Genomic DNA, 72,089 nt, shown 5'->3' on the forward strand with positions numbered 1-72,089 from the left:
TGCAACAATGTGATGCAAGGTAACATCATCAATCACCCACACACTGGGAAACCCATTAAACTCAAATACAGCGGAGACTGCAACAGTTTGAATGCTATTTACACCATTAAGTGTCCTTGCGGATTGTTATATGTGGGCAAAACATCGCGCAAAACTAAAATCCGCATATCAGAACATAAAAGCACGATTCGCACAAAGAATCAAAAATCACACTTAGTACTACATTGGATGGAACATCAACATACCATAGCACAACTCAAATTTACAATTCTTGAAATGGTACCTTTCAACACTCATTTAGACACAGCTAAACTACTGGCCCAAAGAGAGGTATGGTGGGTCAAATTTCTACATACATTGGTACCAGCAGGATTGAACGATAAATTGGAACTTGTGTGCTTTTTGTAATCAGCATAGATCATGGGAATTGCATTCAAAAGCGAATTTGTATAGATTGTAAGTACTGTCCTCACGTCCTCTTGGTTTTGGGATCTATTTTCATCTTATACTTTCACTACTAGTTGAGCAACATCTTATCTTCCAGTCACGTCGTATTTTTTTACATTTATTCCACATTCTTCACATTTTATTCAACATTCTCACTACTTTTGGTCTGGTATTACCACACCAGTTTTTTGATTAACTCTCCACAGGACCCGGATCACTTAGGATTCATATTTCATAGGTTTGATATTCAGCCCGCCATTTTGGATTGGGCATACTACTCTTTCAGCAACAATATTACCAGTCACTTGTTCGTATTTGTGTAGAAGCAGGTCTTCACTTTTTTTGCTTCTTAGGGTGAACCAGTGTTGATTTGTACTACATTATAGGACACGGAGTAGTATTCGCTTGGCGAGTACCCAGGAGCATATTTCTGTTAACACGGAGCTTTTAGGCGCCATCTTAGCATGGGTCGAGTAAATTACAACTACACAGTTATCGATCACGTTGCAGTATTCACACCTGAACTCATTTCATGTAAGTCCAGGTCACTTTCTAACAGGTTCACGGCAGCTTCAGCGCGCCATCTTTACACGGGTTTAATTTTGATCAGGCAAATATTGACTTCAGTCCTTCTTCCATTTCATTGGCTTGCGCATGCCTTGCACTTCCGATATAAAGTTCCGGCAGTGTTTGAATACAGGATAGGCGAGCGCGTTTCCACACGGAGTTCGTCTTCACATCTCAGAGCTTCTAAGAGTTTCGAAGGGCCACGCGAGGTAGGCACATTAATACCGCAGTCAGCGTATACACTCAGCGTGTTGCTGAACAGACCTGTTGCTTCACGTGGGGGGAGCAGGTATCTTTAGTCATATTGTTTTTTGTCTACAGGCTGTTTTCACGCGTTCAAAGGAGGGCGTGTTTTTCGTGATTCCTATTCCAACACCGAGTTGTCCTTGGCAAACACTTAGGTAAATATTGCGACTTCCTTCGACAGGACAGTGTGATTACACGTCAGTGCACTAAGATACAGCGAGTTTATCACATCACATTGTCATTTTTGTACACAGGCTAATGAACAGATCAGAAGCAGACATCAGTACTGCTACGCATTTTTTTCTCCCTTTGATTGCGTCAGGAGAAGTTTGAGACCATTCACCTTGAATGCTAAACTTGACAGTTTTCACGTAAGGGTTCTTTCATATGTCTTTTCCATTGGGCTTTAGGTGATTTTCAACGTTTCACTGGATTAAAACTATTGATAGTGGTGTGCAGCGGTTAATTTTTGGAATCTATGATGTTTCTTATATCTGGCTTCTCAAGCCAACACACCCACGCACAGGTTTATCTCTCTACTTTAATCACACTTTTTGTGTACGTGTAGGACAAGTACAGGCACGATCAGACCTTTCTGGGCAGCTAGACGATGTTAAAATTTTTTTTTTTATATAAATGAAACTCAGGTAGACATTGGTATATTTAATTACATGTTGCAAAATGTATTCTATTTTTCTTTTACACAGGCCCCTGAAGAAGGGATTGCTGTAAATCCCGAAATGCATTGGGCTATTTTCAACATCTACTGTCATGCTGCATAACATTATGGAATTTTGCATCTGTATTGTTTAATGTGCATTTACAAGGAATTCAAAATTATTGCTCATTTATATTGTATATTTATTACATTATTGATGCTAACATTTTGTTTACTTTGCGGGTTTGAATGCTCATGAATTAAATGAGTTGAATCCAGTATAACAATTGCTTACACTATGGTTTACTTTATTTATTAGCAACAAGCATAGGTTCAGTGGAGTACATACAGAGGTACATTTAGCAGTGCAATCGGTATACAGTTGCTTCGGCACCTGTTATTTTCATGTTGTACGAGGGTGGCCACCTTTTTCCGATTAGCACGCAGTTCTAGTTTTAGTATGATTTAATAGTGGTAATCAATTACATCATTTGAAAATTCAGTAGTGCGCTGACTTCCATAGACTGCCAGACAAGATTACCCCCACCCGTAAAATCATGAGACCACCATGAGCCAGACCAGATTACACCCCACCCGTAGGGTCATGAGACCACCATGAGCCAGACCAGATTATCCCCCTTCTGTAGGATCATGAGACCACCATGAGCCAGACCGGACTACCACCCCGCCCGTAGGATTATGAGACCACCATGAGCAAGACCAGATTACCCCCTCCCGTAGGATCATTAGACCACCATGAACAGGACCAGATTACCCTCCCACCCGTAAAATCATGAGACCAGCATGAGCCACACCTGATTACCCTCCCACCCGTAAAATCATGAGACCACCATGAGCCAGACCTGATTACTCTCCCATCCGTAGGATCATGAGACCACCGTGAGCCAGAGCAGATTGCCCTAATCCCCACCTGTAGTATCATGAGACCACCATAGCGTTTGAGCGAGAAGCAACAGCTAAGACGCTGACATTCGCAGCATCAAAAGTCCACAGTGACGGGTCGAGGAGATGTGGTCATGGAGTGACTCGCGCATATTCTCTTCCTCTAACATTCTCTTTTTTGTGTTTTCTTTCCTTGCATTTTTCTCCTTCCTGCCTGTTTTTCTTCTTCCCCCCACCCCACCCGATGGCCCTAAATTCTTTCATATGTCAACCAAGGGGGAAGATGTTGATTAGAGCTTAATTTCAGCCGGTGGTCACAGGTGGGGCCCATCAGCACTCTCTTTTTGGGGGCCGGCACTTATTTGTCCTCATCAGACTTTGACCCATAACGAGGGAGTGAAAAACACACAAGGGGGAAGAAAAAGGAAGAGAAAGATGAAAAAAGTGATAAAGGGAGAAAGAAGGGATCTACAGGAGTGAGATAAAGGAGCCAAGAGTGTCTTGGGGTGGATTAAAGAGCCACGAGGTGGAATCGAGAGTGAGATAAAGGAGCTGGGAGTGGCTGGTGGTGGGTTAAAGAGCCACGAGGTGGAATCAAGAGTAAGATAAAGGAGCCGAGAGTGGCTGGGGGTGGATTAAAGAGCTATAAGGTGGAATCAAGAGTGAGATAAAGGAGCCGAGAGTATCTGGGGGTGGATTAAAGAGCCATGAGGTGGAATCAAGACTGCTTAGCCTTGGTATTAAGCACCTGACATTCAATAGCGCTGGCCGTGGGCTTCTGAGCACAACTTTGGGCTGGGCTCTCATTCTTTTACAAATTAAGCACTGGACGTAGTAGTGTACAGCGCAGGACAGCAGGACCCTGCAGCACCAGAGTGTTGTCCTTCCCCAGACACATGGACATTACTTCTGCTGAGGGGGGTACAGAAAGGAAGGGGATTATTAGGACAAGAAGAAGTGACACCCCCGCTCGAGTGGTAGTGATATAGGACTTTGTGGTATCAGCTGCTCCTGCCTCCGCGTGAACAGCAGTGACCCTGGCAAAAATGCTCTCTTCAGCTTCTTGTGCAATCTCTCTCTTTCCAAACACCCATCCACCCATCCACCCATCCATCCATCCATCCATGCATCCATCTACCCATCCATCCATCCCTCCATCTACCCATCCAGCCACCCATCCATCCATCCATCCATCCACCCATCAGTCCACCCACCCATCCACACATCCATCCACCCACCTATCCATCCACCCACCTATCCATCCACCCAACCATCCATCCATTCATCCACCCATCCATCCACCCACCTATCCATCCACCTATCCATCAATCCATCCACCCACCCATCCATCCACCATCCATCCATTCATCTACCCGTCCATCCATCCATCCATCCATCCATCCATCCATCCATCCATCCATCCATCCATCCATCCATCCATCCACCCACCCACCCATCCATCCATCCATCCATCCATCCATCCATCCCCCCATCCACCCATCCAACCTACACATCCATCCACCCACCCACCCACCCACCCATCCATCCATCCACCCACCTATCCATCCACCCACCCATCCATCTACCCACCCATCTATCTACCCATCTGTCCACCCACACTTTCATCAACCAACCCACCCATCCATCCATCCACTCACCCATACATCTACCCATCCATCCATCTACCCATCCATCCACCCACACATTCATCCACCCACCCATCTATCCATCCATTCAACCATCCACCCACTCATCCATCCACCATCCAGTCATCTACCCATCCATCCATCCATCCATGCACCCACCTATCCATCCACCCACCCATCCACCCACTGATCCACCCATCCATCCACCCACATATCCTTCCACACATCCACCCACCCATCTATGCATCCATCCTTCCATCCATCCATCCACCCATCCATCCACCCACCCACCCATCCATCCACCCATCCATCCATCTCCATTTCTTTCCTCCCTCTCTGACCGCGCTCTCTCCACCTCTACTCCCTCTTTTTCTCCCTCTCCCTCCTCCCAGAGTCGTTTTAAGGCCTTGGCAAAGTGGGCTCTGGCCCCGGGCCCCAGCCTTTCAGGGGCCCCTGATAGACCTGGCTCTGTTCTCCACACAGCCCTGCCCTGATGACCTTGAATGGTTTTTAAACACAGTTTGTTTTCATATATTTTTATTACAGGTGGGTGGCAGGGATTGTGCGCAGTGACGTCAGTGGGCTGCTAATTGGCCACACTTTAGAGTCTGGAGCAGTCTGATTGGATCATTAATTCGCAACTGGTTTGAGCAGGGGCCCCAAAATGTTCGGTCCAGGGCCCCAAAATCCTTAAGATGTCCCAGCCTTGCCGCTCCTCTCTTTCCATCCATCTAACTCCTCTCCCTCACCCCCACAAGGAGAAACAGAGGGGCCCCTCCCACAAGGAGAAGCAGAAGGGCCCCTCCCACAAGGAGGGGCAGAGCCCCCTCCACGAGGAGATGCAGAGCCCCCCCCCCCCACAAACAGAAGCAGAGGGGCCCCTCCCACAAACAGAAGCAGAGGAGCCCATCCCCCCCACAAGGAGAAGCAGAGGGGCCCCTCCCACAAGAAGAAGCAGGGGGGGCCTCCTAACCTAATACAGGGGTCCCCAGGGGCAGGCAGCAGCAGTCCCCCCAGGGAGGGGTTTATTCTGTATTTATTTCAGGATGTTTATAAAGCGTGAACGAGGCCGGAGGGAGTCGAGGCGCCTCGTATTAAATATTTATTATCACAAGTTGTGCACAAGAAGAGATACACACAGTATAACACCCCTAGAGGGACAGACATCAGTAGTGGGGTACAGTGGGGTGCAGTGTCAGCTGCACAAGACACGATCATCACCACAAGTCAGAATTACCCCAGATCTGCCCCCTCCAAGAGAGGACACTTCCGGGTTAAAGGTCACTCTTTGGGGACGGATCATTGAGAGGGGAGGGGGGGGGGCAGCAGCATCACCGGAACCAGGTACCGGGGATGAAAGATGCGAAATGGATCAGGACATTTCCCTTATTCTGAGGGATGAACACGTGCCTCGTGTGTAGCGCCTCGTGTCTGGTGTGTGGTATTAAAGCGCCTCGGTCCGAGCCACAGTCCTGCCCCCGGCGCCACTGGGCAGGTCCAGGGGAGCAGTGTCTCTCTTCGGGGCCTGTGCATAGCGCCCCGAGGCTCAGGGCGGAGTCAGAGGCGCTGTATGGGGTGGAATGAACACTGGGCTCCTCTGTCCTTAATGAGAATCCTTCACCGAGAGCTCCTGAGAGAAGCACCGAGAGGCCTGTACAGGGGTGCCGAGGAGGTGAGGCCTGTCCAGGGGTGCAGAGGAGGTGAGGCCTGTCCAGGGGTGCAGAGGAGGAGAGGCCTGTCCAGGGGTGCAGAGGAGGTGAGGCCTGTCCAGGGGTGCAGAGGAGGAGAGGCCTGTCCAGGGGGAGCAGAGGAGGTGATGCCTGTCCAGGGGTGCAGTGGAGGTGAGGCCTGTCCAGGGGTGCAGAGGAGGAGAGGCCTGTCCAGGGGTGCAGTGGAGGAGAGGCTTGTCCAGGGGGAGCAGATGAGGTGATGTCTGTCCAGGGGTGCAGAGGAGGTGATGCCTGTCCAGGGGTGCAGAGGAGGAGAGGCCTGTCCAGGGGTGCAGAGGAGGAGAGGCCTGTCCAGGGGTAGGAGAGGAGGTGAGGCCTGTCCAGGGGTGCAGAGGAGGCGAGGCCTGTCCAGGGGTGCAGTGGAGGTGAGGCCTGTCCAGGGGGAGCAGAGGAGGTGAGGCCTGTCCAGGGGGAGCAGAGGAGGTGAGGCCTGTCCAGGGGTGCAGTGGAGGAGAGGCCTGTCCAGGGGTGCAGAGGAGGTAAGGTCTGTCCAGGGGGTGCAGAGGAGGAGAGGCCTGTCCTGGGGTGCAGAGGAGGTAAGGTCTGTCCAGGGGTGCAGAGGAGGAGAGGCCTGTCCAGAGGGAGCAGAGGAGGTGATGCCTGTCCAGGGGTGCAGAGGAGGTGAGGCCTGTCCAGGGGTGCCGAGGAGGAGAGGCCTGTCCAGGGGTGTAGAGGAGGAGAGGCCTGCCCCGGGCTGCAGAGGAGTTGAGGCCTCTCCAGGGGGAGCAGAGGAGGTGATGCCTGTCCAGGGGTGCAGAGGAGGAGAGGCCTGTCCAGGGGTGCAGAGGAGGAGAGGCTTGTCCAGGGGGAGCAGATGAGGTGATGTCTGTCCAGGGGTGCAGAGGAGGTGATGCCTGTCCAGGGGTGCAGTGGAGGTGAGGCCTGTCCAGGGGGAGCAGAGGAGGTAAGGTCTGTCCAGGGGTACAGAGGAGGAGAGGCCTGTCCAGGGGTGCAGAGGTGAGGCCTGTCCAGGGGTGCAGAGGAGGTGATGCCTGTCCAGGGGTACAGAGGAGGAGAGGCCTGTCCAGGGGTGCAGAGGTGAGGCCTGTCCAGGGGTGCAGAGGAGGTGATGCCTGTCCAGGGGTGCAGAGGAGGTAAGGTCTGTCCAGGGGTAGGAGAGGAGGAGAGGCCTGTCCAGGGGTGTAGAGGAGGAGAGGCCTGCCCCGGGCTGCAGAGGAGTTGAGGCCTGTCCAGGGGGAGCAGAGGAGGTGATGCCTGTCCAGGGGTGCAGAGGAGGAGAGGCCTGTCCAGGGGTGCAGAGGAGGAGAGGCCTGTCCAGGGGGAGCAGATGAAGTGATGTCTGTCCAGGGGGTGCAGAGGAGGTAAGGTCTGTCCAGGGGTGCAGAGGAGGAGAGGCCTGTCCAGAGGGAGCAGAGGAGGTGATGCCTGTCCAGGGGTGCAGAGGAGGTGAGGCCTGTCCAGGGGTGCCGAGGAGGAGAGGCCTGTCCAGGGGTGTAGAGGAGGAGAGGCCTGCCCCGGGCTGCAGAGGAGTTGAGGCCTCTCCAGGGGGAGCAGAGGAGGTGATGCCTGTCCAGGGGTGCAGAGGAGGAGAGGCCTGTCCAGGGGTGCAGAGGAGGAGAGGCTTGTCCAGGGGGAGCAGATGAGGTGATGTCTGTCCAGGGGTGCAGAGGAGGTGATGCCTGTCCAGGGGTGCAGTGGAGGTGAGGCCTGTCCAGGGGGAGCAGAGGAGGTAAGGTCTGTCCAGGGGTACAGAGGAGGAGAGGCCTGTCCAGGGGTGCAGAGGTGAGGCCTGTCCAGGGGTGCAGAGGAGGTGATGCCTGTCCAGGGGTACAGAGGAGGAGAGGCCTGTCCAGGGGTGCAGAGGTGAGGCCTGTCCAGGGGTGCAGAGGAGGTGATGCCTGTCCAGGGGTGCAGAGGAGGTAAGGTCTGTCCAGGGGTAGGAGAGGAGGAGAGGCCTGTCCAGGGGTGTAGAGGAGGAGAGGCCTGCCCCGGGCTGCAGAGGAGTTGAGGCCTGTCCAGGGGGAGCAGAGGAGGTGATGCCTGTCCAGGGGTGCAGAGGAGGAGAGGCCTGTCCAGGGGTGCAGAGGAGGAGAGGCCTGTCCAGGGGGAGCAGATGAAGTGATGTCTGTCCAGGGGGAGCAGAGGAGGTGCGGTCTGTCCAGGGGTTCAGAGGAGGTGATGCCTTCCATTCGTCCCTGCTTCATCTAGGAGGGACCTGGCTCTAGACCTGATTCTATCGAGAATGGATTTCTGCATCTCTTTATACGTAGTCATATCTGAATATCTCCTTCATAGATTGCTTCTGCTATAAAAACATCAGCTGGACTAAAGGAGGTTAAAAAAATCAACTTAGAGATCCAACAAACTGGTCAAATTGCACCGGCTTCCTGTCCTCAAAAGATGTCAATTTAAAGCACTTCATGTCATAAATGCTTTACAGCCAGGGCCTTCATTCAGATATGGCTTCGCTCTTTGCCTGGTATCAGCTGGCCGAGGGGTGAGATCCCACCGTGCTTTGCTGCGTAAAGTCTCTAAGTTAAGGAAAATCAGAATAGTTGGCTGCTCTCTGCCTGTGGTGACTGCGGGTACCTGGAATGGAATGCCCTCCCACCTGCCCAGAGCGCCCAAGAAAACATGAGGTCTTTCAGGAAACAAAACCTTTCTGTTCGTGTTCAGGGGATGTGTGATTTTGATACGTATGTGCTCATATTAGCGCCAGGACACTTCTGTCCCGAACTAGCTGTGCAGCGCTATATAAATTTGCTCTCCCATCCCGTCATAAGCTATCGATCTCTGAGCAACGGATCGTTGCAGCAATGGACGCCCTAGTAGGAGGAAAGGCACCGGGATCTGAAGGTCTGGTGAAGAGGTGTTCAAAGCTTAGAAACAAATACCGGCCGCACATCTGCTAGAGGTGTGTGCCGAGGCATTGGAGGGAGGTGTGTCGCTGCCGTCTATAAGTGACGCAATCATATCGATGCCCCCCAAGCATGGAAAAGACCCTGCTAAGTGTACCTCTTATCGTCCTCTGTCACTGCTTCACTGTGATTGTAAATTCCTGCCTGAGGTGATGCGACTCGGCTATCCCTCCTACTAGAGAAAATAGTCTCCCCGGTACAGTCGGGATTTGTCCCACACAAATCCACAGCGTTTAAAAATACATGAGGTACAAAATGGACCCTAACTTACAAACATGAGTACCCTAACGCACAGTATGTACAATTCTGTTACATATACTAATCCTAGACTTAACAAGCCTGAGCCCTGGTGAAAAGGAATTAGTTCATCAGAGTTTCTCTTCGTAATTGGATCCAGTCAAAACCCAGCGTCGACGCGTTTCGGTGGATTTTAATCCATACACTCCACCTTCTTCAGGACAGTACTAATTTGGTATTTATCTCCCACAATCAAATTGACAAATTCATGAAGTATCTAAAAAGATGATAAACACATTTTTAATAATGACATTTTTAGAATAATAGAAAAAACAAAGAAAAAAAACTTTCTTAAAAACATTAACATCAGATGTGCCTTCATGTCTCATCTCTACTTGGTGGCATTCAGCACATCCCTTCTCAAGGTGCCTTCACCCCATGCCGTGTGCACTCTTAGATATTTACAAGACACCCCCAGATTTGGGCACATCCCTCCATTATGGGATCACAGCTCCAGTGTTCTGTGCTCCTCCTCCAGTCACTGTATATCAGAAAGCACAGAATTCTCTGCAGTAATGATGCTCTCGCTCTCGCTCGCCCTCTAACACTACCTTAAATTAGCGATGCTCGTGTATTTATTCCGTTTCTGGCGCTTCCTCTTAATATGTGGAGGTTCCTTTACCATCCAGAGAAATGTTCAGTGCCGTTTATGGGCTCACCCTTCTGGGGGCCCTGTCCGAGGAGAGGGAAACATCCATATGGGTAAATGCCACTTTTATTCTCTGTGCCCTTATCCTCTAATATAATAAGGTTTCTAATCCTTACCTCGTCAAACATCAAAAACCAGATGTTAATCTGTGTATTCCAACCCCGGGGGGAGGGGTTCTGAGGCACTTATTTACCTCCAGACCATTGGGTATCTCTGTTTCTATTTTTAGGGTATTTCCTTTCCTTTCTTTAAACGTTATATTCCTACCCTGGAAAGAAAGGGAACATTTCATAGTCGGAGCTCGCAGGCTATTAATCAATATCATGTAGTTAATAACATTTAATTCTCAATTTTTTTTATGCTGATCCCCGGGTATATACCCTTGTATCCCTGCCATCGAAAGCACAGCAGAATCCTCATTGAGTCTACAGAAGTAAAGTATAATCCCATGCTTATATCTCACTAAGATTTCTCAAATTTACGAGCTAAATTCCAACATTGAGAGTAATATTCCAAAGTTATATGTTTAAGCGACCCGCGCTGGTTTATCGTTTGATGACTGATTACGCATTCTGACCCATAAATTGAGTCTCTCAAAGCCACCCTATCGCAAAGCTGGGAGAATCCACATCTACCAAACATCCGACCCCTGCTCTCACCTGCTTTCGGCTCTGGGCTAGTTTCTTCTTTCCACCATCCGAAAAAGGGAACTACGCGTTCACTGGCCGCATTCTAAATAACCACGACCTAGGATCTCCTCGCTTTCCCCTTCCGGTTTTCTGAGCCTAAGATTTAGAAACCCGAGCGGTCTCGCCTTCTTGGAGTGCCTACCTCTCAACTGGATTCACATATTATTACAGTATGGTTGGTTAAATAACAACCTGAAAAAGTGTCTAAAACGACACAAACCAATAAAATATTCTTTTGAAATATAAGGATAAGGGAACAGGGCCCAGATCTGATCCCTACCGTCCTTACTATCAAGATCTTACCATCTTTAACCGCCTCCTTATATTACCCAAAATCACCTGTTATTACAGAAGGCATGGCGACATGACGACCTGTGATGATATCTAAAATAACACACCTAAAGTAAAATACTCTTTTGAAATATAAGGATAATGGGACAGGAGGTCAAACCCTAAACTCCCCACAATAATCCAATCCCAATCTTCACTGCTATTAAGGCCGCGTCTTATTGTATCAAAGTTAATGATATACCACTGCTTTCTCATCTTTCTCCTTGTTTCCATATTACCCCCTCTCCTCTTGCCTCGGGTTTTCTCTAGGAGGAACCATTTCAGGTGCATCGGTCCATGGCTGTTCTCCTTATAGTGATTCACTGTAGGAGAGTAGGATCTGCTTCTTATGGGTACCCCCCCTTTTTGCTCATGTTTCACTGTTTTTCAACCTTAGTCTGGCTGTGGCCCTGCTAATCAGGACCCCAGCCTAGCTGCTTCCTCTCTAAAATGGATTCCATGTACATTAGGTACATCTCAGATTGGATTCTGGAGTGCCCTTATAAGTCCCTAGTATATGGTATACTATGTACCCAGGGCATAGGTACCCCAGAGGCCTACCAGGGGCGGTAGCATGTATTGTGCCACCCCTGGGAAGCCTTCCAAAATGACACCACAGGTCTGCTACTGCAGCCTGGGTAAGGTGGTGCATACACCCCTAACTAAGATATAGGTTACCTATATCTACCTTTAATCACTGACACATATAAACCTATGTCTTGAGAGTAAACATAAAGGCACTTCTGATGTTAATGTTTTCAAGAAAGTTTGTTTATAATGTAATGTGCAGCCAAATATGCTTTTTTTTTATAGAAAATTATACTTTTTTTCATCACAATGGAAGTAAATGTGGCTCACTCAGAGTAAGCATCTCTACAGGGATACACTACAGGCACTACAGGGGTCTGTAACTAATGGAAACATTGAAGTAACCATGGTTAAAGCTCGGGTGCAAGCTCGCTTCCGAGGATTCTGTGATCCAGATAGCAGTACGTATCAAAGGACTATTAGTTTGCTATGTGAGGATAGCAATGTTCGATAAATTGTCCCACTCTGTCAGATTCCCTCATGCTTTTGAATTACCAGATGTGGTGTGCACTCGACATTGCCAAGCACTGATTTGCCAGTGAATGGGGCACGCGGCGAGCTGTCGTGCACACCGGCAATGCTGCCTTTTCCCTTCCATTTATCCAACAACAACTATGCCAAAACTGACTACTCCTTTATAATTTAATTCATTTGTGGCCTTTTTAACCAATAAAGATGGTCACCATTTAATTTCAATTTGTTTGGTATTTAAAAGTCATCCTCTTAAATGTTGTAGACAAAGAAACAGATACAAAAATTGGATCAAACACAGTAATATTACTTTACGCACCCACCAACAAAAAATCAAATCACTACAGTGGATACAAAAAGGAAATCACCAACACAATTGGCAAATCATGTAAAACCAGAATAATATTACAAAAAATACAATGAACAATGGCAGTTCTTATTTTTTTTATTTTTATTTTTGCTAACTATAACAGCCTCTGTCAAAACCAGACCTCTACGAGTACATACTCACAGGCAATAGGGTCAAACAACCTACTTCTGTCACGCGATCACCAGTAGAACAATCTACAAACAAATGGATGAATTAAACAAGGACTATAACATGTCCGTACAAGCTTCCGGTAGAGAGAGCGGTGTGCATACCGTGACATAAGCGACTTAGAAAGCATTGAAACCCAAGTCGGGAAGGGCTTCGACTTTTGCCACTTATTTAAAGCAATTTGCGCGGTCACACCTAAAATGCAGAGAGTGTGGAATGGTATAAACCAACCACTAAGAAGACCCAACCAGCGACAGACAAATGATTTTTTTTTAAAAGGCTCAAATACCACGCTATTGAAACTAAACGCATAGGCAGGTACAATGAGTACTGGGGCTGCCACACTCGCAATAGTTCTCCACGCGGAACAGAACAACACTTACTTTAATTGTGTTCTTTGTAGCCCTGCACAGCATCTTGTTGCAGTGCACTCGCTGCTCGAAGGAAGTCAGCGGCCTGAAGTCTGAATATGGACTCCGCCTATCTATACAGCCAGCCTCATCCTTTGTGGTGCACCATTGAATTCTGGGACATGTGGTCTCTCAATCCCCAAGTGCATTTACTGAGAGAATCTCAAAGTTTCAGCTCCAAACACAGGAGGCGCAGTTTAGAAATGATGGAATTTCACGTGTAGGGATGACACATCATGAAGAAGTTGGGAAACATGAATTAGGCAGGATAATTATATCACGGACAAATTATTTAATTCTGACATTTCATTGAGTCCATTCGACACAGTGTCGAAATGTAATATAAGATAGGCCTCTTTCCGGTTCAGTTTTTGATCAATGTCACCTCCCCGGGGGTCGATTTTAATGGTTGTCAAAACTGTCCAGCGTAAATCCGCTTCTGTATGGTGATTATCTATCCGATGGTTGATTAATGAAGCAGACAGAACTTCACGCCTTATGCGTGTCTTATGTTGGATGATCCTTTGCCGAGTCTCCTGGTTGGTCTCACCGATGTACAGTTTTTCACAAGGACATTGAATCACATATGCAAATATTTTTGTTTAACAGTTTGAGAAATTCTTATGTAGCCATTTAACGTCGTTGTGCTGAAACAATGTTCCTTCTATTGTTTGGGGGCAACAGACACATGTGCCACATTTGAAATGTCCCTCCAATGGAGATAAATTCCAAAGCGTGTGCAGATTGCTCCTTGTGGGCCCTGAAGGTATTACAGCATGGCTGGCTGGCTTCCAATTGTACATTCTTTTTTCAATGCAAACAATGGCTACTCAAATAGTTTTTCCATTTTGTTAATCAAATGCCAGTTTTGTCTGATAATCTTTTTGAACTGGTAAGTGTAGGAAACGAGCTCTATATATACTACACCAAAATGAGGTATAGTGTGTATAGAGTCCAGGTGACCCCAGAGGTAGGCAGAGGTTAAAGTTAGATAGAACCTTACTCTCTATTTGTGGTAGAGTGGGCGAGCAGTAAGGCAGTATCAGAGGACAGTGTTAAGCATTTGATGTGCACACTCAGCAAATGAATTCACACACTCATGAACTGAACTCTAGGCCAATTGTTTTTGTATAAAAATATACTGTTTTATTTTAGAACCAAGCAAGCCTGGCGTAGGTAAGGATTAAATACTTTACAGTAATAAGTTGCTGAATGTCGAACAGTTTCAAAGAGCAATAGGAATTGTACTTTGTTTGATTTATAGGGGATGCAGTAGGTTGCAACAGTTAGCAAATACAGTACATTGAAATGAATAGGCTTTTTCAGTAAATTACAGGTAAGTTACTTTTTACGTTACTTTTCTAACTCAGTGCTGGATACCTAGATTCAGCACTGGGACATTTCCTGCAAACAGGTAAGTAACTACATTTTGGTTATTCGTGCGATTTTTAAAGAATATTTATAGACTTAAAAACTCCACACTTAGAAACTTTTAGGGAGAAAAATTGTCAATGTTACTGTTGCAAAGTCACCCTGTGCCCTGGACACCCCCCAATGTTTTGCTGACTGATACTGGTGGTAACTGACTCTGACTGATCCTGGGCTCTGCCTAACCATGCCCAGGGCCAGTGCTCAGCTGAAAGAGACACTTTAGAATACAGTTAAAACACCTACATACACTAGGGTACTCAATCATATGGTGGGGTAGCCCTGTGATTGACATGACCTACCCTATAGGCCCCTAGTATATAATAGGGCAGGGGGATGACAACTTTCTAGAAGTCCCCAGTACCCTGGGGCATGACAGTTTAGAGGCCAGCAGCTTTTTCTGCACTCGCATGTGTGCACTGCTGAAGCCTGAGGTCAGTTTAAAAACAGCTCTGGGTGTCAGGACTGCTTTTAAAAACAAATTTGTGCTCCAACTCGCCTTTGGTGTTTAGGGGAACTTAAAAATGGATAACCAACAATGTTTTGGCATCTTAGGGACCCCCAGGGTCTCTCCTAGGTATCCCAGGGGTGAGGGGTCAGGTATTAATAAGGTACACCCTTATAAAATGAGTTCTTATATGCCTGGGTAAAGTGAAATTTAACATATCACTCCCCACATTGTGGTAAAATGCTGCTCAAATTCGACTTTGATGCAAGGAGCACTGTGGAGGGAGAATCTGCAATATTTCTACAGATTCAGAACCCCTAAAGCCTCCCCATGTTGCACATGGGATGGGGTTTCTGTAGATATAAGACAAGTACTTATAAAATATGTTTTTGCAAGTCCTGGTACTGTAAAAATTGCCCAAGTCATTTTTCCCATTGCAAATCCCCTGCTACATAGGTTAACATGATAGGAAGTTATTGATTAATAACTCTTGATAAGAGAGGGATAGAAATGCCATTCAAAGACTTCCCAGAATGGTATTAATAAATCCAACAATATCATATTGTTGAATTTCCCTTAAAGTGTACATACAAGAAGTTATAAGACTTTCTTGTTTGTAAGTCCAAATTCAGCCTTCCAGTGGTCTGCCCTGATTGGTCAGAGTTAAGTGGATTAGCCAGGCTGCCTTGAAAAGGTGATACAGAGCCCCTGGGGTTAACCGGCTCTGCTGGCAGGGCAGTGTGCTGTTCCATAGGAATGCCAGAGCAGGGGGAGGAGTCGTAAACTATGTTCTTCAAAGAGGAGAGTAGAGACCATTGTCATTTACAGCTCTGAACTTCCCACCTTAGACAGATGGTAGGATTATGGAAGGTATGAGCAGATGCAGGGGGGAGAGTCTAAGTAAATTAGCCATCCTAGGGGTGTGTTTAGCCAGCTTTATCTCCTTGCTGGAAAATCAGCCATTATGGATTTGGAAGATTTGATGCACTCTGGGACAACATAATGCCACACTCTACAGGATGTGGTCATATCTTGGAGGAGTTACCCTGCTCCCATTGGTCAGAAGTGACATCCTGCTTGACCCAAAGAACTTGGAATACGTATCTGAGAGGGGCAGAACCCTCCAGATCTGCTGCTTGAAACTTACTGAAGCAAGAAGTGCCCTGTTGAGAAGCGTTGAGATTTCTAAGGCCTGACCTCTGAAGACTGCACCATCTGAAACTACAGCCCTGTGGATTATCTTGCTGAAAAAGAACCAAAGAGTGGACTCCTTGAAAGCTACAGGTTAAAAGAGCTCATCTGGAACATCACCAACTAAATCTACACCTTGGAGAACCATCAGTGGATTTGTAAGGGTTTTGTACCAGTGGATTGTGGGAGCTGAAGTCCTCAACTTTCAGGACCATCTTGGAGCTTCAAAACCCTTGGAGTGAGTTTGAGACACTTTGGGATCCCTTGAGGAGCTTCAGGAAAAAGTTCAAGAAGTTTGGAGAACTTTGGACCAACTTTGAAAAAAAGCTCCATAGAGGGACCGCCTCAACCAACCAGGTTAAGTCAAACTTAAGACAAAATCCTAACTTTACTACTACTAAATGCCTTCTGTGAATACCAAAAGTAGTAAGTTTAGGATTTTGTCTTAAATTAGTTCTGTGAATCGGCCCCAGAGTGTCTTTTGCACCATTAAGGCGATAAAGAATACGTTGACCTCATACTTGAGTTGGATCGGTTTATCCTGTTAGAGTCCTGTCCTTCGTCGTCGTTTTCTAGTGAGCGGCCTAGGCTCTAGAGGGTCATACCGGCTCTCCCCCTCCTTTTGCTTCGACAGTGTTTGCCTTTAGAGATGCTGATATGGAGCGCGGAGACCTGCAGTTAAGCAGCTCTGAACGAGTGAATGAAATCCATGCTGGTGGTTTGTGCTGGGAACGTGCCTTTCATGTTTATTTCAACAGTCCTGCCGCCTTTGAGGTGAATACATTGTCAGATCAGGGGACAGAGGCACAGAAAGAGTAGGATTCGCCTAGTACTAAACAGTTTAAGTCCGATGAACGCAGAACTACTTTTTCCAAAGGTTATTACTTGGCCACGTTATATTCTGGTGAATAGTCCATGAGAGTGGGCGCTGTGTACCCCCCCAGAGGCAATGTCTATGTGGAAATCAAACTCTTGTGTCATCGGTAGGCTAAGGATAAGATTTATTCACCACTCACCCAACGGCACCAGGAACGTAACTGCCGGGAACACTCCTGGCAACGCATCAACAACACTCCTGGCAACGCATCAACAACACTCCTGGCAACGCATCAACAACACTCCTGGCTACGCATCAACAACACTCCTGGCAATGCATCAACAACACTCCTGGCAACGCATCAACAACACTCCTGGCAACGCATCAACAACACTCCTGGCAATGCATCAACAACACTCCTGGCAACGCATCAACAACACTCCTGGCAACGCATCAACAACACTCCTGGCAACGAACAACAACACTCCTGGCAACGCATCAACAACACTCCTGGCAACGCATCAACAACACTCCTGGCTACGCATCAACAACACTCCTGGCTACGCATCAACAACACTCCTGGCAATGCATCAACAACACTCCTGGCAACGCATCAACAACACTCCTGGCAACGCATCAACAACACTCCTGGCAATGCATCAACAACACTCCTGGCAATGCATCAACAACACTCCTGGCAACGCATCAACAACACTCCTGGCAACGCATCAACAACACTCCTGGCAATGCATCAACAACACTCCTGGCAACGCATCAACAACACTCCTGGCAACGCATCAACAACACTCCTGGCAACGAACAACAACACTCCTGGCAACGCATCAACAACACTCCTGGCAACGCATCAACAACACTCCTGGCTACGCATCAACAACACTCCTGGCTACGCATCAACAACACTCCTGGCAATGCATCAACAACACTCCTGGCAACGCATCAACAACACTCCTGGCAACGCATCAACAACACTCCTGGCAATGCATCAACAACACTCCTGGCAATGCATCAACAACACTCCTGGCAACGCATCAACAACACTCCTGGCAACGCATCAGCAGCACTCCTGGCAACGCATCAACAACACTCCTGGCAATGCATCAACAACATTGCAGGAGCCGCAGGAAGGAATCTGTAGTTAAAGATGCATCACCACAGTCCAGGAGCCGCAGGAAGGAATCTGTAGTTAAAGATGCATCCCCACAGTCCAGGAGCCGCAGGAAGGAATCTGTAGTTAAAGACGCATCACCACAGTCCAGGAGCCGCAGGAAGGAATCTGTAGTTAAAGATGCATCACCACAGTCCAGGAGCCGCAGGAAGGAATCTGTAGTTAAAGATGCATCCCCACAGTCCAGGAGCCGCAGAAAGGAATCTGTAGTTAAAGATGCATCACCACAGTCTAGGAGCCGGAGGAATGAATCATTAGTTAAAGACGCATCACCACAGTCCAGGAGCCGCAGGAAAGGAATCTGTAGTTAAAGACACAGCACCACAGTCTGGGCCCATTTTTAAAAACACAGTTTTACTTACAACTTTAGGATGGTTGTTTATACCTCCGATCTTGGACATAAATGGGGGAGAGGCATACATTTACTGAGTGATTCCGGAAGCGCACTATTTCACAAATTGGTAGGTCAGGGTTAAACACAGAGTCTCCTAGTTGCACAGTTTCCTAGTGCTGTAAGCCACACGTGGGATGGCAGAGATTGTGAGGGAGAGGCCGAGGGACTACAATCCCAGGATAATGACCAGTATAGTGGCCCTGTCGAGAAGTAACATTTGGTGTCTATTTACAGCATCTTTAGGTAAAGTGGTAAAGCCAGGATTAGATGTTATGTGTCCCCTCAGCCCCTCCTTGGATGTTTGGTCTGTGTGTAAAGGCGCTTTCGTGTACTGGATTCATGTGAGGTACAGAGCCCATTTCAGGTGTCTCCCTTGTATCTACGTAGCCTCTAAAGTTGTGTGCTGTTCCATAACGTTAGTGACAATCTGCATTCTCTCCTCTCACTGCATGCCCCGCCGCTGCTTTTTAGAGTCACTCCTCGTATTGAAATTCTTTGTAAAGCAGATGACCCTTGTAGGGAAGATTATAATCTCTCTGAAGCCACTTGGTACGTAATATCCCATACCTGGCGTAAAAAAACAAAAAAACTTACTCTGCATGATTTACTTCTTGGTAATACGTCCTTGAAATATTGCTCATTTTGCCCATGCTTCAGTCCATATGAAACTAGTCTTTGCCCTCCCACCCTCTTGTCCACACAGTACCCTGGATTCCGCCAGCTATTACATGCTCACCTCTCAAGAGAACCTACAGACAGAATAGAACTTTTCCTGCTGGTGGGCACTGAACACTTTCTGTTAGTAACGCCACTGGGTGCAATCCCATTGGTGCCTGGCCTGTGTTATTGCATTGTTTGCATCAGATTCACCCAGTACCTAGCATATGTTATTGCATTGGTTGTATCAATCCTAGTACTTGGCCTTTGTTATTGCATTGTTTGCATCAACCCTAGTGCCTGGCCTGTGTTATTGCATTATTTTGGCAGATTCCCCGAGTACCTGCTCTGTGTTATTGCATGGTTTTGTCAGATTCTCCTAGTGCCTGGCCAGTGTTATTGCATTGTTTGTATCAATCCTAGTACTTGGCCTTTGTTATTGCATTGTTTGCATCAACCCTAGTGCCTGGCCTGTGTTATTGCCTTATTTTGGCAGATTCCCCTAGTACCTGCTCTGTGTTATTGCATGGTTTTGTCAGATTCTCTTAGTGCCTGGTCTGTGTTATTGCATTGTTTGCATCAGATTATTTTAGTACCTGGCCTGTGTTATTGCATTGTTTGCACAGATTCTCCTAGTACCTGGCCTGTGTTATTGCATTGTTTTGTCAGATTCTCCTAGTGCCTGGTCTGTGTTATTGCATTGTCTGCATCAGATTATCCTAGTGCCTGGCCTCTGTTATTGCATTGTTTGTGTCAGTTTCTCCTAGTGCCTGACCTGTGTTATTGAATTGTTTGCATCAGATTCACCTAGTGCCTGTCCTGTGTGATTGCATTGTTTGCATCAATCCTAGTGCCTGACCTGTGTTATTGCATTGTTTGTGTCAGATTCTCATAGTGCCTGGCCTGTGTTATTGCATTGTTTGCATCAGATTCTCATAGTGCCTGGCCTGTGTTATTGCATTGTTTGCATCAGATTCTCCTAGTGCCTGGCCTGTGTTTTTACATTGTTTGCATTAGATTCTGGTAGTGCCTGGACTCTGTTATTGATTTGTTTGCATCAATCCTAGTGCCTGGCCTGTGTGATTGCATTGTTTACATCAGATTCTTCTGGTGCCTGGCCTGTGTAATTGTATTATTTTCGTCAGATTCTCCTAGTCCCTGGCTCGTGTTATTGCATTGTTTGCGTCAGATTCTCCTAGTGCCTGGCCCATGTTATTGCATTGTGTCCACCAGATTCTCCTTGCACATAGATTGTGTTATTGCATTGTGTCCACCAGATTCTCCTAGTGCCTGGTCTGTGTTATTGCATTGTTTGCATCAATCCTAGTGCCTGGCCTATGTTATTGCATTCTTTACATAAGATTCTCCTAGTGCCTGGACTGTGTTATTGCATTGTGTCCACCAGACCCTCCTAGTGCCGAGCCCGTGTGATTGCATTGTGTCCACCAGATTCTCCTACTGCCTGGCCTGTGTTATTGCATTGTTTGCTTAAATCCCAATACCTGGCCTGTGTTATTGCATTGTTTGCATCAGATTCTCCTAGTACCTGGCCTGTGTTATTACATTGTTTGCATAAGATTCTCCTTGTGCTTGGCCTGTGTTATTGCATTGTTTGCATAAGATTCTCCTTGTGCCTGGCCAGTGTTATTGCATTGTTTACGTCAATCCTAGTGCCTGGCCTCTGTTATTGCATTGTTTGCATCATATTCTCCTCGTGGTTGGCCTGTGTTATTGCATTGTTTGCATCAACCCTAGTGCCTGGCCTCTGTTATTGCATTGTTTGCATCACATTCTTATAGTGGTTGGGCCATTTTATTCCATTGTTTGCATCAGATTCTCTAGGTGCCTGGCTTGTGTTATTGCATTGTTTGGCATCTAGTGCCTGGCCTGTGTTATTGCATTGTTTGCGTCTGATTCTCCCAGTGCCTGACCTGTGCTATTGCATTGTTTGCATCAGATTCTTCTAGTGCCAGGCCAGAGTTATTGCATTGTTTGCTTAAGATTCTCCTAGTGCCTGGCCCATGTTATTGCATTATGTCCACCAGATTCTCCTAGTATCTAGATTGTGTTATTGCATTGTGTCCACCAGATTCTCCTAGTGCCTGTCCTGTGTTATTGCATTGTTTGTGTCAGATTCTCCTAGTGCCTGGTCCATGTTATTGCATTGTGTCCACCAGATTCTCCTAGTGCCTGGCCCATGTTATTGCATTGTGTCCACCAGATTCTCCTAGTGCCTGGCCCATGTTATTGCATTGTGTCCACCAGATTCTCCTAGTGCCTGGCCCATGTTATTGCATTGTGTCCACCAGATTCTCCTAGTATCTAGATTGTGTTATTGCATTGTGTCCACCAGATTCCCCTAGTGCCTGGCCTGTTTTATTGCATTGTTTGCATCAATCCTTGTGCCTGACCTGTGTTATTGCATTGTTTGTGTCAGATTCTCCTAGTGCCTGGCTTGTGTTATTGCGTCCACCAGACTCTCCTAGTGCCTAGTTTGTGTTATTGCATTGTGTCCACCAGATTCTTCTAGTGACTTGACTGTGTTATTGCATTGTTTGCTTCAATCCCAGTACCTGGCCTGTGTTATTGCATTGTTTGCATAATATTCTCCTTGTGCCTGGCCTGTGTTATTGCATTGTTTGTGTCAATCCTAGTACCTGGCCTGTATTATTGCATTGTTTGCATAATATTCTCCTTGTGCCTGGCCTGTGTTATTGCATTGTTTGTGTCAATCCTAGTACCTGGCCTGTGTTATTGCATCTGCTTCTCATAATGGTTGTCCCATATTATTGCATTGTGAGCGTCAGATTCTCATGGTGCCTGGCCCGTGTTATTGCATTGTTTGCATCAGAGTGTCCTAGTGCCTCACCCGTGTCATTGCATTATTTGCTTCAACCCTAGTGCCTGGGCCATCTTATTGCATTGTTTGCATCAAATTCTCCTAGTGCCTGGCCCGTGTTATTGCACTGTTTGCATCAGATTCTCCTAGTACCTGGTCTGTGTTATTGCATTGTTTGCATCAGATTCTCATAGTGCTTGGCCCGTGTTATTGCATTGTTTGCATCAGATTCTTCTAGTGCCTGGCCCGTGTTATTGCACTGTTTGCATCAGATTCTCCTAGTACCTGGTCTGTGTTATTGCATTGTTTGCATCAGATTCTCACAGTGTTTGGCCCGTGTTATTGCATTGTTTGCATCAGATTCTCTTTGTGCCTGGCCTTTATTATTGCATTGTTTGTATCAAATTCTTATAGTGGTTGGCCCGTTTTATTCCATTGTTTGCATCAGATTCGTCTAGTGCCTGGCCTGTGTTATTGCATTGTTTGCATCAGATTCTCCTAGTGCCTGGCCCATGTTATTGCATTGTGTCCACCAGATTCTCCTAGTATCTAGTTTGTGTTATTGCATTGTGTCCACTAAATTCTCCTAGTGCCTGGCCCATGTTATTGCATTGTGTCCACCAGATTCTCCTTGTGCGTGGTCTGTGTTATTGCATTGTTTGCATCAATCCTAGTGCCTGGGCTATGTTATTGCATTCTTTACATAAGATTCTCCTAGTGCCTGGACTGTGTTATTGCATTGTGTCCACCAGACCCTCCTACTGCCTGGCCTGTGTTATTACATTGTTTGCATAAGATTCTCCTTGTGCCTGGCCTGTGTTTTTGCATTGTTTGCAGCAACCCTAGTGCCTGGCCTCTGTTATTGCATTGTTTGCATCAGATACTCCTTGTGCCTGGCCTGTGTTATTGCATTGTTTGCATCAGATTCTTATAGTGTTTGGCCCGTTTTATTCCATTGTTTGCACCAGATTCTCTTGGTGCCTGGCCCGTGTTATTGCATTGTTTGCGTCTAGTGCCTGGCCTGTGTTATTGCATTGTTTGCTTCAGATTCTCCTAGTGCCTGGCCTGTGCTATTGCATTGTTTGTTTCAGATTCTCCTAGTGCCTGGCCCGTGTTATTGCATTGTTTGCATCAGATTCTCTTGGTGTCTGGCCTGTGTTATTGCTTTGTTTGCATCAGATTCTTTAAGTGCCTGGCCTGTGTTATTGCATTGTTTGCAGCAGATTCTCATAGTGGTTGACCTGTGTTATTGCATCGTTTGCATCAGATTCTCTTGGTGTCTGGCCCGTGTTATTGCATTGTTTGCGTCTAGTGCCCGGCCTGTGTTATTGCATTGTTTCCATCGATCCTACTGCCTGGCCTTTATTATTGCATTGTTTGTATCAGATTCTTATAGTGGTTGGCCCGTTTTATTGCATTGTTTGCATCAGATTCTTTTGGTGCCTGGCCCGTGTTATTGCATTGTTTGCGTCTAGTGCCTGGCCTGTGTTATTGCTTTGTTTGTGTCAGATTCTCCCAGTGCCTGGCCTGTGTTATTGCATTGTTTGCATCAGATTCTCCTAGTGCCTGGCCCATGTTATTGCATTGTGTCCACCAGATTCTCCTAGTACATAGTTTGTGTTATTGCATTGTGTCCACCAGAATCTCCTAGTGCCTGGCCCATGTTATTGCATTGTGTCCACCAGATTCTCCTAGTACATAGTTTGTGTTATTGCATTGTGTTCACCAGATTCTCCTTGTGCCTGGACTGTGTTATTGCATTGTTTGCATCATATTCTCCTCGTGCTTTGCCTGTGTTATTGCATTGTTTGCATCATATTCTCATAGTGGTTGGGCCGTTTTATTCCATTGTTTGCATCAGATTCCCTAGGTGCCTGGCTCGTGTTATTGCATTGTTTGGCATCTAGTGCCCGGCCTGTGTTATTGCATTGTTTGCGTCTGATTCTCCCAGTGCCTGACCTGTGCTATTGCATTGTTTGCGGCAGATTCTCCTAGTGACTGGCCTGTGCTATTGCATTGTTTGCATCAGATTCTTCTAGTTCCTGGCCAGAGTTATTGCATTGTTTGCTTAAGATTCTCCTAGTGCCTGGCCCGTGTTATTGCATTGTTTGCATCGGATTCTCATAGTGGTTGACCTGTTTTATTGCATCGTTTGCATCAGATTCTCTTGCTGCCTGGCCCGTGTTATTGTATCGTTTGCGTCTAGTGCCTGGCCTGTGTTATTGCTTTGTTTGCGTCAGATTCTCCTAGTGCCTGGTCTGTGTTATTGCATTGTTTGCATCAGATTCTCCTAGTATCTAGTTTGTGTTATTGCATTGTGTCCACCAGATTCTCCTAGTGCCTGGCCAATGTTATTGCATTGTTTGCATCAGATTCTTACGGTGCCCGGCCTGTGTTATTGCATTGTTTGCATCAGATTCTTACGGTGCCCGGCCTGTGTTATTGCATTGTTTGCATCAATCCTAGTGCCTGGCCTGTGTTATTGCATTGTGTGTGTCAGATTCTCCTGGTGCCTGGTCCATGTTATTGCATTGTGTCCACCAGGTTCTCCTAGTGCCTAGCCTGTGTTATTGCATTGTTTGCATCAATCCTAGTGCCTGGCCTGTGTTATTGCATTGTGTGTGTCAGATTCTCCTGGTGCCTGGTCCATGTTATTGCATTGTGTCCACCAGATTCTCCAAGTGCCTGGCCCATGTTATTGCATTGTGTCCACCAGATTCTCCTAGTGCGTGGTCTGTGTTATTGCATTGTTTGCATCAATCCTAGTGCCTGGCCTATGTTATTGCATTCTTTACATAAGATTCTCCTAGTGCCTGGACTGTGTTATTGCATTGTGTCCACCAGACCCTCCTAGTGCCTAGCCTGTGTGATTGCATTTTGTCCACCAGATTCTCCTACTGCCTGGCCTGTGTTATTGCATTGTTTGCGTCTAGTGCCTGGCCTGTGTTATTACATTGTTTGCATAAGATTCTCCTTGTACCTGGCCTGTGTTATTACATTGTTTGCATCAGATTCTCCTCGTGCTTGGCTTGTGTTATTGCATTGTTTGCATAAGATTCTCCTAGTGCCAGGCCCGTGTTATTGCATTGTTTGTGTCAATCCTAGTACCTGGCCTGTGTTATTGCATTGTTGGCATCAGATTCTCCTTGTATTTGGCCTGTGTTATTGCATTGTTTGCAACAACCCTAGTGCCTGGCCTGTGTTATTGCATTGTTTGCATCAGATTCTTATAGTGTTTGGCCCGTTTAATTCCATTGTTTGCATCAGATTCTCTTGGTGCCTGGCCCGTGTTATTGCATTGTTTGCGTCTAGTGCCTGGCCTGTGTTATTGCATTGTTTGCTTCAGATTCTCCTAGTGCCTGGCCTGTGCTATTGCATTGTTTGCATCAGTTTTTTCTAGTGCCTGGCCTGTTTTATTGCATTGTTTGCATCAATCCTAGTGCCTGTCCTCTGTTATTGCATGATTTCATAAGATTATTTTAGTTCCTGACCTGTGTTTTTCCATTGTTTGCATCAGATTCTTCTAGTGCCTGGCCCGTGTTATTGCATTGTTTGCATCAGATTCTCTTGGTGTCTGGCCTGTGTTATTGCATTGTTTGCATCAGATTCTCTTGGTGTCTGGCCTGTGTTATTGCATTGTTTGCAGCAGATTCTCATAGTGGTTGACCTGTTTTATTGCATTGTTTGCATCAGATTCTCTTGCTGCCTGGCCCGTGTTATTGTATCGTTTGCGTCTAGTGCCCGGCCTGTGTTATTGCATTGTTTCCATCGATCCTACTGCCTGGCCTTTATTATTGCATTGTTTGTATCAGATTCTTATAGTGGTTGGCCCGTTTTATTGCATTGTTTGCATCAGATTCTCTTGGTGCCTGGCCCGTGTTATTGCATTGTTTGCGTCTAGTGCCTGGCCTGTGTTATTGCTTTGTTTGCGTCAGATTCTCCCAGTGCCTGGCCTGTGCTATTGCATTGTTTGCATTAGATTCTCCTAGTGCCTGGCCTGTGTTATTGCATTGTGTCCACCAGATTCTCCTAGTGCCTGGCCCATGTTATTGCATTGTGTCCACCAGATTCTCCTAGTGCCTGGTCTGTGTTATTGCATTGTTTGCATCAATCCTAGTGCCTGGCCTGTGTTATTGCATTCTTTACATAAGATTCTCCTAGTGCCTGGCCCGTGTTATTGCATTGTGTCCACCAGACCCTCCTAGTGCCGAGCCTGTGTTATTGCATTGTCTGCTTAAATCCCAATACCTGGCTTGTGTTATTACATTGTTTGCGAAAGATTCTCCTAGTGCCTGGCCTGTGTTATTGCATTGTTTACGTCAATCCTAGTGCCTGGCCTATGATATTGCATCGTTTGCATAAGATTCTCCTAGGGCCTGGCGTGTGTTATTGCATTGTTTGCGTCAATCCTAGTACCTGGCCTGTGTTATTGCATTGTTTGCGTCAACCCTAGTACCTGGCCTCTGTTATTGCATTGTTTGCATCAGATTCTCCTCGTGCCAGGCCTGTGTTATTCCATTGTTTGCATCAGATTCTCCTCGTGCCAGGCCTGTGTTATTGCATTGTTTGCATCAGATTCTCTTGGTGCCTGGTCCGTGTTATTGCATTGTTTGCGTCTAGTGCCTGGCCTGTGCTATTGCATTGTTTGCTTAAGATTCTCCTAGTGCCTGGCCCGTGTTATTGCATTGTTTGCATCAATCCTAGTGCCTGGCCTCTCTTATTGCATGATTTCATAAGATTATTTTAGTTCCTGACCTGTGTTTTTCCATTGTTTGCATCAGATTCTCCTACTGCCTGGCCTGTGTTATTGCATTGTTTGCTTAACCCCTTCGCTGCCAGGCCTTTTCCCCTCCTGTGCCATGCCCTTTTTTGGCTATTTGGGGTAGTGCGCGCTGAGGCCCCTGTAACTTTATGACCACATAAGGTATCCACGCCAAATTTGCGTCCTTTTCTTCCAACATTATGGGGATTCTAAAGGTACTCAGGGTTTGTGGATTCTCCTAGAGGGGTCACAGAAATGAGCCAAAATACAGCAACATTTTGTTTTTTTTCGGAAAAATTGGAAAAATGGGCTGAATCTGTACACGTCAGCAGGTGCCCGGGGGAATCCTGGGAAGCGACGCCATAGAGAGGCTGCATCCTTTCTTCTCCAGGTGCGCCATTGTTGAGAAATAATTAGAATGAAGGGCAGGCGGGTATGTCTTTAGAAATGCATCAAGGCAATCATCAATAGCAGAGCTAAAGTTGTATTGCATCATCAGTCCTGTACCATACCTAGCACTTTATCCTCTTAGATCACAGAACTTTATATACTATTGAAGCAGTTTCAATATCTAGGGCTCACTTGCATGGGTCTTTGTTATCCTGTAGATGCTGCTAAAGGTAATTAAATGCTTCTTTTTAGCCTTAGAAACCTCAGGCCAGAACTGTGGGATTAGTTAAAAATCTTTTGCTGGCCATTGTTTTATGACAATTATGTTTCTGTAAATAGTCACTTGCACTTTATAGTGAGATCTATATTGAGGTTCATTTGTTTTGAGTATTCTTTAATCAAGAAATATTCAGATTACAAAGCCTGCTATGCCAATGTTATACAGTCGCGGAAAACCACATAATGTAAATAGGTCAGTGGGCTACTGCGTGTGTGTGTGTGGGGGGGGGGTTGCTCTGTGAGTGGCTCTGTGGGTGGCTCTGTGTGTGTGGGTGGCTTTGTGTGTGGGTGGCTTTGTGTGTGGCTCTGTGTGTGTGGGTGGCTTTGTGTGTGGCTCTGTGTGGGTGCAAATGCAATTCGTCTCGCATTTGAGAATGATTAAGCTATTGACGTTGTAAATAACAATGCCGTTTCTTTAAATGTTTTACAAAAAAAAACATAAACAAAAATAATGTCATGAGCAATGCCAATAGCTCTAACTTTAACAATGCCGAGACCATTGCATTGTAAATGTTTGTTTGGCAAAATGTATAGCTGTAGTTTTTGAACCCTAGCTCTGCGGGCACCTTGGGAAACCTAGCAAACCTATACATTTTTGAAAACTAGACACCTAGGGGAATCCAGGATGGGGTGACTTGACTGCCTCCCACCAGGGTCTGTTACCCAGAATCCCTTGCAAACCTAAAAAATTGACAAAAAAAACAAATTTTCCCCACATTTCTGTGGTGGAAAGTTCCGGAATCTGCGTGGATCCACAAATTTCCACCCACCCCGCGTTCCCCAAAGTCTTATGAGAAAAACGGTACCTCACTTGTGTGGGTCGGCCTAGTGCCTGCAACAGGAAACGGCGCAAAACGCAACGTGGTCAAACCTCAATTTTGCAGTGAAAAATGACCCTTTTTTGGCAAAATGTCTAGCTGTAGTTTTTGAACCCTAGCTATGCGGGCACCTTGGAAAACCTAGCAAACCTATACATTTTTAGGTCTCGCCTGACCAGCGCTTTAGCGCTGCTCTGGCGAGACTTATAGTAAGCGCGTTTTGGAAGTGCAAACAGTGGCTTTGCAGGCCTCCAACTACAGTGCATGTGACCCGTCCGGGCGCGCGCACCATTTGGAGTCCTGCAACCACTTGTTTGCTTTCACTTTAGCCGTGATTCATCGCACCATTTGTCAGCCTGCGTGCCCGCCCCCACTCCCCCTCCCACTCCGTCAGCTTCAGTGCGCGCTTCCACCACCTCCCCCCCCGTGCGGAACCCATGACACATTACTACCGTCCCTCCAGGCAGAGCACATCCGGCGTCATGTATTCCAAAACCCATGATGCGGATCTGTGTGCGCATTTATCTCTGCACCAGACCGGTCGTACCTGTTTGAAGCCATGTTACAGATAAATATATTGCTTCACTTTGCTCTCATAACAAACCGGTGCGGATGAGAGTGCATGAATGAAAGCATAACCCCCGTGTCTGTCCTTCCCTGACTCCTCTGCCGACTGTGCGTGCTGCTGAAGGTTGACTTTCAACCCAACCAGAAACCTACGCTCGCATTCCAGTTTAAAAAGAAAACTGTGATCCTCGGCACATTCCCTTGTCTACATCTGCCTTGGTTCCATTATTGCCCCCGCTATGAAAAGACTGCGCGCTGTTATTCAGCTTACTTAATAAATAACAAGCATTACTTTCAGTCGGTCTCCTTTTTGGTTACTTTCATTCATCATCCGCTCCTTTTCGTGAGTTTCATTCATCATCCGCCCCTTTGGCCCTTGCATTCCCCTCTGTCCCAAGCATTTCAACCCTTCCTTGTACCCTATCCTTTTGAGGGTCAGGTCACATCTCTCTCCATTTCCTAAGAATCCAAATGTGCATGCAAACTCCGTCCAAATATTACATTACACCACACACGCAATGAGACGCTCTGCCGCAGTCACTTGTTGTAAATTAGATCAGTTGTTAACCACAGATTAATTCAAATTGGAATGCAAACAGCGTCCACATTTTACATTAGACCACAGACGCAATGAGATGCTCTGCTGCAGTCACTTTTTGTGCATTACGAAAGGTGTTACCCACAGATTACTCAAAATTAGGTTTAGATTGCATTTTTGGAAGTGTACAAATATAACGACACTCGGTTGTGCCCTTCCTGCATTAGCTTACAGATTGTACTTGATGTAAGAGTCGATGTAAGAGTAAGTGTATTAGAATACAATTTACAAAAAGAGTGGGATATACAAACACAACACTGTCATGTTTTTTTAAGGATGTTTTACAAATTAGACATTGGTCCCATTTTTAAGACAACACACAAGATAACAGCAGAATGTCTCACGCATTATCGGGCGCTTGAATCTTTAATTCGCTCCGGAAACAGACTTCAGGCGCCACAGGGCTTGGAGGCACACAGAGCCATCGGGGTGAATTAATGCCTTTGCATTCCCATGTGTTTGCAGTAAACATGGCCGAGGCGCCAGCCGAGCGCAAGGCACATGGTGACATCCTTCTGCATTGTTTATTGCGCTGCTCGGCTCGCATCTCCCTCCTCCCTCTCTTTCATTCGGTCTCCTTTTCGTCAGTTTCATTCAGCTCCGCTCCAAGCATTTCAATCCTCCCTTTCTTCGCCCAGCCTTGCGCAGCTCTGCTTGCATCCCTCTCTTCCCTTTCTTTCACTTTCAATCTGTCTTCTTCTCGTCGCTCTCATTCAGCATACGTTCCTCTGGCCTTTGCATTACACTCTGATCCAAGCATTCCACACTTCCCTTCTCGCACAGCCTTGCTCTGCTCGCATCTCCTTCCTCCCTTTTCCTCACTTTCATTCGGTCTCCTTTTCGTCTGTATCATTTATCATCCGCTCATTTGGCCCTTGCATTCCCCTCTGCTACAAGGATTCCATCCCTTCCTTGTAGCCCATCCTTTTGATGGTCTGGTCGCATCTCTCTCCATTTTCGAAGAATCCAAATGTGCATGCAAACTGCGTCCAGATATTACACTTCTCCACACACTCAATGAGACGCTCTGCTGCAGTCACTTTTTGTGCATTACGAAAGGTGTTAGTTACCCACAGATTACTCAAAATTAGGTTTAGATTGCCACCTGGGTAAACCGCTATCAATACTGTAATTTTCAATGCCCAGTACAGGCAAATATATCTGGGGGCAAATATTAAACACGTAAACAGTGGGTTTTTTTTTTTTTTTTTTTAAACATTACGTTGCTTTAAGTTACTGTGCCACCTGGGTAAACTGCTATCAGTACTATAATTTACAATACCCAGTACAAGCAGATATATCTGGGGGCAAGTATTATGCACGCAAACGGTGTTTTTATTACTGAAAACATTACGTTTTTTTAAGTTGCAAAATAAATACAATTATTTAAGCAACTAAAAGATACACTGCTGTTTTAAAACCAGAGCAGCCAGCGGGAGGTCCACCTCTGGCAGCCTTTCAAGTTGTCATTCCTCAAGTGAATTGTTTACCCTGCAACCCTAAAGGCAGCTTTACCACCAGAGTGCTATGTTTTGCTGTGGCGCAATGTCTCAGCATGGTGTAAACAACATAACACTTTGCTTTTAGCTGCTAACTGATCACTAACAAAAGGTGATAATATAGATAACGTTCAAAGACATGCATACCAGACAGTAAACAAATGCTGGAGGGCATGTATCTGTCCCGTAAGAAGTATCTCCTGGGGGAGGCAGCAGGGAAGTGTTAGGAAGTGTAAATGTTTGCTTGACACAGGGGAAACAACATCACATTATTTAAACTTACAAAATATATAAAATTATTTAAGCACCACACACTGCTATCGCTACTGTAATGTATAATATTATAAAAACAAACGAAGCCCAACTGCAAACCAACAGGCAACGAGCCTGGCAACATCGCTGTGTACAGTAATAGGAGTGACAGGGTTTTTTTATTTTCACTGGGAGACTCTCTTAACACGAGACAGCACAATCAGGGCCTCCTCCCATGGTGCTTTAATTAAACAGCATATATTTTGTTGTTGCATACATCAAAGCAGCATCCGTTGACATCTTTGAATAAGAACAAAGGAAGCTGTGCTGCAAAGAAATAGGCGACGAGCCTGGGAACATCTCTGTGTACGGTGATAGGAGTGACAGGGTGTTTCTATTTAACATCTTAGACTCTGCTACTGCTGTAGAGCACAATTTCGACTTCCTCCCGCCCTGCTTTAATTAAACAACATATATTTTGGTGTGTATTATGCACGTAAAAATTTTTGGGGGGTGAAAACATGTTGTATTAAGTTAGAAAATCTATAAAATTATTTAAGCACCTAACAAATACACTGCCCTTTAAAAACCAGAGCAGTCCGCGGGAGCTCCTCCTTTAGCAGCGTTTTGCATTAACCTTTCACCTACGGTCATTATAAATAACAAACCTCTTATCTATTTGTTGGTTTTAAAAACAAATACATAAAGGACATTGCCATTTACAATACCAATAACTTTAAACTTTGAAAATGCGAGACCAAATGCGTTTTGGAAGTGCAAACAGTGGCTTTGCAGGCCTCCAACTACAGTGCATGTGACCCGTCCGGGCGCGCGCACCATTTGGAGTCCTGCAACCACTTGTTTGCTTTCACTTTAGCCGTGATTCATCGCACCATTTGTCAGCCTGCGTGCCCGCCCCCACTCCCCCTCCCACTCCGTCAGCTTCAGTGCGCGCTTGTTTAGGTTGTGCCTACGACGCTTGTAAATCATGCCTTATCTCCTTACATTTGCTGTGCATTTAAAGATCAACGCCAAATGTTACCAGCAGTTTTGGAGGTGCCTTCCCCTCTTTCCTTGTACTGCTGCTGGGTCTTTAAAGTACAATGCTGTCAAAGTAAACTTCGTGTAAGAATTAACACTGCCTCGGCTGTGGGAGCGCGTGAACTTCAATGCTCAATTATTATTTACAGGAGCACTTTACAGAAGTGCCTGCGCTGTTAAATCCTGGCTGAAAGCTTTGGTTGTGTGCGCGCAGACACATCTGCTAGAGGTTCGCAGTGGTATAGGCAATGTACTATATGTATGTGATCGCATTTTCCCCAGGCCGTCCGATCTAGCACCACCTCCAACCCTCCGCTGGTTGTTTACCTGAGTCCAGTCCCTCCCTTCCTCCTCTCACGTCTCTGCTTTTAACTCCCGCCCTGTCTCCTTTGTGTTGCTGCTCATTAACGCCCCCCTCCTCTAATACCCCAACCTTGTTGCTTGTTCCAAGCATGTCATTGCATGTGGAAGTTGTTAACAGATGCATGTGTCTGCTGTAAATTAAACAGCTTTTCGACATGCCCTTACGTGTTAATCTTTGAACATATGTCTCATCATAGTATGTTCTTCTACTACGTATCCCCACTGTAGCAATTATTTGACCTTTTAGCGCTTTCCCGTAACACTTGGTGATCTTGTAAACCCTAATGTTCAGCATGCACTTTCAGTGCTGGTTATTAATAGAGCGTACATTTTCGGCGTTTTTTTTTCAGGGACTTATAGCATGTGAGTGCATGTTCAATTTATAAGGAGATGTTCAACATGATCATAAACTTAGATCTTGTGAACACACTTTAGGCATGCTATTAAACATGGGGGTTGTGAAAATGTTCAGCTAGTCACGCATGGCACGTTTATCTTAAGAGCATATTTTCGGCTTGTTTTACGTGGATTATCTAGAGAGATCTTACCACGTCGAATGTGGAGTTTGTACTGAGGCTTTTAGCTGAAGAAGATTCTCTGAGAACTGGCCCCCAAAGAATCGCATGCTAAGAAACCCCGCAGTGTACATGCAGGGGCATGCGAGCATAAAAGCCAGGGGTTATTTGGTGTAAGCAGGCAAAAATGTATTTATTTGGAAGTAGGTTGTAACCAAAATGTGCCACTGGCCTACAAATCACAGTTCGAAAGCAGCAGCATTCATAATTGTGGATATGTCACGGCCCGGAGAAGGTTAATGAGAGGGTTCAATAACACGGACATTCCAGGGCTTCTACATTTCAGTTACAGCTCCTGTCTGGCTCCATTCCCCAGTGATGAATTGTGCCACCTAGGAAATGAAGCACAGTACCCCTTAATAATTAATATTGAAAACATTCTATTTGCTTGATTTGTAAAAAAAAAAATAACTGCCAGGGCTCTTCTTAGAAGGCTACTGCACCCCGTACCACGCAAACCCGACAGCACTGCCATTGACAGTACCAACATAACACCTAAGCAGCAATATCCTACAAGTTTAACAATTCAGAGATTTCCAGCTTTCCAAAGCTATAATAACTGCATGAGAGGCTGGTATTATTCATGCCCAGTGTATGTTCACATAATAGACACAGATGATGTGCTCACCTCAGAATTAAAAAAGACAACCTCACCATGTGCTGGGCTGTCACTAGAGCCAGTGCTGACAATTATCTGCCAGTGCCGCGCACCGGAAACCGCTGACCCAAATTAAGTTTCTCTGCTTTTTGAACACTATGCATTAAATACAGTAATTATTGGAGTCACCAGCTATTGCCTGCTTATAGTTATTTGCAGGGGATTGGACTGTTGCTTGGAATGCCCTGATTTTGCTGAACACGTTACATGGAAACAAAAATCTGCACTGTTTTATGTGCTGGTATTCATTTACAAATCCAATACTATGAGATGGTCTGACTATGGAGTGGAACTGACATCATTTAAATTAATTGTTTGAAAATGAATCATACCTAGACATTCTGAAAATAAGACATGTACCTGCCACTCACGTACTTACTACGTAGGACGCCCCTGCATTAAAGGCGCTGTTAACTCGGTGACCGCCGGCCTCTCGTGACATTATTAGCTCTAGACGACTTCATGGATTCCGTTGTGCACATACTAAGCAATGTATGCTAAAAGGGTGAATACCTACCTGCCAGTTGCTGGTCATTTTCTGCCATTTGAACCCCAGGTTCATAAACACAAGAAATAATAACATTGTAACTAACTCAGCTATGTGTTCTAGCCCGGCTGATGAGGAGCAACACAACTATGTTTTTAACATTCAAATCTCAACAACCAAAGGCCACTTTCACTCCACTTACAGTGAGAACACGAGTTTGCACTACCCGACGACACTCAATGCACAAGCTTTTGCAATACAATAGGTCTCGCATTTACGCAAGTTTAAGCTGTTGGCATTGTAAATGACAATGTGTTTTATTTATGTTCCAAAACCAAAACATAAATAAAAGGCATTGTCATTTACAATGCCAACAGCTCAAACTCACGTAAATGCGAGACCTGTTGCATTGCAAATGCTTGTTGAAAACTAGACACCCGTGTGCTTCCAGGGAGGCATGGCTTGCGTGGATCCCCCAACATTTCCTTACCCAGAATCCCCTGCAAACCTCAATTTTAGCTGAAAAAATCAAATTTTTCACACATTTTTGTGTGGGAAAGTTGTGGCATCACCGGGCTCACTCAAATTTCCCACCACCCAGCGTCCCCCCGGGTCTCCTGGTAAAAATGGTGCCTCACTTGTGTGGGAGGCCCAAGTACCCGCGACAGGCAAGGGCCCAAAACGCAGTGAGGCGACATCAAAATTGCCTACCTCAAAACGACCTGGTTTTGCAAGGGGGGTCACCTGGGTTTTTGGCCCCGTGCTCGGCGGCCACCTAGGGGAACCTACCAAACCCACACATTTCTGAAAACTAGACACCCGGGGGATTCCAGGGAGGTATGGCTTGCTTGGATCCCCCAACGTTTCCTTACCCAGAATGCCCTGCAAACCTCAAATTTAGCTGAAAAAATCACCTTTTTCACACATTCTTGTGTGGGAAAGTTGAGGCATCACCGGGCTGACACAAATTTCCTACCACCCAGCGTTCCCCCGGGTCTCCTGATAAAAACGGTGCCTCACTCGTGTGGGAGGCCCAAGTACCCGCGACAGGCAAGGCCCCAAAACTTATTGAGGCGACATGAAAATTGCCTACCTCAAAACGACCTGGTTTTGCAAGGGGGGTCACCTGGGTTTTTGGCCCCGTGCTCGGCGGCCACCTTGGGGAACCTACCAAACCCACACATTTCTGAACACTAAACACCCGGGGGATTCCAGGGAGGTATGGCTTGCGTGGATCCCCCAACGTTTCCTTACCCAGAATGCCCTGCAAACCTCAAATTTAGCTGAAAAAAATCACCTTTTTCACACATTTTTGTGTGGGAAAGTTGAGGCATCACCGGGCTGACACAAATTTCCTACCACCCAGCGTTCCCCCGGGTCTCCCAATAAAAACGGTGCCTCACTCGTGTGGGAGGCCCAAGTACCCGCGACAGGCAAGGCCCCAAAACGTATTGAGGCGACATGAAAATTGCCTGCCTCAAAACGACCTGGTTTTGCAAGGGGGTCACCTGGGTTTTTGGCCCCGTGCTCGGCGGCCACCTAGGGGAACCTACCAAGCCCACACATTTCTGAAAACTAGACACCCGGGGGATTCCAGGGAGGTATGGCTTGCGTGGATCCCCCAACGTTTCCTTACCCAGAATGCCCTGCACACCTCAAATTTAGTTGAAAAAATCACCTTTTTCACACATTTTTGTGTGGGAAAGTTGAGGCATCACCGGGCTGACACAAATTTCCTACCACCCAGCGTTCCCCCGGGTCTCCCAATAAAAACGGTGCCTCACTCGTGTGGGAGGCCCAAGTACCCGCGACAGGCAAGGCCCCAAAACGTATTGAGGGGACATGAAAATTGCCAACTTCAAAACGACCTGGTTTTGCAAGGGGGGTCACCTGGGTTTTTGGCCCCGTGCTCGGCGGCCACCTAGGGGAACCTACCAAGCCCACACATTTCTGAAAACTAGACACCCGGGGGATTCCAGGGAAGTATGGCTTGCGTGGATCCCCCAACGTTTCCTTACCCAGAATGCCCTGCAAACCTCAAATTTAGCTGAAAAAATCACCTTTTTCACACATTTTTGTGTGGGAAAGTTGAGGCATCACCGGGCTGACACAAATTTCCTACCACCCAGCGTTCCCCCGGGTCTCCCGATAAAAACGGTGCCTCACTCGTGTGGGAGGCCCAAGTACCCGCGACAGGCAAGGCCCCAAAACGTATTGAGGCGACATGAAAATTGCCTACCTCAAAACTACCTGGTTTTTCAAGGGGGGTCACCTGGGTTTTTGGCCCCGTGCTCGGCGGCCACCTAGGGGAACCTACCAAACCCACACATTTCTGAAAACTAGACACCCGGGGGATTCCAGGGAGGTATGGCTTGCGTGGATCCCCCAACGTTTCCTTACCCAGAATGCCCTGCAAACCTCAAATTTAGCTGAAAAAAATCACCTTTTTCACACATTTTTGTGTGGGAAAGTTGTGGCATCACCGGGCTGACACATATTTCCTACCACCCAGCGTTCCCCCCAGTCTCCCGATAAAAACGGTGCCTCACTCGTGTGGGAGGCCCAAGTACTCGCGACAGGCAAGGCCCCAAAACGTATTGAGGCGACATGAAAATTGCCTACCTCAAAACGACCTGGTTTTGCAAGGGGGGTCACCTGGGTTTTTGGCCCGGTGCTCGGCGGCCACCTAGGGAAACCTACCAAACCCACACATTTCTGAAAACTAGACACCCGGGGGATTCCAGGGAGGTATTGCTTGCGTGGATCCCCCAACGTTTCCTTACCCAGAATCCCCTGCAAACCTCAATTTTAGCTGAAAAAATAACTTTTTTCACACATTTTAGTGTGGGAAAGTTGTGGCATCACCAGGCTCACTCAAAATTTCCCACCTCCCAGCGTTCCCCTGGGTCTCCCGGTAAAAATGGTGCCTCACTTGTGTGGGAGGCCCAAGTACCCGTGACAGGCAAGGGCCCAAAACGTAGTGAGGTGACATCAAAATTGCCTATCTCAAAACCACCTGGTTTTGCAAGGGGGGTCACCTGGGTTTTTGGCCCGGTGCTCGGCGGCCATCTAGGGAAACCTACAAAACCCATACATTTCTGAAAACTAGATACCCGGGGGCTTCCAGGGAGGTATGGCTTGCGTGGATCCCCCAACGTTTCCTTACCCAGAATCCCCTGCAAACCTCAATTTTAGCTGAAAAAAATCACTTTTTTCACACATTTTTGTGTGGGAAAGTTGTGGCATCACCGGGCTCACTCAAATATCTCACCTCCCAGCGTTCCCCTGGGTCTCCCGGTAAAAATGGTGCCTCACTTGTGTGGGAGGCCCAAGTACCCGCGACAGGCAAGGGCCCAAAACGTAGTGAGGTGACATCAAAATTGCCTATCTCAAAACCACCTGGTTTTGCAAGGGGGGTCACCTGGGTTTTTGGCCCGGTGCTCGGCGGCCATCTAGGGAAACCAACCAAACCCACACATTTCTGAAAACTAGACACCCGAGGGCTTCCAGGGAGGTATGGCTTGCGTGGATCCCCCATCGTTTCGTTACCCAGAATCCCCTGCAAACCTCAATTTTAGCTGAAAAATGCACATTTTTCACACATTTTTGTGTGGGAAAGTCGTGGCATCACCGGGCTCACTCAAATTTCCCATCGCCCAGCGTTCCCCAGGGTCTCCCGGTAAAAATGGTGCGACTGTGCTCCATGATGAGTCCAGCTCGTCATGGGCATACAAGGGGTTAAATCCCAATACCTGGCTTGTGTTATTACATTGTTTGCATCATATTCTTATAGTGGTTGGCCCGTTTTATTCCATTGTTTGCATCAGATTCTCTAGGTGCCTGACCCGTGTTATTGCATTGTTTGGCATCTAGTGCCTGGCCTGTTATTGCATTGTTTGCGTCTGATTCTCCCAGTGCCTGACCTGTGCTATTGCATTGTTTGCATCAGATTCTTCTAGTGCCTGGCCAGAGTTATTGCATTGTTTGCTTAAAATTCTCCTAGTGCCTGGCCCGTGTTATTGCATTGTTTGCATCGATCCTACTGCCTGGCCTTTGTTATTGCATTGTTTGTATCAGATTCTTATTGTGGTTGGCCCATTTTATTGCATTGTTTGCATCAGATTCTCTTGGTGCGTGGCCTGTGTTATTGCATTGTTTGCGTCTAGTGCCTGTCCTGTGTTATTGCATTGTTTGCATCAGATTCTCCTAGTGCCTGGCCCATGTTATTGCATTGTGTCCACCAGATTCTCCTAGTATCTAGTTTGTGTTATTGCATTGTGTCCACTAGATTCTCCTAGTGCCTGGCCTGTGTTATTGCATTGTTTGCATCAATCCTAGTGCCTGGCCTGTGTTATTGCATTGTATGTGTCAGATTCTCCTGGTGCCTGGTCCATGTTATTGCATTGTGTCCACCAGATTCTCCAAGTGCCTGGCCCATGTTATTGCATTGTGTCCACCAGATTCTCCTAGTGCGCGGTCTGTGTTATTGCATTGTTTGCATCAATCCTAGTGCCTGGCCTATGTTATTGCATTCTTTACATAAGATTCTCCTAGTGCCCGGACTGTGTTATTGCATTGTGTCCACCAGACCCTCCTAGTGCCTAGCCCGTGTGATTGCATTGTGTCTACCAGATTCTCCTTGTGCCAGGCCTGTGTTATTGCATTGTTTGCAGCAACCCTAGTGCCTGGCCTCTGTTATTGCATTGTTTGCATCAGATTCTCCTCGTGCTTGGCCTGTGTTATTGCATTGTTTGCATCGATCCCACTGCCTGGCCTTTATTATTGCATTGTTTGCATCAGATTCTTATAGTGTTTGGCCCGTTTTATTCCATTGTTTGCATCAGATTCTCTTGGTGCCTGGCCCGTGTTATTGCATTGTTTGCGTCTAGTGCCTGGCCTGTGTTATTGCATTGTTTGCTTCAGATTCTCCTAGTGCTTGGCCTGTGCTATTGCATTGTGTCCACCAGATTCTCCTAGTATCTAGTTTGTGTTATTGCATTGTGTCCACCAAATTCTCCTAGTGCCTGGCCTGTGTTATTTCATTGTAAGCATCAGATTCTCTTGGTGCCTGACCTGTGTTATCGCATTGTTTGCATCAGATTCTCATAGTGGTTGGCCCATGTTATTGCATATTCTGCTTCACATGCTCTTGGTGCCTGGCCCGTGTTATTGCATTGTTTGCGTCAGATTCTCCCAGTGCCTGGCCCGTGTTATTGCATTGTTTACGTCTAGTACCTGGCCTGTGTTATTGCATTGTTTGCGCCAGATTCTCCCAGTGCCTGGCCTGTGTTATCGCATTGTTTGCATCAGATTCTCATAGTGATTGGCCAGGGTTATTGTATTGTTTGCATCAGATTCTCTTGGTGTCTGGCCCGTGTTATTGCATTGTTTGCATCAGATTCTTCAAGTGCCTGGACTGTGTTATTGCATTATTTGCATCAGATTCTCATAGAGGTTGGCCCGTGTTATTGCATTGTTTGCATCAGATTCTCTTTTCTGCCTGGCCCGTGTTATTGCATTGTTTGCGTCTAGTGCCCGGCCTGTGTTATTGCATTGTTTGCATCAGATTCTCTTGCTGCCTGGCCCGTGTTATTGCATTGTTTGCGTCTAGTGCCCGGCCTGTGTAATTGCATTGTATGCTTCGATCCTACTGCCTGGCCTGTGTTATTGCATTGTTTGCATCAGATTCTTATAGTGGTTGACCCGTTTTATTGCATTGTTTGCATTAGATTCTCTTGGTGCCTGACCCGTGTTATTGCATTGTTTACGTCTAGTGCCTGGCCTGTGTTATTGCATTGTTTGCGCCAGATTCTCGCAGTGCCTTTCCTGTGCTATTGCATTGTTTGCATCAGATTCTTCTAGTGCCTGGCCTGTGTTATTGCATTGTTTGCATCAGATTCTCCTAGTGCCTGGCCCATGTTATTGCATCGTGTCCACCAGATTCTCCTAGTGCCTGGTCTGTGTTATTGCATTGTTTGCATCAGATTCTCCTAGTGCCTGGCCCATTTTATTGCATTGTGCCCACCAGATTCTCCTAGTATCTAGTTTGTGTTATTGCATTGTGTCCACCAGATTCTCCTAGTGCCAGGCCCATGTTATTGCATTGTGTCCACCAGATTCTCCTAGTGCCTGGTCCGTGTTATTGCATTGTTTGCATCAATCCTAGTGCATGGCCTATCTTATTGCATTCTTTGCATAAGATTCTCCTATTGCCTGGCCTGTGTTATTGCATTGTTTGCACCAACCCTAGTGCCTGGCCTCTGTTATTGCATTGTTTGCATCAGATACTCCTAGTGCCTGGCCTCTGGAATTGCATTGTCTGCATCAGATTCTCAGAGTGCCTGCCCTGTGTTTTTGCATTGTTTGCATCAATCCTAGTGCCTGGCTTATGTTATTGCATGGTTACATAAGATTCTTTTAGTTCCTGGCCTGTGTTATTCCTTTGTTTGCGTCAGATTCTACTAGTGCCTGGCCAGTGTTATTGTATTGTTTGCTTCAGATTCTCCTTGTGCCTGGCCCGTGTTATTGCATTGTTTGCATCAGATTCTCCTAGGGCCTGGCCTCTGTTATTGCAATGTTTGCATCAAATCTAGTGCCTCACCTGTGTTATTGCATTATTTGCTTCAACCCTAGTGCCTGACCCATGTTATTGCTTTGCTTGCTTCAGATTCTCCTAGTGCCTCGCCCGTGTTATTGCATTGCTTGCATCAATCCTAGTGCCTGGCCTCTGTTATTGCATGGTTTCATAATATTCTTCTAGTGCCTGGCCTGTGTTATTGCATTGTTTGTTTCAGGTTCTCCTAGTGCCTGGCCTGTGTTATTGCATTGTTTGCATCAATCCTAGTGCCTGGCTTGTGTTATTGCATTGTTTGTGTCAGATTCTCATAGTGCCTGGCCTGTGTTATTGCAATGTTTGCGTCAGATTCTTCCAATGCCTGGCCTGTGTTATTGCATTGTTTGCATCTCGTTTTCCTAGTGCCTGGCCTGTGTTATTGCAATATTTGCATCAATCCTAGTGCCTGGCCTGTGTTATTGCATTGTTTGCATCAGATTCTTCCAATGCCTGGCCTGTGTTATTGCATTGTTTGCATCTCGTTTTCCTAGTGCCTGGCCTGTGTTATTGCAATATTTGCATCAATCCTAGTGCCTGGCCTGTGTTATTGCATTGTTTGCATCAGATTCTCCTGGTGCCTTGCCCGTGTTATTGCATTATTTGCATCAATCCTAGTGCCTGGCTTGTGTTATTGCATTGTTTGCATCAGATTCTTCTGGTACCTTATGAGATGCTGGGTGGATGGGCTTTTGCTTGTCTTCAGCTTCCTCATAGAACATAAGGCCCTAAGCTGTGCAAAGGTGAGATCCTCATATTAATAGGGAAGGAGCTCACTGGCTCCTGGTTGGGACCCACTGGTTCCTGGCTGATTAGACATTACTAATGTGGTGTGGTGTATTTCACTACCTACACTAGTGTGGCCTACTAAACTCTCTTGAGTTGTAGAAAGGGTGTGCTATCCCTGAACACACAACTCTTAAGTTCAGTAGAACTTACTGTAGCTAAACTTGATATTATATGTACCTCAGGTACCTTTAGTGGTTTTCAGTTGATCAATTCAATTGAGATTATCTGGTAAAACAATAGCAAGCTGGAATCCCACACGCTGCACACCAATGTGAGAAGTTGGCCTGATATATGCTGTCCACTAGTTCTAGTGGGCACCTTGTATCAGTCCAAACAACCCCTTATGGTGAATGGTTAAAGACAACCTTATGTGAAAGCTATCCTAGTGGTAGCTATGGAGAGCAGCCTTCAGGCTAAGTCTTGAAGGAGTGTAAAGCAGCTTGTTTTGCCAGTCTATAATCTCTTGAATGATCAAATGAGAAGACAACCACACCAGGTATATATTTAAAATATATGTATTTAGGATAAAACACACCCCTCTAGTCTCTTTATGAGACTGGAGTTCGAAGTACTTAATTTACAAGTTAGCAATCAACAGTAATAGCACAAATACACGTTTGGGCCCTAGGGGCGTACCAAACCACATACCAATAAAGTGGTATAAGAACCACAACTGAACTAGACACAAGGCCTAGAGCCTGAGGAATCGCTGGGACCCCAAGGAACCACCCAAGGTGGGGACGCAGGGGACCCACGGGGGCCGTGTGCGGTGTGTAAACACAACCGCGGGTTCCCTTTAGCTTCTATGGGCAATGTCGCGGTTGTAAATTTAAAGATTAGGGACACTTAGAATCGAGTCAGGACCAAAAACTTTTGGACTTAAGAAGTTCTAGGGCTAGCACCCACGGGAGCACCGGAGTACTCGAGTTACCTCACCCAGGGAAGTCGGGTGCATAGGTGTCTTTTGGTGTCGGGTTGCGTCGTCGATTACAATGGAAGCTGCTGCCGTGAAGAGAAGTGTCCAAAGAGATCCAAGCCTGGATCTAGGATGGAAGGAACCTGAAAGCAGAGGGGACAGTGTCTGGGTCACTTGCCAGTGACCGAGGGCAGGATGGACCAATGCCCACAGATGTTGGGTGCTTCAGGTGAGTTGATGGGTGTATTGATTCTTCAGCCACGAGGTCCAGGAGGCATCGACGAAGTCCACGAGCCGAATTCGAGCTGCCCCACGAAGTCTGTCGAGTGCTGCGGTGCAGCATGGTGAGCAAAAAAACGATGGATTTAGGCCCAGATCTATGTACTGGGGTGAATGCATGACATTGTTCTGCATTCTGTCCATCCACTGTTGTTTTTGCATTTGAGTGCTGCGGTGTCAGCGACCAGAATGGAGCCAACAAGCCTTGGCAACGGCAAGTCACTGGAAATCAGAGAAAGGACTGTGGTGCAGACCAGCAAGGTCTGAGAGACTCACCCAGTTAGGGTAAGTCAGGGCACATCTGGAGCAACCAGGAAAGCCCAAGCAGAAGAGGAGTTGCCTTCGTGGGGACCTACTAGCCAACGGGCTAGCGATCACGAAGGAGCCTTGAGCGGTTGCCCTTGAACTGACCCATGGGTCACTCATGGAATGAAGGCCAGCAATCTTCGGTGCAGGAGGTGCTCAAGGCTGGACAGCAAAAAATATGGGACCACCTTGAAATATACTTAAGGTCAGGGAAAAAGGGGAAATAAAGACAATCCTGTAATGAAACTTCCCTCGCGACCTCTAGGCTGGGGCTACTCGGAGTCCAAAGCACAACTTCGAGGAAGTCCCAGAAGATAGTGTTCCTGCAAAAGTTCACGGTGGCCAGGGGCCACAGTTCCACGTCACCCACGATAGCCAAGGGCATCAGCATTGCTGTGGACTCAGGGTAGCCTCGGGAAGTCTGGAAATCCACCTCTGATGATGCAAAGACTTCGGCGTCCGGCTGGAGCTTCAGCGATGCAGACTGGTCAGTTGCTTCTTTGGTGCCTGCCAAGCAGGGGAGTCACTCCTTGATCCAAAGGGAGATTTCTTCCATCTTCTAGTCAGGATAGAACGTCGAAGGTCCAGGATATATATTGCAGAGTTTCGTCCAGGGTAATCTAAAGTCGCAAGGACTGGGTTCCCATACTTCTACTAAGTTTGGTGGTTGGAAATACTCTAGGGACCCAAGTATGGGAGGGTTTGGAAAGAGGGGTGGTTACACCCATTTCCTTTGTCTAGTTCTGCGCCAGAGCAGGGGCAGGTAGCTCCTGCAAACGGTTTGAACTGGACTATGCACAGGGACACTAGGTGTCCCCCCAGTGTAGGACTTAAAAGCACCAGATAGTGCTCCCACCCAGCCCCAATACATATCTGCCTGTCTGGGGAGGTGGTTACACCTCCCTGGGACAGGAAACCTGTTGTCCAGGCCCCCCTGCCGGAGTTTTGGTCAGCAGCAGGATGCCAGACCCATGTCTGTTGCAGTGGCATCCATTTTATGATGCCAGGGCTCAAGAAAGTCCTACCGGGTTAGATCAGTGTGAACATGTCTCTCCCTCTAGAAGGGTAGAATGCTACCCACGGCGCCAGAACTGGCGGGGGGGGTAGTATTCCAAAGCGTTTGACACCAAACATGACATGTTTCTGTGCAGCCATCCCAAAGTTAGCATTTACTGCGAGGTTATAATGCACTTAAGAGTATATGAAAAGGCTGCACCACAAACAGCATCAAAGGAGATACTCTGAAAGCTGCAGAGGGGCTCTGCTCATGCAGGGGCACCCTCTCACATAAAAGCCAAGCACTCTGACTACAGGATTGTTAAGGACTGCCATAGGAGTGACTTATAGGTTTTATATGTGTGTGCAATGATAGTGATATAGGTAGCCTATACCACAGTAAGGGGTGCAAGCACACCCTTACCCAGGCTGCAGTAGGAGACCTGTGGTACCATTTTAGAGTGCTTCCCAGGGGTGGCATAATACATGCTTCAGCCCCTGGTAGGCATCTGAGGTACCTATGCCCTAGGTACATAGTATACCAGGAGAGGAGTTGGCCTAACAGCTAGGGCGCTCGATCTCGGACCTGGGGAACTGGGTTCAAGCCTCGGTAATGACGCTGAACATTTGATTCTGTTCAAATCACTTAATCTCCCCGTGCCTAACAAAAAATGAATGTGTGTCCTCATGTAACGTAACTGGTGCTATGTAAATCGCTCTGATACCTGATTGGATTCGGGTCAAGTTCACGCTATATAAAACTCTGCAAAAAAAACTAGGGGCTTATAAGGCACTCCAGAATTCAATTCGATATGTATCAAATGTACATGCAAACCATTTTAGAGAGGAAGCAGCTAGGCTGTGGTCCTGATTAGCAGGGCCACCGCCTAAGGTTGAAAAACAGTGAAACACCAGCAAAAAGTGGGGGTACCCAAGTGAAGCAGTTCCTACTCTCCTACATGCCTCACCCGTGTTATTGCATTATTTGCTTCAACCCTAGTGCCTGTCCCTTGTTATTGCATTGTTTGCATCAGATTCTCATAGTGGTTTGCCTGAAGCGTGTTATTGCATTGTTTGCATCAGATTCTTCTGGTGCCTGGCCTGTGTTATTGCATTGTTTGCATCGATCCTAGTGCCTGGCCTCTGTTATTGCATTGTTTGCATCAACCCTAGTGCATGGCCTGTGTTATTGGTTTTTTTGCATCAGATTCTCCTAGTGTCTTGCCCGTGTTATTGCATTATTTGCCTCAATCCAAGTGCCTGGCCCGTGTTATTGCATTGTTTGCATCAAATTCTCCTAGTGCCTCACCTGTGTTATTGCATTATTTGCTTCAACCCTAGTGCCTTGCCCAGGTTATTGCATTGTTTGCATCAGATTCTCCTAGTACCTGGTCTATGTTATTGCACTGTTTGCATCAGATTCTCATAGTGCCTGTCCTGTGTTATTGCATTGTTTGCGTCAGATTCTCCCAGTGCCTGGCCTGTGTTATTGCATTGTCTGCATCAGATTCTTCTAGTGCCTGGCCCGTGTTATTGCATTGTTTGCATGCGATTCTCATAGTGGTTGGCCCGTGTTATTGCATTGTCTGCATCAGATGCTCTTTGTGCCTGACCCGTGTTATTGCAATGTTTGCGTCTAGTGCTCGGCCTTTGTTATTGCATTGTTTGCGTCAGATTCTCCCAGTACCTGGCCTATGTTATTGCATTGTTTGCATCAGATTCTCATAGTGGTTGGCCCGGGTTATTGCATTGTTTGCATCAGATTCTCTTGGTGTCTGGGCCGTGTTATTGCATTGTTTACATCAGATTTTTCTAGTGCCTGGCCTGGGTTATTTCATTGTTTCCATCAGATTCTCTTGTTGCCTGGCCCATGTTATTGCATTGTTTGCGTCTAGTGCCTGGCCTGTGTTGCATAGTTTGCATCAGATTCTCCTAATGCCTGGCCTGTGCTATTGCATTGTTTGCATCAGATTCTCCCAGTGCCTGGCCTGTGCTATTGCATTGTTTGCGTCAGATTCTTCTAGTGCCTGGCCTGTGTTCTTGCATTGTTTGCATCAGATTCTCATAGTGGTTGGCCCGGGTTATTGCATTGTTTGCATCAGATTTTTCTAGTGCCTGGCCTGGGTTATTGCATTGTTTGCATCAGATTCTTAGTGGTTGGCCCGTGTTATTGCATTGTTTGCATCAGATTCTCTTGGTGCCTGGCCCGTGTTATTGCATTATTTGCGTCTGGTGCCCGGCCTTTGTTATTGCATTGTTTGGATCGATCCTACTGCCTGGCCTGTGTTATTGCATTGTTTGCATCAGATTCTTATAGTGGTTGGCCCGTTTTATTGCATTGTTTGCATCAGATTCTCTGGGTGCCTTGCCCGTGTTATTGCATTGTTTGCATCTAGTGCCCGGCCTGTGTTATTGCATTGTTTGCGTCAGATTCTCCCAGTGCCTGGCCTGTGCTATTGCATTGTTTGCCTCGGATTCTTCTAGTGCCTGGCCTGTGTTATTGCATTTTTTGCATCAGATTCTCATAGTGGTTGACCCGGGTTATTGCATTGTTTATATCAGATTCTCTTGGTGCCTGGTCCGTGTTTTTGCATTGTTTGCATCAGATTCTTGTAGTGCCTGGCCTGTGTTATTGCATTGTTTGCATCAGATTCTCATAGTGGTTGACCTGTGTTATTGCATTGTTTGCATCAGATTCTCTTGGTGCCTGGCCCGTCTTATTGCATTGTTTGCGTCTAGTGCCCGGCCTGTGTTATTGCATTGTTTGCATCAATCCTACTGCCTGGCCTGTGTTATTGCATTGTTTCCGTCTAGTGCCCGGCCTGTGTTATTGCATTGTTTGCATCAGATTCTTACGGTGCCCGGCCTATGTTTTTGCATTATTTGCTTCAATCCAAGTGCCTGGTCTGTGTTATTGCATTGTTTGCATCAGATTGTCCCATCGCCTGGCCTGTGTTATTGCATTGTTTGCGTCAAGTTTTTCTAGTGCCTGGCCTTTGTTATTGCATTGTTTGCATCAGATTCTCACAGTGGTTGGCCCGTGTTATTGCATTGTTTGCATCAGATTCTCTTGGTGCCTGGCCCGTGTTATTGCATTGTTTGCGTCTAGTGCCCGGCCTGTGTTATTGCATTGTTTGCATCGATCCTACTGCCTGGCCTGTGTTATTGCATTGTTTGCATCAGATTCTCATAGTGGTTGGCCCGCGTTATTGCATTGTTTGCATCAGATTCTCTTGGTGCCTGGCCCGTGTTATTGCATTGTTTGCGTCTAGTGCCCGGCCTGTGTTATTGCATTGTTTGCATCGTTCCTACTGCCTGGCCTGTGTTATTGCATTGTTTGCATCAGATTCTCATAGTGGTTGGCCCGTGTTATTGCATTGTTTGCATAAGATTCTCTTGGTGCCTGGCCTGTGTTATTGCATTGTTTGCATATTATTCTCCTTGTGCCTGGCCCGTGTTATTCCATCGTTTGCATCAGATTCTCCTATTGCCTGGCCCGTGTTATTGCATTGTTTGCATCAGATTCTTACGGTGCCCGGCCTATGTTATTGCATTATTTGCTTCAATCCAAGAGCCTGGCCTGTGTTATTTCATTGTTTGCGTCACGTTTTTCTAGTACCCGGTCTGTATTATTGCATTGTATGCTCTGCTTTTGGTATGTTATTATTCTAATAGTTGCAGCTTTTCTAAAAAACATGGTACATTTCATTCCAATCAAGTGCATCTGACTGCAAGGACACTGCACTCTCCCTGCAGTAGCAATCTACTTCCTATTTATGTAGCAACAGACAGCACAGCATGTCTGCCAGAGATGTTGTAAGGTCAGAAACAGTACATAGGTAAGTAGGTATGATGGAAAACAAACTGTTGAGTAAGATTTTAAACGAAGAAGCTGCTGTGATAGACGGCAAAACATCCATGTCGAAACATCGTCAGTAGGACAATGGTACATGGAATGATAATGGTAGATTGATTTACACTTCTGTGCATTGTGTGTCACTTAATGTTCTGTTCTTCCACTCTGATGAGATGGTTTTACAAGGCATCTCTGAGCTCACTGAGTGTGGTGCTTCCTCGAATCTCAGAGACGGGCCATTCCAAAGACGGTAACAGAGAAGGTTGAAAGAACTGAGTCTTGATCCTGGCAGGTGGACTGGTGATCCCTGAGGGGGTGTAGTTGGTCTGTGTGTTGCCACGGCTGTCCAGGGGGTGTAAGAAAATGTCACCAATTTGTGGAGGGCCCTCTTTTGGGTGAGAACCACCCACCTTCATGCAATACGGACTTGAGGGTTTGTGTCTGCGCAGGATGAGTTACATTCTGATAGAAAATGGAGGGCCTTGTCCAAAAGAGATTGATGTTACCAAGGATTAACATTTTCAGTTACGACAAATAGAGAAAGCCCATGTACCTCGAGGGTCTTGAAAATCTTCTTGCACTCTGCTGGTGCAGGCAGGATGTTTATTGTCTATTTGGTATTTGCCAGGGGATGTTCAGATACAGTGGTTAAATTAAAGCTTGGAGCAGCACTTGTAGCGTTGACTCTTGGAGTCTCGTGGTATGTGCTGGATGTGGTAGAACTGTCTTAATGTTCTGCGGAGCTCAGAAAATCCTGACTCTCCTTCATCTCAGAGCTCGAGCTCTGTGTCTTGACCAGTAGAACTGCAATTAAGAAGATGACCTAGACCAGTTCTACCTCTCCCGACTGATCATTGAGGAAAGGAGCCCTTGTCTGGAAGGAAAATCTGCACAAGGCACAGCTGACAGAAGTCCCGCCTGGAAGGAAGATCTGCACAAGGCTCAGCTGACAGAAGCCCTGCCTGGAAGGAAGATCTGCACAATGTGCAGCTGACGGAGGTCCTGCCTAGAAAGGCAGGTCTGCAGAAGGCACGGCTGACAGAAGTTCTGCCTGGCGGTGACCTCAAAGCAGTGAGAGACCCACAAACCACAAGATCCTTCAAGCCCAGCTAGCCACACTGGACACAATGTACACCAAAGGAGTGATATAGATTTCAGCGGATGGTTTATTCCATCACAAATGTGACAGGTATCCTGCCCGCCACCCATTAAAAATGCATTACATCCTGTGGCAATTATAATAAGCAGACAGGATATCTGTCATGTTTTGATTAAGCCTTGGTCCCAAACGGACAACATCATGCCAGATGCCATGTAATGGTGGAAAAGGGGGAAAAAAGAGTAATATGCACACATCTGCTGCGGGGATATGTCAGGTACATTATTGGTGGTGATGGATTCTCTATAAGTACTAAATGACTGATATCTTTCAATATTAAATTATATGAATCAAGGTTTGTTTGCCTTATCTGCGCTTATAATGTAAAGGACGGGCCATACAGTGAACACCTCGTTCTGTTTTACACAAAAGCCTCGAAAGGAGCTGCATCTTACAGAACTTTATCTACTTTAGGAAGAGCTAAAGACTTGCTTTTTAACCCCTTCAGTGCCCATGACGAGCTGGACTCGTCATGGGCCGCGGTGGCGCTGTGCCCATGACGAGTCCAGCTCGTCATAGACCCCGCCCGCTAATGCAACGGCCGGCACTGGGCGGGGAAAGGGGCGGGCACTGAAGGGGTTAAAGTTGTCTTTCAGGGTCAGATTCGGGGGTGCTGTAAGCTGCACTAGTTTCAGGGAGATGGACAGATGTTATGGCGATAGGAAACCCCCCTAAACTCACAATAATGTTCCAATCTTCCAGGTTAGAAGAAACCAGAAATGCTTGAATCAAGGGAGCTGTTGAAAGTGTCAAAGGTGACTTATGAACAGTGAGGTAAAGACAGGAGTTGGCATTTGAGATGATCTTAAGTGAATCGGAAAGGAATGAGAAGAAGTGTGTGAATGGCGTTACTTTTATTGTATACTTAGTAAAGTTACTGGAAATTTTGCAGCCCAGCCATCTCTTTTTCTAAAATCTATTGTTGTTTAAATGAAATCTTGACCATATGTGTCTATCTTAAGCTATACCTGTAGCACTTGGGTGCTCCGTGAGCGCCCTTACTTTGCTGAGTTAGTTTGTGAACACTGGTAAATCACCTCCTTTTCAGACATTAATAAGATGTCACCTGATCAACAGAACTTTTAGTTAAATATCTGTGTATGATGAAATATTCCTTGCTAAGTTTCAAAGTCGGTAAAGAAGAAGGGGGAGATTTACGAAGATTTTGCGCCGTGTTTGCGTCACAAAAGTGGCACAAAACAGCGCAAAATCTTTTTTTCCTAATTTTCTTTCCAGCAAATAACGTAAAAGTAATGTGAAGCAGCGCATAGCATTATTTCACACCATGGGGGCCTGCCAAGGGGGTGCATGGGCGTTCCCGTGCAACCACCCAAGGTTTCTCACGCTAAACCCAATTTACCACATACAGTAGATTGGGTTTAGCGTGAGAAAACTGCGCCCTTTTAAACTAGGCGCGAGGAAGGAGAAATGCTTTCATTTCTACTTCCTTTTCCCACTTTGCATGCGTGCTGCACTGTGCAACACGCATACAAAGTGGGAAAAGCTTTCCCTCATGTCTAGGCATAGTATTTTGTACAGCATGGGTGTCCTTCCTTTACAAAACCAATGCTGGACTCACACACACATATCCTAGCGCTCTGGTGCTAAGGTGTGTGCATGGCGCAGGGCCGCTGTAATCAGTGCCGGCGCAAGGGAAAGGGAAGGAGAGAGCCATATCTTTGAAAATATGGTGCTCTCCTGCTCCCACCCTGTCACGCAGCGCAGCCTTGCGGGGGGGGGGGCTGCGCTGCATTGCATGCAGATTTGGTAAATCTCCCTCGAAATGTCTTCTACAACCATTTAAACACTGTGAATTCTCATTCCATTATGTTTCAATTCAGTAATTTTAATTATCTTTACATCCAACAGAAGACAAGCCTTGAATGTGTGAAATGACCATCAATACCGAAGCGAATGCTGTAAATCTTCAATAGTAGCAGAAATAATGAGCTCCACTGTTCAGGAAAACATCAGCACAGTCGGCGACAGAGGAACCTGCACACAAACTGACAGATCCCGGAACAAGCATAAAGGACAGTTCAGTGATTGTGAGAGGCTGAGCTGTGCACCTCCACGCCACAAGACGAAGAAATGACCTTAGGAAAATTAAGGCAACAACAAAAACAAACCGCTTCCTGTATAAACAAGTGTCCAATACCAGCTTTGATCATGGGATCGGTATGATGTGATTACCGCAGTGCTCTGTTTTCTAAAATGACGACAAGCCATCATTCAGTGCTCTAGGTGAATTGTAAACACTTTCAGGCCAAACCACAGCAACCAGAGAAAAGCACAACAGAGCGGAGCCAGACAACTGCCGGGTAGAGGAAAGAGTTGTTCTTGTATCTACAATACAACAGACTGTCCCAATTTGCACCGGCCAGAAGGAAGATAGATCTTTACCAGCAAGCGTGCATAGCCATAAACCAATCTAAAGGCACAATCACCTACAAAGACACCTTCTACGTGTTAGGAGTGTGGAAAATATTTGGTAGCTATTGCATTTTATCGTTAAAACAGAAATCAAACATGCTAAATACTGCACACATATAAAGTGTATGAGAAAAACACAAGTGCTTTATCAGCCATGTTGGCCCATCAGGAAATGAAGTCATGGGATGTAGACAAATATATACCCGACCCACAGACACTAACCAAGAAAGAAGAATCATACACCTGCAGCAAGAGCTTTAGTTTGACATCACTACTCAAGCTTCATCAGCAAACGTACACAGAACAAAAACCATTCAAGTGCAGTGAATGTTTCAAGAGCTTTAGTAGGTTATCAAGCCTCCAATCACATCAGCGAACACACACAGGGGAAAAGCCATTCAAGTGCAGTGAATGTGTCAAGAGCTTTAGCAGGTTATCAGAACTACAAAGACACCAGCGAACACACACAGGGGAAAAGCCATACAAGTGCAGTGAATGTGTGAAGAGATTTCATAGGTTATCAGATCTACAAAGACACAAGCGAACACACACAGGGGAAAAGCCATACCATTGCATTGAATGTGGGAAGAGCTTTAGTCAGTTATCAAGCCTTCAAACACATCAGCGAACACACACAGGGGAAAAACCATTCAAGTGCAGTGAATGTGTAAAGAGCTTTAGTCACTTAGTAAACCTCCAAACACATCAGCGAACACACACAGGGGAAAAACCATTCAAGTGCAGTGAATGTGCAAAGTGCTTTAGTCAGTTATCACACCTTCAAAAACATAATCAAATACATCCAGGGGAAAAGCAATTCAACTGTAGTGAATGTGTGCAGAGCTTTAGTAGGTTATCAGACCTAAAATGTCATCAGCGAACACACACGGATGAAAAACCCTATCATTGTAGTGAATGTGACAGTAGTTTTTGTGACTCTTCAGCATTAAGGTATCATCAGCGAAATCACACAGGAGAAAAAACATTCAAGTGCAATGAATGTGTAAAGTGCTTTAGTGAGTTATCAAGCCTTCAAAGACATCAGCGAACACACACAGGGGAAAAGCCATTGAAGTGCAGTGAATGTGTGAAGAGCTTTAGTCGATTATCACACCTTCAAACTCATCAACGAACTCACACAGGGGAAAAACCATTCAAGTGCAGTGAATGTGCAAAGAGCTTTAGTCAGTTATCAAACCTCCAAAGTCATCAGCGAACACACACAGGAGAAAGAACATTCAAGTGCAGTGAATGTGTGAAGAGCTTTAGTCGGTTAGCAGACCTCCAAACACATCAGCGAACACACACGGGGGAAAAACCCTATCATTGCAGTGAATGTGACAGTAGTTTTCACAGCTCTTCAGCATTAAGGAATCATCAGCGAACACACACGGGAGAAAAACCATTCAAGTGTAATGAATGTGGGAAGAGCTTTAGTCAGTTATCAAACCTCCAAACACATCAGCGAACACACACGGGGGAAAAACCCTATCATTGCAGTGACTGTGACAGTAGTTTTCGCTTCTCTTCAGTATTAAGGAATCATCAGCGAACACACACAGGAGAAAAACCATTCAAGTGCAGTGAATGTGGTAAGAGCTTTAGTAGGTTATCAGACCTCCAAACACATCAGCGAACACACACAGGGGAAAAACCATTCAAGTGCAGTGAATGTGGTAAGAGCTTTAGACACTTATCAAGCCTCCAAACACATCAGCGAACACACACGGGGGAAAAACCCTATCATTGTAGTGAATGTGACAGTAGTTTTCACAGCTCTTCAGCATTAAGGTATCATCAGCAACCTCACACAGGAGAAAAACCATTCAAGTGCAGTGAATGTGTGAAGAGCTTTAGTCGATTATCAGAGCTACAAAGTCATCAGCGAACACACAGGGGGAAAACATAGAAGAGCACCGAAAGTGTGAAGGGCTTTTGTCAATTTTCGATCCCACACAGCCCTCAGTGAATACACTCCTTCATTTAACTCACATGGAAATAATCCTAGAGATGCAGAGACTCCCGAAAGAACTTAAGAAAATCAAAAATAATATTGACCAATCTGAGGACATAGACAAGAGCAGAACAGTGCAGTTATTGTGAGAGGAATGAATTACGGAAAAAGATAAAATTCAAATTATGTGGGACCTTTAAATACCAGATGATAAAGAAGAAAAACAGATAACAGTATTTGCTGAATTATAAAAGTGTTTGTGTCCATTGATTGTTCACTTCTGTACACATTGAAAGCGACATGATGCACCAGGATACACAGTAGGAGATGAGCACAATGTGGACTAAAAGAAAAGAAACATTCTTGATTTTTATTTGGTGAAGAATCGATACAAAGAAAAACATTCAATCGCACCTTTTCACACTACCTGTAAAAGCAACACCGAACAATACTGGAACTAACAATGGTACTTTCAGCTAACTTGTCGGATTAAAACCTATAAACCCAACACACCCAGAGTGGACATGTTGTCAGGGTTCTGGAGATGGTAAACTTCTCTGAGAAGGGGCTTTTTTTAGTCTGGCTATTAATAATGCTAGCTCAATTGCAGGGCTTTTGTTGTATAGACCCCCTGGCCCGGCAAGTGCCTTCCTTGATGATCTAGCGGACACAGTGCCCCCTTATAGTAGCTGTTATCCTAATTTTATTCTGTTGGATGATCTGAATCTACATCTGGAAGATAAAGGTAACAGAGAATCCCAGGAGCTGATTCTAGGGTTACAGGCGATGGGTCTAACACACCTTGGTAATACCCCTACGCACAATAAAGGTCATACGCTTGATAACAGGTTTACTAATAGTGCCCAGGTAGAAGCTCTGCTACCTGTGCCTATAGTATGGTCTGACCACTTTGTCCTCCCTTTCACGCTCACTAACACTAGAAAGGCCCCCTGCAGTTCTGGAAAGCGTTCTGCGCCTTTTATGGTTCGGAAATGGGATGCGCTAAGTGCGGTTGCCTTTGGGGACAAGCTGGAGTCAAGTATCCCAGTTTTAAGTACAAACAGCTGAGGGGCAAGTCTCTCTTTGGATCAAGGAGGCAGTTGATTCTATTATACCCCTGAAACCAGTTAAAAGTACCCGCAGAACTCCTTCCGCGAAATGGTTTTCGATGGAACCAGCTCTCCTTGAAACTGATTGTAAGCACCTCGAACGCCGATGGAGGGGAACTATCTTAATGGGAATAGGGTGCTATACGTGGCTGCTCTCAGGTTGTATCACCACCACATCAGGAGAGTACGGAGTGATGTTTGAAAGTAATGGGGTGTAACACTCATCTTCCGCTTTTCAATGAATGTGCAAAGTGAGTGACGTCAACTGACCGAAGGGATTTTGAAGATGAAGGATATTGTCTCCACATTCACTGTTTGCAGACGGGCTTTACATTATTATCGTTAACTCACATCATAATTCAGAAGTGGTGGGAACTTACTGTTTCTTTTCATTTAACATTATTGCTACAGCCAGAGCAAGAATTTTTCAAATTTGCGCTTTTTGTTTGTCAGACAATGATGATGGAGTTCATCTGAGTAACCAGATCATAGTGACTCGTGGCAGAGGCGATGTCGTGAAATCATTGTGTGCGCGCTACGATGAAGCAATCGTTTTATAAGCATCGTGGGAGCAGTTCACACTGAAATACACCAAATGCTGCTTTAATTACAAAAAAAGCTGTGCCTTTCAATTCTTACGCGCATGGGTTAGTGCCATCTATAACCAGAAAAATATCACCATTTCTTTTGAGATGGGCAGAGGCGCAACTAGAGCCAAATTACGAGGAGGTTGTGGGCTAATAAAAATTTCGGGGATTGGGGGGTGGTAATTCTTGCAGCATTCTGCAGAGTGAAGATGCAGGGTCAGAAGAGGTTGTAACGCAACTGTACCTCCGGCTCTTGTTGGCGCTATATAAAACACTCCCCCCCCCTAAAAATTGAATAATAATACATGCCAGATTTTCACGATAGCGATGTAGGAAAAATTCACACACCAAGTATAACTGGAACTCCTTAACATGGCACTGATTTGCCTTGGGTTAGAAGAACTTGCTGAGGCTCTCCCTCCATTTAACCATGAAAAACTAAGGACCTACCGTAGGATGCCCAGCAGGCCCATGAGCCCCGTACAGTAGTGCCTGCTAGAGGGGTTCCCTGACATACTGGGGTGCCAGAAAGCATCACTGCTTTAATTTTAAGCAGCAGAGCAGCCTTGTTATTAAGCATTAGAGCGGTCCACACTTCCTGGCTCTGTAAGGCCATCTTCCAGTGTTTTTGTGCATTTTAATTTCAAAAGCCAAACAGGACAAATTGAGTGAATTGACCCATACATCCACGAAAGGCCGTAGACAGACAGATCGAGTGCACCAAGAAACTCGTACTCTTAAACAAGATACTTCAGCTGAGGAAGAGGCGCAACTAGAGCCAAATTTCGGGGGGGGGGCTAAGAAAACATTTCGGGGGGGCTAATTCTTGAAGCAATTGAAGAGTGAAGATGCAGGGGCTCTACAAAGGGGTGAAAGAACAACAATGCATCGTTAACTAAATTGTCTTTTAAAGACCTGGGAAGTACTCGGGTGCGACTGAAGTAAGACGGACGCCAGCCCACAACAGCTCCTCTCCCCCCAACGTGAGCCAGGCAGGGGGCCTAGTGTTGCTCTGGCCCTACGGGTGTCCAATGTCAGAAGAGGTTGTAACGCAACTGGTGCTCATGTAAAGCGCTCTGATACCTCCGGCCCTTTTTTGCGCTATATAAAACACTCCCCCCTAAAAATTTTATAATAATACATGCCAGATATTCACGATAGCTATGTAGCAAAAAAATCACACACCAATTATAAATGGAACATACTGGGGTGCCAGGAAGCATCACTGCGGCACAGAGCAACCCATGTCAGCACTCCTGCATACAAGAGGCAACCAGATCCATGTGCGTCCTCCAGTCCCCGCCTACACAGCATACCCGGCACTTTTCCAAAGCGTAGAAATTAATTACTTGTATTTCTTTGAGTTTGTTTTAATTTTACTTCCATTGTTTTTGTGCATTTTAATTTCAAAAGCCAAACAGGACAAACTGAGTGAATTGACCCATACATCCACGAAAGACCATAATCAGACAGATCGAGTGCACCAAGAAACTCGTACTCTTAAACTTTCGGTAAAGTGGAGCTGCAGGGGCTCTAAGAAGGGGTGAGAAAACAACAAGGCCTCACTAACAAGCAAATGGTCTTTTAAAGACCTGCAAAGTACTCGGTGCGGTTGTGTGTGTGCCTGGGAAGCTGTCTCATCCCGGGCTGACACACACGACGGGGGAGGGGGTGGGGCTGAAGCCCTTTGAGTTGCGCGCCTGATCTGAGGCCCTTGGATTTGCCGTGATGATACTTCATTCTACCCAAGCCTGGCACACTCTTTCTAAAATGCTGCATTTTTTGCCTTTCTGAAACGGAGCAAGTAGGTCCAGCAGTTACACAGTAAGCACTGCAGACCGAGACACCTATGGTGCAGAGGGACAGAGTAGGCAAATTACCTCCAGCGTGCCCAATAATGAGTAACACTTGGTGCTCAAATGCCCTTTGGCCAATTTCACGCTAAGACACAAATAGGCCAACCCTTCACACACACAGAACTTACCTGCTGGGCGTTGGAGCACTTGGAGCACTGGCAGTCGTCGTCTCATCGTCGTGGCGTTCGGAAGTGTGGTGCGGTGTGTGGGGCCAGACAAAGTCCGGGCAGTATTTTCAATGGGACCTGGCCCTATTCACCAACCTTGGCAACCAATGTGTCTCCCCGAATTTAATGGGGGTGACTCACGTTTGGAGCTGCTTCCTTCTCGGGATGAAATTGCAGCTTGGTTTGTAACGCTTTGGTTCCATCAAGTGGCCAAGTGGCCAAGTGGTGCAACAACGATGAAAATCAGTGACACTCGGGTTAAACCGGGTCAGCTGATTTTCATCCGGACAGCCTAATTATTGTTAACAAATGCCACTGCAGTATATGTAATGAACTAAAGCGAAGCACAGGTGTTCAAGAAATAACCTATTTTTAGATATAAAAGAGCATATACCTTGTTTTTAAGTAACGTTTGCTGCATCTTTTACAGACTGTTATCGGTTGATGGATCAGCTCGTGCCTCGGGCCTTATAACTAAGTGTGACCTGTGGCTCCTCTCCGACTTGGCTCTCCCAATTCATTTTGTGCCTTGCCAAACTCTACTTTTTACCAGAATTGAGCCACTGTAAGCAGCAGACTCTGTTTGAAGAATGTGGTGAAACAGGGAAATCCCACATCAAAAGCTGATATGAGCCAGGACAATCCGTTGCACTCCCAGCAACTCGTCTTCCACACTGATTGTCCCTTGGTCTCAAATGTTCTGAAGGATTTGTCGTATGAATGCCAGAAGTGGCAGTGACATTCATGAAGCTAAAGCTAACAGGTGTGTGGGGATAGAGAGAGGGAGAGAGAGAGAGAGCGAGAGAGACAAAGGAAAGGGGAGAAAAAGAAAGAGACATGGAAGGAGGGGGGACGGCAGGTGATTTGTATTCACCTAAAAATAAAAGAAGCAGCTGAATACATGTCAATGTGTGACATCACCAGAGAAATGGGCTGAACACCTGTGAATTTATATATTTATTATCTGAAAGAAACACGTTAGTTAGATTCCTCACCTTAGAATATCCCCAGGCGTCAGACTGGATCCGGAAGATTTTTCGTCAGCAATACCCCTTGCGCGCCGCTAGGCGTCGTCTGCGGCTCCGCGTCCGTCGTCGGCGTCGTGCGCCGGGATGACGTCGTTGGAGTACTTAGACGCCGCCCTCGCACGCTGACGTCAGTTCTTCTTTTTTCCGCGCCAGTAAGCGCAGATCCGGGAGAGCTACCCCTTTTAGTCTTTTTTGACTAAATCTTTTTGATCATTTTTGATCCTTGTCTGTCGACATCTGGTGCCGGTAGGATGCCTGGGTTCAAGGCTTGCGAGGATTGCCATCGACTGATGTCGGTGACCGATCACCACCGCCGGTGCCTCTACTGTTTAGGCCCCGACCACGACGCGGAGTCGTGCTCCGACTGCCAGGCCCTGACTTCGAAGGCTAGGCGGGAGCGGTCCCGCAAGCTTCTCGAGCTTCGCCACTCGGCTCCGCGTCGTGCGCGATCCTGGTCCAGGAGGAGGTCCAAGGATCGCTCGCGGAGCCCTAGCCGACGCCACCATCGATCGTCCGGCTCCAAGTCGTCGGGTAAGTCCAAACGTTCTAAGAAGTCCAAGAGGCGACATCGCTCTTCGGACTCCCCTCGCCGGTCGCGCGACTCGGCCGAGGGTCAGGGTGGTTCCACCCCCGCGGCTCCGGCGGAGCCGCAGGCGCCACGTCCCATACCCTCCGGTCCCTGGGACTAACGCGACGCCGGCGGAGGTCAGTGCCTACCTCTCGGCCATGAGGAGCCTGGCCCCGCCGTCGACGCCCGCTGGCGCGCCTTTGGGCCCCGCGGACTCGACTGGGCGACCTTGCCTGCCGGCGGCTCCGGCCCCGGCGCCGTCGTCGACTCCGGTCTCGATGCCGCAGGTCCCCGCGGGGCCCATGCCTGGGCCCCCGTCGACGCCGGTTGACCTGATCACTCCTCAACCGGCGCCGGCGAATGAACCACCGGCGCAGACGCCTACACCTCCGGTGCCGCCGACGCCTTCGGCGCCGACTCCGGACGGCGTCCCACCCCAGTTTAGCCCTATTCCGGACCCGGCGCCGCAACGGCGTCGACCGACGCCGCGTCCGGCGCCGCTTGAGACCTATCATCTCTACAGTCCGGTTCCGATCGTTTCTCCTGTTTATCAGGAATCGGAAGAAGGGGGCGACTGGGAGGGGTTCGAGGACCCTATGGCTGTTCAGTCACAGCTTTCACAGGACTGGGCAGATGAACTGGGGGAGGCCAGTGGGCTGGACACCTCGCCGGACACTGGATTCACTTCTCCTCCGACTGTGGCTTCGGAGGAGGGTGCAGCATTTTCTGTGGTGCTGCGCAAGGCGGCCGCAGCCCTTGGGCTCGAGCTGCCTGCCGTGGCTGTGAGGACTAACATCCTCACTGAGGTGCTTCAAACCGCAGCAAGCTCCACTGAGCCTCTGCTGCCGTTCAATGAGGCCCTCACTGACGTTCTGCAGGGCACCTGAACCAAGCCCTCCACAGTTCCTCCTGTGGATAGGAACGTCGCCAGGCGCCACCGCCCTGCTCCGGGCGACCCCAGTTTCCTGTCCCAACATCCCACCCCCGAGAGTCTGGTTATCCGGGCCTCTACCTCCCAATCCTCCTTCCCGACCGCTCCGCCGGACCGGGATTCCAAGAGACTCGAGCAGTTTGGCAAGAAACTGTTCTCGTCCCTTAGTTTGGGCCTGCGGTCTTTGAACACCGCCTGTCTCTTGGACCGTTATTCCCATTCTCTGTGGGATACGGTGGAGGACGTGCTGCCCCTGTGTCCAGAGGAGGTCCGGACACGCCTTACCCAGGCTTTGGCCGATGGGAGGGATGCGGCACGGCACGCCATACGACGTGGGCTTGACACCACGGACTCGCTGGGTCGGGTGATTTCCACCACGGTGGCGCTCCGCCGCCACGCCTGGATGCGGTCCACGTCATTTTCCGGGGATGTCCAGACCACCCTCATGGACATGCCCTTTGATGGCACTCGCCTGTTTGGTGAGAAGGCGGACAGTGCGCTGAACCGCTTTAAGGACTCCCGGGCTACGGCCAAGTCCTTGGGCCTCTCGGCTCCGCGGGCGCACACCTCCGCTTTTCGCCCCTTTCGTGGCCAAGGAAGGGGCGCCTCCTCACGTACGCAAAGCCACCAGCCGCAGAACCAACCTGCGTGCGGTCGCGGACGTGGTTTCCGCCGTGGTGGAAATGGAGGACGACGTGGTCAGCCCACCTCCACCCCGGCAGCATCCGCCTCAAAGCCCTCCTAGTCCGAGCTTTCAGGCCCATACCACGCCAGTGGGCGGCAGAGTTCGCCATCACCTGCTCCACTGGCGGTCCATTACATCGGACAGGTGGGTGCTGCAAATCGTCAGAAGGGGCTACTCCCTCCCCTTCGAGACGACCCCTCCAGCCATGCCACCGCAGCACCACCGTATCTCGGGGGATCATCTGAATATTCTCCGCGAGGAAGTTTCGGCCCTCTTGGCCAAGGGGGCCGTCGAGCGCGTTCCGAGTCCAGAAGTAGGTCGTGGTTGTTATTCCCACTACTTTCTGGTTCCCAAGAAGGGCAAGGGGGGCCTACGCCCTATCTTGGACCTCCGGAACGTCAATGCCTTCCTCCGAAAGGAAAGGTTCAAGATGCTAACGTTGGCTCAGGTTCTAGCTGCCCTAGACCCCGGAGACTGGATGGTAGCGTTGGACTTGCAGGACGCATATTTCCATATCCCCGTCCTGCCGGCCCACCGGCGTTACCTGCGGTTCACGGTGGGCCCCGAGCACTTTCAGTTTACCGTGCTCCCCTTCGGCCTCACCAGTGCCCCTCGGGTGTTCACGAAAGTGATGGCGGTGGTCGCAGCTCATCTGCGCAGATCACGGGTTCCAGTCTTCCCCTATCTCGACGACTGGTTGTTGAAGGCGGGCTCGCCCCAGGCTGTCGTCTCCCACCTCCAGACTACGGCGGATCTCCTGCATTTGCTGGGGTTTTCCATCAACGTGCCGAAGTCACACCTGAGTCCCTCTCAGAAGCTCCTCTTCATCGGGGCGGTTCTCGATTCGGCGCAGTTCCGGGTCCATCCACCGGAACAGTGGGTCCGGGATATACAGGCCCTGATTCCCATCTTTCGGCCTCTATCCCGGGTTTCGGTCAGGCTAGTGTTGCGGCTTCTGGGGCTGATGGCCTCCTGCATCCTACTAGTGCATCACGCCAGGCGGCGCATGCGGGCTCTGCAGTGGGACCTGAAGTTTCAGTGGGCCCAGCATCACGGCAACCTGTCCGACCATGTCTTGATCTCGGAGGGCACTGCACAACAGTTGCAGTGGTGGCTCACGGACCGCGAGTGGGTCAAGGGCAAGAGCCTCTCCCTTCCCCAACCGGAGCATGTCGTAGTGACGGATGCGTCCCTCCTGGGATGGGGTGGCCATATGGGAGAGGCGGAGATCAGAGGCCTCTGGTCTCCGGCGGAGTCTCGTCTCCACATCAACCTGTTGGAGTTGAGAGCGATCCGACTTGCACTGAAAGCCTTCCTTCCCTCTGTCAGGGGAAGTGTCGTGCAGGTGTTCACGGACAACACCACCGCCATGTGGTACTGCAACAAACAGGGCGGGGTGGGGTCGTGGACCCTTTGTCAGGAGGCTCTGCGCCTCTGGACATGGGTGGAACACCAGGGCGTCATCCTAGTGGTTCAACATCTGGCGGGCTCTCTGAACGCCAGAGCAGACGAACTCAGCCGCCGGTGCATGATGGATCACGAATGGCGTCTGAACTCCGAAGTGGCGCAAGGTCTCTTTCAGCAGTGGGGAGAGCCTTGGTTAGATCTATTCGCCACCGAAGAGAACGCGCAATGTCAGCAGTTCTGCGCGTTGGAATTTCCAAGGCGGCACTCGCTCGGCGACGCTTTTCGTCACGAGTGGAGTTGCGGTCTGTTGTACGCCTTTCCGCCTATACCACTTCTGCCCAGAGTGCTGAAGAAGATCAGGCACGACCGGGCCCAAGTCATCTTGGTGGCTCCGGATTGGGCAAGAAGATACTGGTATCCCGAGCTACTCAGTATGTTGACCGATCCCCCGATACGTCTGCCCCTTCGGGAGGATCTTCTGTCGCAGCAGCAGGGGACGGTCCTCCACCCGAACCTGTCCAGCCTCCACCTCCATGCGTGGAGATTGAGCGGCGGCAGTTGATGCCATTTGACTTGCCTCCTGAAGTCTGTGATATCATTCTGGCAGCCAGGCGTCCCTCCACAAAGTCGGTATACGCCTGCCGGTGGAACAAATTTGTGGCATGGTGCACAGCAAAGGCTGTGGATCCCCTTTCCGCCCCTTTTTCTGAGGTTCTCCTCTTTCTTCTTTCTCTGGCCCGGCAGGGCTCTGCCCTGGGCACCCTGAAGGGTTATCTTGCTGCCATCTCCGCCTTCTTGCGGCTTCCTGATCAGCCTTCTCTTTTCAAGTCCCCTGTGGTTACACGCTTTCTCAAAGGCATTACACACACGTTCCCTCCTGTCCCTTTTGTAATGCCTCAGTGGGACTTGAATCTGGTATTGACATTCCTGATGTGCGCTCCCTTTGAGCCTCTTCACAATTGTCCTCTTCGTCTTCTGACTCTTAAGACTGCTTTTCTGGTAGCCATCACCTCGGCTAGACGGGTGAGTGAGCTCCAGGCTTTATCTTCAAAGCCTCCTTTTCTGTCTGTTCATCTGGACAAGGTTGTCCTTCGGCCTCGTCCCTCCTTTCTTCCGAAAGTGGTGACTCCATTTCACCTTGGGCAGTCTGTCACCTTGCCCACCTTCTTTCCGCCTCCGCATCCTTCCAAAGAGGAAGAGAGGCTCCACCGTCTGGACCCAAAACGTGCGCTCTCCTTTTATCTGGACCGCACAAAACAGTTCCGGGTGGACGACCAGCTTTTTGTTGGGTACGTGGGCGCTAAGAAGGGGAAAGCTGTGCACAAACGGACCATCTCTCGGTGGGTCGTTTTGTGTATAAAAATTTGCTATTCCTTGGCTAAAAAGGACCCTCCTGTTGGGCTGCGCGCCCATTCTACTCGGGCCACGGCGGCTACTACTGCCTTGGGACGGGGAGTCCCTTTGCAGGACATCTGTCAGGCGGCGACGTGGGCTTCGCTACACACGTTTGCCATGCATTATTGCCTTGACAGCCAAGTCCGGAGGGATGGCTTCTTTGGCCGTTCTGTCCTCCAGGACTTTCTGGTGTGATCTTGGTTCGCAGACCCACCACCGGGGATGGTATTGCTTGGGTATCTATTCTAAGGTGAGGAATCTAACTAACGTGTTTCTTTCAGATGAACAAGTTACTTACCTTCGGTAACGATGTATCTGTAAGAAACATTAGTTAGTTAGATTCCTCACCGACCCACCCATCCTCCCCGTTCTGCGAACTGACATCTAGGGTTAAGGTTGTCCTTTCAGGCCCCTAGATTTTATTTTTGGCACCAGTGTCGGTCTTTGCATGGCTCTGCGTTCCTGGCGCGGAAGGCTATGTACAAGAACTGACGTCAGCGCGCGAGGGCGGCGTCTAAGTACTCCGACGACGTCATCCCGGCGCACGACGCCGACGACGGACGCGGAGCCGCAGACGACGCCTAGCGGCGCGCAAGGGGTATTGCTGACGAAAAATCTTCCGGATCCAGTCTGACGCCTGGGGATATTCTAAGGTGAGGAATCTAACTAACTAATGTTTCTTACAGATACATCGTTACCGAAGGTAAGTAACTTGTTCTTTAATACCTATAGACCCCTGTCATGCCAATAAACAGGGCACAAGTAAGGAAAATAGTGACGGCCTGTTTTAAAAACAAAAAACAAGAAACATAAAATAATGTAAAAAGGTTTTCGTATCAGTTTTTATACATCATGTGTTTTTCCCACTATCAGTTTGTAACTAAACTCGGAAATGCCGGAAAGTGTAAATATTTCTAAACAGATATGTGGAACTTGGAAATTACATTTTTAAACAGTTTTCAGCGAATAAATAAAATGTGCTTTTAATTTGCGTTTGTTTCCTGACGTTGTTCTTTATCCAGCCCATAACCCCAAAGTGTTTCACATTTACAGTGTATTAAGCAATAGAAGGGCTAATTTTGTCTAGATCTTTGTTCCTCTCTTGCGCCGCTCACACAAAAAAATAAAGGGGACTAATGGGCTCTGTTCCGGTCCGGCATGCTCAAACCGGCATGCCGGACCGGAACAGAGACCATTAGTAGGAGTTTTGCCGACGTCTGTCCGTGGTAATAAGCATAGTGGAGCTGGTAAAGTTTTTTATGGATAGAACCTTGGCGCAACATATACAGCCATTTGAGTCTACTGCTATTTGTGCAAAAAAAATGACACAAAAAGATCTGTTATAGGACAATAATTCACTTCCCTGCACAGACAGTACACTGTTCCAATATTTGGAGGCATTGCTAAAGGCTGAACGTTTGAATTGTCGAACTTGAAACTATTTCCCAATTGGCTTGGTAGCTACAGATTAACCTATTTGGTTTGTTGTTTGAGATTCATTTTATAACAAGTATTGGTCCTGAAGAAGGTGGTGTTGCCACTGAAACGCGCTTAGACCAACACATCACCCATGAGGAACGGCCCCTGTGAGGCCGTGACATCACAAACAACTGATGTTTAAGACCTTCCAGTAGTGAACTGTTTTCTCTTTAGGCATTTGTGGGACCCCTCATAGGGTTGAAACTCTTCTTCTTTTAACTTAGGTACTAAGGTATTGTCTTCCTCCTCCCTTCAACGTTAGTATTCTCACGCGTATGGTGTAGGGACACATATGTTCATGACTATCACTTTACAAGTTGATCCTATGGCAGTGTCCCCCTTCTGGGCTCATGTGCTTCCATTCCCTTTTAGAGCTATTGTGCATGACTTGTCTCTTCCTATAAATGTTGGTTCCCATTACATCCGTTCCCCTACTCAGCTTGCCATTGATTATGTGTAATGCTCAAGAGTCTTTCATTTTCTCCATTGTACTAAATATAGAATTATGCGCTTAGTGTTTTTGTGTTAAGAATTAACATGTAATTTTGCTTAAGTATATTTATTTTCGTTGCATTTCATCGTACCATCTTTTGATGTCACCCCAACACCAATATTCACCCCTTGTTAGTATTGTTTCTCATTATCATTCCACAATGGTTCTTTTGCTCTCTCCCTTGTGCAGTCACGATTTTTACCCCACGGGGCCTGTCTTCCTACTAAGTCACATTTACATTTGTCTGTCCACTTTTCTTCCTTGGGTTTCCACGTGCTATTGGTGGTCCCCATACACATTTCCCCATTGTTGTGTTTATCATGGTTTTTCCAACAACTAATTCCATGATTTTCTATTATTTTACTATATGTTTTGTATCTTCCCCAGCCCTGAAGAAGTCACGGGTTACTTCCCTTATGTGACGAAACACCTGTTGGCTGGTTGTTTTTCTTTGTTGCATTATTAAATACATTTGCATATTATACTGGTGTCACCACAGATATTCATACAATACGAGACATTTCAACCATTGTTATAACCTTATTACGTGTGCCCAGGACTGTGCTTTCAGTATGTGCAGATACTCTGAGCAAACGAGATATGCGGTCGATTTTATTCTAGCTAAGAGCGGTGGTGCTTGCGCAATAATAGGAGAGCAGTGTGTGGTCGGTATCACGAATAAGGAAAGGAATATCACTCAGCACATTTTAGACATTTTGTAAGACATTCGAGGAATGGAGAGCAGTCATTTGAGATGGTCTTTATTTGGTGGTTGGGGTTGAATTCTAGAAAAGGTGCCGCTCGTAGATGTAATTAATCACGGACATTACAGGAACACGGAACTTTTGATCCCGGCCAGCCAGGAGTGCACTGGACCCAGGGGAGCCTTGTTTGTTTGCTGAACACCGTAGGTGGGACTGCGAGGACCACCCTGCACAGCGCCATCACCACAGGTGCAGCTGGTGCCTCTTCCCGCCTGCTCCCGCCCTCCTCCTCCTCCATCACCGTTATTACTTCTCGTGGCCCCCGCTTCGCGGGAGCCGCTCGTAGATGTAATTAATCACGGACATTACAGGAACACGGAACTTTTGATCCCGGCCAGCCAGGAGTGCACTGGACCCAGGGGAGCCTTGTTTGTTTGCTGAACACCGTAGGTGGGACTGCGTGGACCACCCTGCACAGCGCCATCACCACAGGTGCAGCTGGTGCCTCTTCCCGCCTGCTCCCGCCCTCCTCCTCCGTCACCGTTATTGCTTCTCGCGGCCCCCGCTTCGCGGGAGCCGCTCGTTGATGTAATTAATCACAGACATTACAGGAACACAGAACTTTTGATCCCGGCCAGCCAGGAGTGCACTGGACCCAGGGGAGCCTTGTTTGTTTGCTGAACACCGTAGGTGGGACTGCGAGGACCAGCCTGCACAGCACCATCACCACAGGTGCAGCTGGTGCCTCTTCCCACCCACTTCCGCTTGATCCACCCCTCTACTTAAACCCTTGGAGTAACCGCGCAAGCGGGACGCGCGTGGGTCGAAGCGTGGGCGAAGACTGGGCAAAGAGTGGGCCGTTTGAGGCCGTTCGAGAACGGACGAGATAGGGATTGGGCTATCCCTCTGACCCATGTCCTTCCCTCTTTACACACCCCACAATTACACTTGGAGTATGGCTACAAGGGAGACGAGGAGCAAGACCACGCTGGCTGTTGGGAAGCCTAAAGGTACTTTGGACACTTACTTTGATAAAGCTGGCTCACTCCTTATTGATGAAATTACTAATTTAGAAAGACGCATTTCGCAAGAAATTGAGTGGGTAAAGAGATCGTCTCTGGGCCCCCTTGCACATGCAACTACTCCTGAACAAAGATTGGAATGTACATTACCAGATGCTGGGGGCAGGGGAACAAATGCCACGCTTGATGTAGTTGATTTGAGTGGTTCCTTAGTTGCAAATACTGATTGTGATCTTTCGGCCCCAGTAGATTTCCGTATATTACCTTTACCTTTACCTAAGCCCCCCCCACCCTCAACTGCACTTAATGTGACTTTGTCCACTATGGTCGGAACTATTCCCAGGGAACACCAATCTACGCAATTAAGGCAGGGGGAGAGGGAGGGAGCTATTCCAAAAAGGAAAAGAAGGGAACAAAATTGTAGGGAAAGAAAGTCTAAAACTGCAAAGAACACCACTTTGTGCGAGGGCAAGAAAAATGGCATACCTAGTAAGGGGCCAACCTCGCCATTGAAAAAGAGGGCACCACCCTCTCACATACCGAGGCAGATATCCCCTAGTACAAATATAAACTCTGGGGAGGATAATGCTTAATCCTTTGGAATTGTGATTAGCAAAGATGGAAACTTGTCTACTGAATATTGAAAAGGAAATTGCATACCTACTAGACGCCCCTAACAAAGACAGCCAATTAGTAGGAAGAGGGCCGAGCCATAGTGGCAAGAAGACTAAAATAGCGCCTTCAGTTAAGGAAATGGGCTCTGTACCCAACCCTTTACTAATTCAACATCCCATATCACAGCCTAAATTATCAGCCCCAAATCACTTAGTAAATGCAACCCCCCAGGAGAAGTCAGCTGCGCCTGAAAATGGGGATCCGGGCAACGGCAATGTCAATAAACACAGGTTAGTCAATTTGCCACCGGAGGCAAGCCCGTATACAGTTATCTTAACAGGTATTCCCGAATTAAAACCATCCTCCCGGGAACCTGCCGAAGGCTTAAAAAACAAGGTAATTAATTGGCTCTCTACAAATAGACCCCTCCCTGAAGGAATAAGGAGTGAGGTCCTTATGGTAAGAAGAGTCCCATGGCTGGGTGGTACCAGGAAATCCATTGACGGAGACTGTGTCCTGGTCAACTTCAGGGACCCCATGACTGTCTCATATATATGTAGCTGGCCATATTGTGACAAGGGGACCTCCATTCAAGCGCTACCTCTATCATTCTTCTATCCACCCATAAGACATGGGCAGGAAGAGGACGGCTGGGAATTAGTACAGAGAAGAGGGGGTAGATGGGGTACTAGAGAAAGAAGGACCCCCCACCCTCCCAGAATACAGCGCTATGACTACATCCCTACCCATAATAGATTCAGCAACCTAGACATGGTAGACTGACTGAATGAGATAGGGAGCGGAGAGGATAGAGGCTATAATGGCGTTCATGCCACTAAAATATGCATAGCTATCCCCGGAGAGAAGGTCAACCTCGAGGAGAAATACAACAATGGAGAGGTAGCTATTAGGCCTGTTTCCCCCCCACGCATTGCACGGAAGGCGACAGTGCCCCTAGATAATAGTAGTATAGACACCAATCCACCATTGGGCCCGCAATCCAGTCTGGGTCCGCTCCTAAACCCGCTAAACAAGAGTATTATCACCTCTTCTTTGAAGATGCTTTCCTGGAATGTGGCGGGCTTGGGCAATAAATTGAATTGCCCGGACTGGAACTCATACATTGAGGGCAAAGATATATGCCTGTTCCAGGAAACCTAGGCGCGTGAAGAAGTTAACTGCACCGGTTTTGCTGCATTTTCTACAAATGCAAAATGGGGGGGTAGGGGGCGCCCCTCGGGAGGACTCGCAACCTGGGTGGCTAGCGATTTGGGATGTAGGGCCGCTGTCCTCCCTCTGAGTAAGGAGGACATTCTTGTTGTTCTGATGGAATAGCCAAATTCACACAGGCTTCTGCTGGTAAATGTCTATTCTAGACCAGTGAACATCACGCAAGAGTCGTGTACTATAGAGGAGCTTGCGGATGTCCTAAGTGAAATCCCTGAGGGTACCCCTTTTTTAATAGGAGGAGACCTAAATTGTCATTTTGAGCCGCTTTTCGGCTCATTGGACGGTCTAGCCCAAGAGGAGGATGCGGTCTGGTCCATACCCCCACTAGAGGCGCCGGGCCCAAGAGCGTGGACGCCCTTGGCTATACAAATTACATCTTTAACCTTAAAAAATGGTGTCCGGGCCTGTAATGGTCGAATAAATTCTGACATCCCTCCAAAATATACATATAATAGAGGGGGTAGGGAATCAAGACTTGATTATATTCTCGTTCCATTGGCTTCGTGGTCACTTATCAGAGACTTTTGGGTAACCCCAAGGGTAGATAGTGACCACAACGCTCTGGAAATGGAATATGAAATCCCTGGTTATGAGGCTAGGAGGGAACAGAGGGTGATACCTGAGGTGGGACTAGGCCTTACGAACAACAGACGTAGAGTGAAGTGGGAGAAACTAGCTTCTAAGCCAGAGAAGATATCCAGGCTTTATGCCCGGGTCATCCCCACACTCGAAAAGGCCCTTGCATTATCAGAGCAAGATAGCACCCAGGACACATATACACTGTGGGGATTGCTGCATGAGGACCTCATCAAATCAGTGTCTGAAATCCTTTTCTCCACCCCAAAAAGGGCTAACGGACGTACCACTTGTCCCCTCTGGTATAACATCACATGCCGTAAGGCAACAATTGATCTCCTGGCCTCGATAAAGGAGGGGAAGGGGAGCGAGGAGATCAGGACCAGGAGAAGGGCCTAAAACTATGATCAATGTGTGTCTTTTGGTCATGAATATGATCAGATTAACAGTAAAAGAATATGTTGTAGATAATCGCATTTTATCTACATTAGGGTACATCTAGCTATTTGTAGTAACACACACAAGAGCTGGCATTATAACATGATTGTACCCAACAACAGGAATTAGATTGAAAGTATTTTAAGCAAGAGTGCATATAAGCATCAAATATAAGAATATATATACATCTAAACACTACTGGTGATAGTTAACCGGCACTATCTCATATCCTTTTCGTCACGCGCCATGTTCATGCCCATGTCATTGTACTGAGAGCTGATGGATTCGCATTGATATGACTCATTTTGAAAGGTTGAGAAGAGTCACTAGCAGCAAATAAGTTATCGTAAAAGTTTACCATGAATAGGTATATAAACAAACTATTCTTTCTGGAAGAAACATAGAATGTAACTATTTCAAAATGGCATGAGTGTAGCTGTCACCCGTTGGTTTCTCATCAGACCTATTTCTATGCCCATGTTCTAACATGACGTACACGCGCACGTCTACGCGACGTCCTTATATAGATCAACATGGCTACTAACCGGGGAATCGCCGAACTACATGTAGATGGGTAATCCGCGTATGAGGAGGTAAGCGAGATTCAAACCTTGGGAAATCGTTAAGAATAATAGATACTGCTACATATATAGTCTTTGAGGGACAATCGATGCGATTTGACATGAGACTTACGCTTTGAAAGTTATGCTAAATACCGTTGATAATTCCATACGTTGAACGCATCTGATTTTAACACAAATCGAGGGATAGCCGTCACGAAGGGGGATAGAACTTATATTTTGACACTTTTAGGCTATGTAATGTTAAATAGCTTCAACGCCTATATGCGTCGGTAAAACCACGCACTGCACGCATTTACCTAATAAAGTAATCGGGGGATTGCATATGCGAAGGGACATAGAACTCATACTGTGAGGTAATGTAATGTCAAATAACTTCAGCGATATCACGCGTTGGAAAGTTTGTAAACTGCACGGATTTTGCTATATAATTAAACGAGGGGATAAAGAACTCACGCTTAGAGCCCTTGGGGCAATGGAAAGATAAATAGCTTCAATGTTAACACGCGTCGGTTAGACGATGAAGGCTCATAATTAAATACAATAATGAGTCACGGCCATAGGCACTAATTATAAGGTAAATCGGGATGATTAGCCTGCCCGTTTATATTTGAGCTATATAAAAGATGTTTACACAAAACACGCAACAGGATGCAATAATTAATAGTAATATATTTATGTTACCTATCAGGTTAACGGACTAAATTGAGGCACATGGAAGTAACGAGACAACAGAAAATAAGAAACTTATCAAAGATATTTATGAAATAAACTCAGCACCCATTAAGGTATGTTGTTGTTAATATAGATATATATCGTTAATTCCAGGAGGGTATCAGTAGACACCATACTAATTCGAGATTTATCTAAACTAAAGAGGGGAGACAAACAAGCTATGATGTTTTATATAAGTATATAATATTTTAGATAATTATCAGCAACTTTGTATTGTCTTACATTCAGGCCCCTAGATCCGAGTTCACCCTCGAAGCAAGGATAGAATATTGTCATCCTGTGCCAAAATATATATACTAAGAAGCCATCTTGAAAGTGATTGTATAGCTTTAGGGTAAGTGTACACTAAAGATATTCTATCTTACAACTCTAAGTTGCAGAATGAGCATTACTCATAAGACATAAGTTCTGATGCAGCAACAAGTGTGACTTGGATATGCATCCCCGGTTTTGATTCTGAATATTAAGTTATATCTCTCTTGCCTTCAAATTATTCCTATCGCAGATATCGTATTTGAAGACAGAAATATACAGAGTTTATCTGTCCACCACAAGCTGAGAATTTGAACAGTCATATGAAATAGGGTTAGTATATATAGATTCATTAATAACCATATAGCTCTATGAAAGTCCCTGTGATAAACATACTTTTTGATTTAAATTTTGAGAATTAATTTTATTGATTCCCCAGTTATTAGACACATTAGACCCAGTAATTTTCCCTCTTGGTAGTCTATGACTCTCTTTATATTATAAATAACTATCTCCCACAGATGTACATCTCAGTCTAGTCTTGAGACCTTGGACCAAATCTATTAATAGCTTTAGTCTCAATAGAGAGTTTCTTTTTGTAATGATTATTGATTGATAATTTGAAACCCAATTTTA

General features: G+C 46.9%; 1 protein-coding gene across 3 annotated transcripts; it reads left to right on the forward strand.

Moving 5' to 3' along the window:
- The first annotated feature begins 5,998 nt into the window (after positions 1–5,998).
- Positions 5,999–54,105, forward strand: LOC146839168 (uncharacterized). Of its 3 annotated transcripts, none has more exons than XM_085603164.1 (2): positions 5,999–6,223; positions 51,078–54,105. In XM_085603164.1, exon 2 carries the CDS (start codon positions 51,796–51,798, stop codon positions 53,548–53,550), a length of 1,755 nt encoding a protein of 584 aa, XP_085459290.1. In that variant the 5' UTR covers positions 5,999–6,223; positions 51,078–51,795; the 3' UTR covers positions 53,551–54,105. The 3 variants fall into 3 exon arrangements, with proteins under 3 accessions (XP_085459290.1, XP_085459288.1, XP_085459289.1); XM_085603162.1 differs by having other exon boundaries at positions 5,999–6,139; XM_085603163.1 differs by having other exon boundaries at positions 6,011–6,167.
- The last annotated feature ends 17,984 nt before the right edge of the window (positions 54,106–72,089 follow it).

This window comes from Triturus cristatus, chromosome 4_2 (assembly GCF_964204655.1).
Source record: "Triturus cristatus chromosome 4_2, aTriCri1.1, whole genome shotgun sequence".
Taxonomy (NCBI): Eukaryota; Metazoa; Chordata; class Amphibia; order Caudata; family Salamandridae; genus Triturus; species Triturus cristatus.

Excerpts from the sequence above, each read along its gene's own strand:
- LOC146839168 (XM_085603164.1), top strand. The coding sequence starts at position 51,796 with ATGTTGGCCCATCAGGAAATGAAGTCATGGGATGTAGACAAATATATA.